This window comes from Eucalyptus grandis, chromosome 6 (assembly GCF_016545825.1).
Source record: "Eucalyptus grandis isolate ANBG69807.140 chromosome 6, ASM1654582v1, whole genome shotgun sequence".
NCBI classification, from domain to species: domain Eukaryota; kingdom Viridiplantae; phylum Streptophyta; class Magnoliopsida; order Myrtales; family Myrtaceae; genus Eucalyptus; species Eucalyptus grandis.
This window is the reverse complement of record NC_052617.1, coordinates 9,560,160-9,632,248: the sequence shown is the minus strand read 5'-3', so window position 1 is coordinate 9,632,248 and position 72,089 is coordinate 9,560,160. Positions and strand designations below refer to the sequence as shown.

At 39.2% G+C, this 72,089-nt stretch overlaps 4 protein-coding genes and 2 pseudogenes across 5 annotated transcripts; 3 read left to right on the top strand and 3 right to left on the bottom strand.

Annotated features, from left to right (window-relative positions):
- Positions 1 to 11,734: 11,734 nt before the first annotated feature.
- On the bottom strand, positions 11,735 to 15,852 carry LOC108960312 (annotated as a pseudogene).
- A 22,040-nt stretch (positions 15,853 to 37,892) lies between these two features.
- On the top strand, positions 37,893 to 39,630 carry LOC104448229 (ATP synthase gamma chain, chloroplastic). Its single transcript, XM_010062037.3, has one exon. It carries the CDS (start codon positions 38,202 to 38,204, stop codon positions 39,354 to 39,356), a length of 1,155 nt encoding a protein of 384 aa, XP_010060339.2. The 5' UTR covers positions 37,893 to 38,201; the 3' UTR covers positions 39,357 to 39,630.
- Positions 39,631 to 41,994: 2,364 nt separating this feature from the next.
- Positions 41,995 to 44,866, bottom strand: LOC104448228 (sm-like protein LSM8). Of its 2 annotated transcripts, XM_039315903.1 has the most exons (8): positions 44,751 to 44,866; positions 44,591 to 44,637; positions 43,531 to 43,626; positions 43,011 to 43,051; positions 42,864 to 42,938; positions 42,720 to 42,772; positions 42,437 to 42,515; positions 41,995 to 42,314 (listed from the first exon to the last, which is right to left on the bottom strand). In XM_039315903.1, exons 3-8 carry the CDS (start codon positions 43,565 to 43,567, stop codon positions 42,252 to 42,254), a joined length of 348 nt encoding a protein of 115 aa, XP_039171837.1. In that variant the 5' UTR covers positions 43,568 to 43,626; positions 44,591 to 44,637; positions 44,751 to 44,866; the 3' UTR covers positions 41,995 to 42,251. The 2 variants fall into 2 exon arrangements, with proteins under 2 accessions (XP_039171837.1, XP_010060337.1); XM_010062035.3 differs by having other exon boundaries at positions 42,049 to 42,515.
- Positions 44,867 to 47,114: 2,248 nt separating this feature from the next.
- LOC104448227 lies at positions 47,115 to 48,249 on the top strand. The gene has a single exon (XM_039316198.1). The coding sequence runs from the start codon at positions 47,160 to 47,162 to the stop codon at positions 47,535 to 47,537; it is 378 nt and encodes a 125-aa protein (XP_039172132.1). The 5' UTR covers positions 47,115 to 47,159; the 3' UTR covers positions 47,538 to 48,249.
- Positions 48,250 to 55,910: 7,661 nt separating this feature from the next.
- Positions 55,911 to 57,508, top strand: LOC120294691. The gene is made up of 3 exons (XM_039315091.1): positions 55,911 to 56,146; positions 56,286 to 56,365; positions 56,499 to 57,508. The coding sequence occupies exons 1-3, from the start codon at positions 56,083 to 56,085 to the stop codon at positions 57,111 to 57,113; spliced, it is 759 nt and encodes a 252-aa protein (XP_039171025.1). The 5' UTR covers positions 55,911 to 56,082; the 3' UTR covers positions 57,114 to 57,508.
- A 6,098-nt stretch (positions 57,509 to 63,606) lies between these two features.
- Positions 63,607 to 64,574, bottom strand: LOC120294294 (annotated as a pseudogene).
- Between the last annotated feature and the right edge of the window lie 7,515 nt (positions 64,575 to 72,089).

Here is a 72,089-nt window from a genome sequence, read left to right as displayed (position 1 = left end):
GCAGTTATCGACGTCATGCCCTCTTTCCCCCATGTGGTATTCACATGCCTTGGTCACATCAAACCCTGGGAATCTTGGGGGATTGTCTCTAGGCACCTCCTTGGCTACCAATCTCTTTTCGAGGAGGATAGGTAACAATTTTGATAGAGGTCGGGGTAGAGGCATGAATTCCCTTCGAGGGAACTTCTTGCTTCCGTCAGATCCCCGTGACATGTTTCCTTGCATGGCTTTAGGCTTTTGCGAGGGCGTCGACACTGATTTAGGTGCAAATGGCTCTTGGATAAACGCCACTTCGACTGCTGACTCTTTATCCTTCTTTGTTGAGAACTTTTTGCTATTCCCAATGGATATTCTTCCATCAACTATCGCCAATTCAACCCCTTCACCAACCTCCACCAGTTGTGAAAATGTTTGGCACCCAAAGTACACTAATCCCTGGAAATAATCAAATGGCAAAGTCTTCAGGAAAAGCTGCCTCATTTCTTTCTCACTCAGTGGAGGCTTCACTTGTGATGCCATCGTTCTCCACCTCTGGGCGAACGCTTTAAATGATTCATTCCTCATTTTTTCCATCCGAACTAGCTCCTCTCTTGTAGGGACAATCTCAGAGTTGAATTTATATTGTTGTAAAACCTCGTCAACGAGGTCGTCCCATCCAGTGAGCTCTTCAATATCCAGTGCAATAAACCATGACAAGGTAGGACTGTCTAAGCTATCTTGAAATGTATGTATGAGGAGCGGGACATTGTTGGAGTAGCGAGCCATCCTCCTTAAATAGTATTTGAGGTGGGTTATAGGACAGTCGGTGCCATCATATTTTCTTGTGAATTCCGGCTCCTTGAAATTCTCGGGTACTTTCACCTTAGCATATGGGGTTAGCTTGTCCATTCCCTTCATCTCATATCCTTGGAGGACACAAAGTCGCTCCTCCATCTTAGCCAAGCGTCTTGCATTTTCTTTGTCAAAGCGGATGGTGGATCCTTCCTTTGGAGGGGGATCCAGATTGACAATTACAGGCGTAATAGAAGGGGCTTCCTCATAAGCACCTTTTTCAGCAGGATCGGCGACATGTGGTTCTCCAGCTAAGGGTGGAGCGGGTCCCGACAAAATGGGAGTAGAGGTTCTGGCTATGGTCGAGGCCAGAGGTTCACGATTTTTCGGCTTATCTCAGCCATCAAAGCAAGTGAGTTGAGCCACTGGTTCTCCATGTTGGCCACTCGTATGCTGACATCCTCATTCTCCATCCTGGCTTTTGCGCGAGTACGAATTGGAGATCTCTTAGCCGTGTTGACAGTTGGACGAAAGTAGACAACCTGTTAGAACCCTGGACAAGGATAGATAAGCATATATAAGCATTAAGTAATGATTAGGCGGTCGGCCCATGACAAAGATCTAATCGCCCCAATTTGTTCATTTCATTGAAAGCAAGATTGTTACATAACGCAAGAAAAGACATGAGGGAGAACCCCCAAACAGCGAAGCTCATCATGAGTCCTATCTCTCAATATTGCAACATGAGACAAACTCTTTAACATTGTAACACATGTGGGCATGGGCCCATTACATATCGCACTTGACTCAATCTAACTAACGAAGACAGCTCTCGCTTGTGGCAGTCTCACTAACTCGGGTCAACTTCGAGGCGCGCTCCTCGGCTTCTTCGAGCTTCCTTTTGAGGCGCTTGATCTCGGCTCGGTGGATGGTCTTTAATGGCACGTCGGGAATCTTCGGGCGTAGGCTCTTTGGGATTTTGTGCCTAAGGATATATTCCATCGTGGCGTAATAGGTCTTCTCTTGCCCTTCTAACTCCTCTTTAGGCCATATAAGCTTTCGGGGGTGGCACATATCCCACATTGACTTGACTAACGCGACCGAGTCTTCGTGGTCTTGGCATCCGTCAATGAAGTCTATCCTAAGCGGGTCTTCTTGAATCGTAGGTGGAAGTTATTGAACCTCTTGGAACTGGTGGGCAACCCGAGTCGGGTAATACTCAGTGACTCCGGTAATTCCCAACAAAGGAACAAGTCCAGTAAGCCCACACACGAACCGCGCTTCTCGAACTCGGAGCCATTTGGCATGCCATTGGAAATCTTCAGGTCTAGGGTTGGTCATGAAAGCTAACCACTCAGAATAATGATAATCGGGGGCGAATGTCTTCCTATCTTTAAACTTCATAATAAGGTGGTGAGAGTCAGAAATGTCGTTCACGGTCATCAAGCTACCAAACCCTTTAATGTGAGAGAAGAACCAAATTTGCAAGAGTTCAGGAGGAGCATGGAAAGTTTTGTTTTTGTTTTCTTTAAAGCGAGTAAGGGAAAGAAAAGTTTCAGTTAGGACGGCGTTAACAAAGCCCTTTTCCATACATACCTCACGAACTACCCATGCCACGGAAGGGTTAATAGCGTTCATACAATGTGGGAATAACATGAACCCAAAGAAAGCTAATAGGAAAATCCTCTTCTTTTGAAAAGATAGGGCATTTTGAAAAAGCTCATTTAAGAATGAAAACGGGCAGGTCTTGCGATTAGCTTTCAAAACTTTCCTCATGTCACCCTCCTTAACTCTAAGGAAATCAGATAAGGTCGATGCATGCTCAGTCCCTACAGGTGGGCCAATTAACTCCGACACCAAAGGCTTTCCCATGGCAACACTGTATTCTTCCAAGGTTGGAGTAAGCTCGTGGTCACCGAACATGAATGTGCAAGTTTCGGGACACCAAACATGCGCCAACGCTTGTACAACACCATAATGAGTTTCCATTTCTAAGAAGGGAAGTAATCGTCCGACATAGGATCGCACCCAATCATGGCCAGTCGGGTCTAGTCTATCCCACCATGTGCGAAGCTCGGCTTTCGGGGTAGCAATGATGTGAAGCTCAGGTATCCCCATCGTATACTACTCACAATTACGATCAACCTAATTTTCCATGAACCGACCAAAAGAAAGCAAATAAGTAAATTATGAAGATTAGAATTCGAAAATCTTACCATACTCATTAAGTAGCAAAGCCAATGACATAGACATACGCATGGACGGTGGTTCAATTTCTACTCTAAACGGCTCAAAATGGAGCCATGGGATCACCAGACTGAACCAGCAAGGTCGTGGCTAGGTCGGGTTACCCATGACTCCGGCTTCGTCAAAGAACCGACCCGTGTCGCACGATTGCAGACCGAGGTGGGTACCTTCGACGTGAAGAAAGAAATTTCGGGGTTAAGGTGGGCGACTCGTACTACGCGGTTGTAGTCGGAGTGGTATCCACCTCAACACCATCCTAGGTGATCCTATCCGGCCCAGGTCCGGCGGCAAGTTGTGTGTGCTATGGTGTAGTGCAATGCAGGAGACTCATGCATGACAATTTAAACAATCAGCACTTCAAACATAAATAAACCATTCACTCTTACACCCCCTACAAAACAAATGTTAGAAATCACCGCCCCTTATAACTCCCATAAACAATCAACATTCGACATGTTATGGATGCACATACTATCTTTGCTGCCAAACAAAAATATTTTTGAACAAGATTAATTTTGGCTTAAGTCCTCTAAGGTTTAAAACCAAGTCTCCAGTGGAGTCGCCAAGCTATCACGACCTACCCCTCGGGGGGAGGGAGCAGGTTTATGGGTATTGCCTAAATGACAGGCCTAAGGCCCATGATTAGACGTGGACTCTCCCAAGCCCATACCTCGCGTGACGTTGAGATATTCTTAAGGAATTTTGCACAAAGGAGTCGCCACTAGCCTATTGAAGTCGGCTAGGAACCAAGTGAGGCATGGGAGCGTGCCTCACTTCCTACGCAACCAGAGAATCTAGGGTTGGGGACTTGATTACACTAATTGACTAATTAGTGCCCTTTCGGTACCTAATCTTGTTCATTTTATCAAAATAATTTTTGGCATGCAGCTTGAATCGATTTTTTTCTCATCCACAAACATATTAAAGTGATTAGACGGGCGCAATCTAAACACGTACTAATAAACATACCATATGACTACACATATACCATTAAACGCATCCACCAATAATCATAACTAAAGATGTCATAATCACCATATGACTACGCACATACCATTAAATATAATGAGATATACAATCTAAACATGCGATTTAATCAAAATAAATGCATAATTACACTTAAAACGATAACACCTAGCAATTCCTAACCAAACTCTATCAGTTTTGGCATTTTCGGAATTTTTTTATATATATTTTATTTTATTTTTAAAAAATTAATTTTTTTAATTTTTTTTTAAATTTTAATTTTTTAAAGAAAATATTTTAAAATTTTTAAATCTTTTTAATTTTTAAAATTAATTTTTGATTTAAAAAGGTGAACCGGGTCGGGTTCGGTTCGACCCGACCCGGTCAACGCGGATCGGGTCCGGTCGAAGGTCCAAAATATGATGGAAAGCATCTACACAATCTCATGAGAAAATTACTAGGGAAGAAGAGATTGCATGATACATTGACCAACATTGTGAATATGACGTATGACATTAAGTCGTCTAAAGGAGTCACATTCTCGAGTCATGAGGTATCTGCAAATCATGACAATCAGTTGTTTCTGCCTAACTTGGATCGTTGAAACCTTCCTTGTAGTTAAAAAAGTCAGTAAGGCAAGATGCCCTCCTTTCTCACATATGCATCTCAACTTCAGCAGCGCCGATTTATTTACCCTCCCACGATTTCCAAACGGCCCACACTTCAATCACAAAATTTAATCTCATAGATGGTGGTGTCATGGCGAATAATCTAGTGTAACTTTAACATCAAGTGATTTTCTTTCTTAGATTTAATAGGTTACTTTTGGCTATTAAGTTCTATTCTTTGATATGAATATTGTGTCATTGCTGAAGATAGAATGCTTGGGCTCTAGATTTATTTCTTGAGACTAAATATTATGTCATTGCTTAAAGATTTTGCTTACAATAATGGGAACACTGAAGGAAGTCATGGGAGGGACTACCAATGAGGCTAAAGCGGCAACACATTGCGAATTTCTCATATTATCCATCGGAACGGGGACCAAATTTCAAAAAGGCTACAGTGCGCGGGAAAGCACAAACTAGGGCTTAGTAAAGTGGCTGTACAAAAAAAGGGATTTTCCGCTTTTGAATATCTTGGACAGAGGAAACAATGCAATGATGGGCGAGATTCTTCCATGCACATCAAGAATCTTAATGCCCACCGTCGTTACCTTTAGATTCAGGATGACACTTTGGATGGCGATAAATCTTCATTGGACTTAGCCACCGAGAAGAATTTGGGGGATTTGGTGGAAATTGGTAAAGCTTTGTTGCGAAGACAGGTTTCTGTAGAATAGGACCTATCAACAACCTATTTTGGATTTGCCAATGCTTAGGCTCTCACAAGGTATATTCACTTATTTGTTTTTTCTTTATTTATATTTTGACTCTTTTGCTTATCCATTAATTGCAATTACGTTTATGTGGTTGTAAGGTATATTTACTTATTTGTTTTTTTTCCTTGTTTATATTTTGATTCTTTCGTTTATCCATTAATTACAATTACGCTCATGTGGCTATAGGTTTGCTAAATTCTTTCATGAGAGAAAATCCTATTCTAAAACCCAGTTCGATTTCTCTGTCTTTGCTAGAAATTAGGTTTGGCAGCAATTCTTCACAGACTTTTAGATTTTGCGATGGTTGACGTTTCTTTCTCTCATGAAGGAATTTAGCAAACCTATAGCCACATGAGTGTAATTGTAATTAATGGATAAGCAAAAGAGTCAAAATATAAATAAGGAAAAAACAAATAAGTGAATATACCTTGCAGCTACATGAGTATAATTGCAATTAATGGATAAGCGAAAGAGTCAAAATATAAACAAGGAAAAAACAAATAAGTGAATATACCTTGTGAGAGCCTGAGCATTGGTAAATCCAAAATAGGCACAGGTCCTTTTCTACAGAAACTTGTCTTCGCAACAAAGCTTTACCAGCTTCCACCAAATCCCCAAATTCTTCTTTGTGGCTAAGTCCAAGGAAGATTTATCGCCATCCAAAGTGTCGTCCTGAATCCGAAAGTAACGACGGTGGGCATTAAGATTCTTGATGTGCATGGGAAGAATCTTGCCCATCATTGTATTGTTTCCTTTGTCCAAGATATTCAAAAGCGGAAAATCCCTTTTTTTGTACAGCCACTTTACTAAGCCCTAGTTCATGCTTTCCCACGCACTGTAGCCTTTTTGAAATTTGGTCCCCGTTCCGATGGATAATATGAGAAACTCACAATGTGTTGCCGCTTTAGCCCCATTGGTAGTCCCTCCCGTGACTTCCTTCAGTGTTTCCATTATTGTAGGCAAAATCTTCAAGTAATGACACAATATTTAGTCGCAAGGAATAAATCTAGAGCCAAAACATTCCATCTTTAGTAATGATATAATATTCATATCAAAGAATAAAACTTAATAGCAAAATGTAACCTATTAAATCAAAGAAAGAAAATCACTTGATGTTAAAATCACACTGGATTATTTGTCATGACACCACCATATACAAGATTAAATTTCGTGATTGAAATGTGGGCCATTTGGAAATCGTGGGAGGGTAGATAAATTGGTGCTGCTGAAGTCGAGATGCATATGTCAGAAAGGAGGGCATCTTGCCTCGCTGATTTTTTTAACTACAAGGAAGGTTTCAATAATCCAAATTAGGCGAAAACAATTGATTGTCATGATTTGCAAATATTGAAAAAAAAATACCTCATGACTTGAGAATGTGACTCCTTTAGACGACTTAATGTCATACGTCATAATCACAATGTTGGTCAATGTATCATGCAATCTCTTCTTCCCTAGTAATTTTCTCATGAGATTGTGTAGATGCTTTCCATCATATTTTGGACTTCGAAGACACCTAATGGCCTCCATTAAATCATGCAGCCCCCAAATGCGTACTCTGTGTTGATTAAAAGGAAATATTAATTGTAAAAAACTTTCTAAATTTGTTAGTAATTTTATAATAAAGATCCTAAAATTGATATAATTATTCTATTATACTAATTTCATTTATAATAGACGAACTACATCACCTAAGCTATAAATATATGTATGCTTGAATTAACGCAATATCTCTACTGTGCATTTCACATGGGATACTCATGAGAAAAGAATCATATTCGATAATTTCTATTAATCACCTGCGTTGAGGGAAAATCTTAGGGCTTTGTTCCAAATAAAAATCCAAATCTCTTTCGCTGTAAATAGAGGGCCGCCTTCTTCGTTCGGGCAAGTTAGCATCACAGTAATTAGACCTCCAATGCTTGTTCCAGCAATTGTGTGGAAGTAGTTGGCGATTCTTACAATCTTTATCGTCTCCACCATCTTCAACATCCAAATACTACCTAATGTAATTTTGGTAAGCTTCATTTTGATATCGAATGTAATGTTGGGAAATTGATTGATGAGTGGTCGATCCAAGATTTTAAAATAAAAATTAGGAAAAACACTAGCAAAAAGGTAGGCATGCTATATTTTACTTGCCCATCTTTTTTGTCCTAATTCAGAATAGCCAATTTCATAAAGGGGAAAACAGAAATCCGATGCCCTTTTGATGAATAGTCTTCAAGGGAGAGGGATTAGGAAAATAAAGTAAAATTTCATTTCTACTAGATTGACCTTGCCATATGGATTTCTTTATAAAACAAAAATGTCTCCTATCTTTCTAATTAAAATGACTAAATTGACCTTGTCAGTTGGATTTTTTTATAAAATGAATTTTTCCCATAGCTTACTTATTTTAATATGTTGGGTCACACTTGCTTGTCTATATATTTTTATGTGTCTAAATTTAAATGAATAAAAAAAAGGATATTCAATCGTTTGTTCAATTTATAACCCCACCTAAACATACTATCATTGTTATCAAATCTTAACGTTCATAAATTTGAAACATGAATGTCCATGAAAAATTGAGAAGAATGTCATTTTTGAAATACCTTAAGTTCAGACTCCAAGTAATCGAGAATGACTGCGGCAATTATTCCCTAATTTCACCTTTGTCGATGCTTAAAATGGCAATGAAAGCCAAGGCCCTCCATCATTGTGTCTTCAACTGCTCATGGTTTTTGGAAGATGAGACCATCCATTGATAGATCAGAAAAAATTTCTCGACCAAAGGTGAGACAACAATACACGAGAGAAAAGGCACTCACTTTGCAAATGCAGCCAAGATGGAGCTCAAGCTAGGTTTCGGTCTTTGTGTCTCTACAATAGGTCTCTGTCTTCGCAAGCTAGGCTTTGGTCTCTGCAGGGCAAGGGTTCCCTCTTTGCATTCACTACACTGAAGCCCAAGATCACTTAAAAGTCAAATCTAGCCCATGTCTATAAAACTTAAGTCCAACAACTTATTAATCCTATTACTAGAGCCCCCTAATGCTCTTTTCTTTCACTTTCTCTCATGCCCCATTTCTTGTTCACAAACCCCCATTGTTCCCACATTGACCAATATTCGTCTAGACATTCCCAGAACGATGAAATTAAACTACTCAACTGAATGTAGGCAAAAATCAACACCACAACCTACACAAGCTTCAACGAATATCACTAACAATCACCACCATCGGCCATCATTGGAAGCTGTTGCTAGTCACCATTCACACGCGTCGCTAAGTCACAACCGAAGGAGATAGGCATGTAAAATAAAATGTGAAAGACAAACTGGTGTAGGCTTATCCGTATATTAATACTCGCGATATAGAATCTATCACACCCGAAACCTATGAGGATGACGGGGTGACATGGTTGTTCTTTCTCTAAATGATGCAGTCTCAAACTATACCTTAAATATCCAATTCCTAATGGTTCCCATGATAATGTTCTTACTCTATTGGCTACTATTGAGAACTTGAAAAGATCGGAAAAGAGAGGGGTAAAAAATCACAGCTAAGTGAGTAATACGTATATTTTCTCAATAGATCAAGCACCCAATATGCATATAAATAAGTATATGGCACTACCAAAAACTCATAATCCAACTATTTAATATACATATCAAATTATGTACAAGTTGTTTTATTTCAATAGGCTTTATACAATTCAGAAAATACTTATATAAATCATCATAAACATCAATGGTCAAGTCCATTGATCAACTCATATCAAAACACACATCGATAGTCCATCTATCGTCTATCGACCAATCTTTTGCTTAATATCAAACCATAATCACAATACAATATCTTGTGACAAAGTGATCAAGCCATGGCTTTGCCTAGAAAGATATTCTAAACCCGATATTCATACCCATAAATCCCTCAATGGGTTCACAGTGATATTGAACATAAACCTCATTCTCCAATAATCCCACGATCAAGACCATAATTCACCTCATAAACCGTTTTTACAAACTGAATTAAATCAACTTTCACAACTCAATTTATTAAATAGAATGCATTTTATAAAACATTTCAAAAATTCATATCCATGGCTTTTGGTCAATTCCTTCACAAAGCAATTAATTAAGACGTTCACAAGTGATCATTTCAAACTATTTCAAATAATACCATTTTCAATTCCTCATAAACGAAGATAAATAACCATTAGCAAAAGCATTCTTTTCATAAAGAATTTCCTCATTTTGTTTCACGATAATCAACTCGTAAGCCATTTCCAGAAATGCTTTACCATGACATTTCAAAAACAACAAGGTAGTAAATGTCGAATCCGAATTTATGCAGCAATTATGCTTTAACATCACTTTTTCAACATTGTGCCACGCCTTTAATACTTATAATATATACAATTATTACTTGTAAAAATGAGTTTTAAAATTCATAGAAGAGATAGCACCACTCACTTAGGAATACCCAAACCAAATGAATCATAGATAAACAAGCTAACGATCTCGTAATCCTAACAATTAAAGAAGAATTGATGTTACAACCAACTAAATTTCTACCTCAACTATGACTTGAACATGCTCACAAATCGTTTGTCCAAAGCGATTAAAATCAAATGAAACTCTTCCTCAACTATGACTCAAACATGTCCACAAATCGTTCATTCCAAAGCAATTATTTAAAGATGTTAGCAATGCGGAGCTTGAGCATGAAACTTGATCACACCATCTTTCTCTCCATTGAACCCCATTTCAAACGTACTTACAATCAATCAAAAGCCCTTTCAATGTGTTACAAGAATCCCAAATTGACCGACCTAAAATCTAGCTGAAAACCAACGAAACACGGCCCCCAAAATTGCTGGATGCACACTTCTCATCACGAATAGGAAATTATGAAACTCGTTTTGGATAAATCATAAACTCAAATCAAGTTTTGTAGAATCCTATAGATCCACAATATTTTAAAATATCATTTTCAAGAAATTACACAACTCAACAACTCAAAAATTAGACGTGACTCAAATCTTACATAATTTCGAATTTAAGCCTTAATCTTGGAAAACTAACCTGATTGAAAGAATGAGGGGGTGCGAATACTTACCAAACATTGCATTACATAGTTGAATTGACTTGGTGAGGTGTTCGCCGCCTCCCCTTCTTTCTTCTTCTTTCTTTCTCTCTCTCTTTCTCTCTTCCTGCGCGAGGGTTTCTCTCTCGCTCGCTCCCGTTGCTGCACATTTCATTTTAATAAGAGGCCCACTTTCCTTCTTTTTTTTTTTTTTCTTTCCTTTCCTTTGATTTGGTCAACCATAATAAATTTTACAGAATCAAGGCCGACACCACACCGAGGATGGCGGTTCATAACCACGCACACATGGAACAAAAGACAAAGAAAAATTGATTCTGAAAAAGCACATGGGTTAGTTGAAAGGACTTTGAAATTCATTTAAAATGACTTAATCTAGACCAATGTGCTTTCGGTTTAGACAAAACGAAACAAACTTGTACTGGGTTCTTATAGGCATTTCCAGAAAAGGTTATAGGCACCGGTCTTAAAGATATCCACAATGATCGTTTCAAATCGAGATTTCACAACTAGGCTAGCAAAGACTTGATATAGTATGTTTGCTCCAAGGAGAGAAAGGAAGAAGGAACGCACAGCACCTCAATCATTCTCTCGAAACAGGGTGTTATGGTGGGTTGAGCCTTACCTTGCTAAAGAAGAGTTCTTGGCTATAAGCTCCTCGGCAGTCGGTGGGAGGTGTAAAAGCCAGAGAAGGAAGGTCGAGCAAGTGTACAGCCCTCCGACTACTCTTGCTCGGAAAAACAAAGCGGGACGGGGGCAAGACCAGCGTGGCCTGAAGCGGTGAACAGCAACGAGCGGCCGCGTTGAGAGATAGTCAGACAAGAGCGACGAAAGACGAGAAGAAAGATGGTTGATGCAGAAAGAATGCTCGAAGGGAGTCGTTCTCGTGTTGACAACTAGATGTACGGTGTGGTCGGCTTCGGGAACGTAGGTGAGGGAAGCCGGGAGGTCCATGGAGAAAAGGACGGAGCGAGAACAGCGAAAGGAGCAAGCCGAGGGAGATGTCGGATTGAGAGGAGACGAAGGCGGATGGCTCAGTGAGGGGACGCCGGGACTGGCTGTGACTGGTGACAATGACGGTGGCGATGGACTGAGGAGGGTGGTCGACACTGAGGTTGAAGTGAGGGGAAATGGAGAAGAAGAGAGCGTGTCTTCAGAGGAGAAAAAAAAAAGTCTTTTCCCGGTCCCCCCAGGCGAACATCCCCTCTTCTCAATAAAAAAAAGGATCTTGCAATTATTTTCTTTTTCAATTTTTTCGATAATGCGCGCCCCTTTTCTTCTCTTACGCTGCGGAGGTCTCCCTGTATGGACTTTTTTCCTCGGACACAAATGCAGCGATATAAGAGTTAAAATCTTTTGGGTCCACTCCGCGTTCCAAGAGGTACGTAGCCACAGGGCTGTCCTCGTGGATGCTTCCAGCTAGAGAGATATGATCAATAGTAATGCTGTCTCCAAAGTTCAATAGGCAATAGGCATCCTTCACTCCATGAGGACCGGGAGGACCCATGGTCATGTTCTTAAATTAAGGAGGTTCATGAATGTAAATCGAGCTTGGATCCCATGAATAAAGGGTAGAGGAAGGTACAGCGAGCTGATTCCACATAGGATTTCCCCTTGTAATAGCGTCATAAGTGCTCTTAAACATGTCCGGCAACACACTAGCTTGGACAACCTACATCAGAGTAAAATGCATGTGCATTGGTCCAACTGTAAGAGATGGAGAGCACCAAAGAATCAACCCCGTGAACTCAATAGGATCTACCTCTGCAATTTCGTCATTACTTCGCCAAATATCCTTCAAATATATTTTTTTCCCATCCTGTGATGTTCCAATAGGTTCCTTACCAAAATCAATGTCAACCTAATTGAAAAAAGGAGTCAGCGAGTCCCCAGAAGCTATTTGAGTCATGATAACTGCTGATAACAAAGTACGCAATTCTGAATTTATCAGCTTCAAAGTAAATAATAATGTGACTAAATTTAAGTAAAAACCACATATTAGGGCTTTCATGTGGTCATATTGGTATGCAAATGTTTTAATGAAGGCTCAAATGGAAGTATCCAACAAGATATAATGACATCGGGTAAAATTCCACCAGAGACATCTGCATGCGTACTGTGCCTGCAAGTGCATATGCAACTACCAATGGAGGTGAAGTCAGATAGTTAGCTCTCATCAATGGGTGAACACGGCCTTCAAAATTTCGATTTCCAGAAAGCACAGCTCCAGCAATTATATCCGCAAAATAAACCAAAAGCTAACTTTGGCTGAACCCGAAATATCATGAAAATGATCCACTACAGATAAATAAGCAAACAGAATCATCAGCAGGTGGACCAAAATTATAAAGATTGACAAATAGATGGGGCAATGGAAAGAACATCAGAATAACCACACGCAATTTCAGTTTAGTCGCTAGGAACTCAGGAAAGAGAATGAAAGAATTGGTTGAGAAGCATAAGCGAGCAGAACTGTATGATTTATCTTGATGCAAAGCAAGGAAGTCATCAAAGCTCGACACATATATTAAAAACAAGATGAACCTTAGGGACATTTTCAAGTCTTGTTTGGTGCTTGTCGCCTATATATTACCTAGCAAGATGGGTACAGATTGCATTTCCATTAGCACCTCTTTCCATAAAAAGCAGGAATTATCAGATGAAACTCTTGCCCATCAAGCAACATTACTTGTTTATCTTATCTATTTCAGCCAAGAGAGAATTTCAACAGGCTATGAAGCTGAAGCTAGAGGTGCTAAAAGGGCTTGTGGCATGATGGCACAACTTCGTGGATACAATTCTTGCCTGCTGGAACTAAATCTTCAGGGTACTTGGAATGACTCAAGAAGCCTCGCTAGAGTTTTCTTTATCCTCCTCATTAGGCTAACTCTGACTCTCTGGATGATTTTGTTTTTAGTCACATGCTAATGCCTGTAGATTTAGATAACTTACATACTTCAGACAAAGATAGGCCAGTTTCAAGGCAAGAGGTTACTGTAACTTTTTAATGCGCATTTTTTTCACACATTGACCGCCTAAGTAGTATATAAAAAGAAACAAGCGGGATGTACCATTGTCTGCAATTGCAGGGGAACTGATTCATTGAGTTCTCCTGAATTTCCAATGCATGTAGTGCAACCATAACCAACTAAATGAAAGCCCTGCTGGTTCAGCTACTTTTGCAAGCCGCTGCAGAAGCATATGTTGGAACAATAAGTAATACGCTCAAATAGCTATTGATTTATAAGAAGATACAACTAGCACACTTCTTGAGCAGGTACTTTGTGACAACTCCAGATCCAGGTGCAAGACTTGTTTTAATCCATGGTTTAACCTAAGACATGCTCATTCTTGTTGTTAGTCTCTTCTGTAACTATGTTTTTGTGCCAAATCTCAATTTGAAATGCTTAGAGTTAGGCCACCAGAAATGTGCAAAGGGGTCAAAACATTTGAGAATTGAAAACCAACCTACAAACCAAGTTCACAAGCATTCTTTGCAACAAGCCCGGCAACAAGCATGACACTAGGGTTTGACGCGCTTGTGCAACTGGTAATTGCTACAATAACGACACCACCATGCTTAAGCTCTGCAGGTATTCCATGGAATGAGAATGGTACCATTCTATCTTGTGCCTCCTCGGGGACAGCAAATCCCTGAAATAATTTAAAGTGGGAAACAAATATGCAAAAGTCACATGAATCAACATTATGATGCCCCAATTGGTTTATGATGGTTAAAATCAAATTTCAGATAACAATGTTAGCTAATATATATATATAATAAGACCAAAATCAGCCATATAGAATTTGCAATTGAAGGCAATCAACTGGCTTCCAGAAGACAAAAAATCTAAAAAGCTGAACTAAACTTAAAGCAACACACAAGAAAAATACCTCCATATAAGGAGAATTGATTCAAATTAAGTTTTATCCGTGGGCTGCTGAAACATCATCACCTGGTGAGGACTATCCCAGAACCAGGTGGCACGACAAACATGTTATGGAAAGCAGTGGATCCCCACTTGAGGAAAGAAAATCTCTCTTTACTCCAATTCCATATTAGCCTACAAAGCATTCTCATTTCTGGCTACATCAACCTGAAGAGAATGATCGACAACCAGGTCCACCGGAACCTGCAGGCATGAGATATCGTAAGTTATCACTCCAGTTATCAAATCCTCAAAGAAACCCACCCCCCAAAAAAAAAAAAAAAAAAAAAACTACCCAAGTGTGACTACACATGTTGGGATGCCATTAGTTTTCTAGAGATCTTGATTCCATGTGAATTGCCATGTAGTCGTTCACCCTTAGGAGAAACAGTGCAACTGCAAACTCCTATAAGCTTTTGTTCAATGTGAAAACAAATCTTTGACTTCAGAGTAGCAACAAAAAAAAACTAGGGCCATGACTCAGCAAAAGTGAGCATTCTTGTGCAAATAGGTTTTTTTTTTTTTTTGGTAAAGGGTAAATATATATTAACTCTTGTTTTGAACTCTTTTTTCTCAGGTTTTGGTGGACGTGACAAAATGGTACATCTAGGGATCACCCAGTAGAGGAAATAGTAGTTGGAATTTGGCAATAACAAAAAATTCACAAATCAACTTGTTCAAAAGTCACCAACCAACGGATTGATCTTTTCAGGATCACCGCCAAGATCCTTCATGGCATTCCGCATGCAAGCAAGGTCAACCACCGCCGGTACTCCTGTAAAATCATGTTCAACAACTCAGAAGGCTTAAAATGTGTAAGGTGCAACCCAAAAAGCAAGCAATTGTCATCATATAATTAATTTTTAACCTGCAACAGGACACGGGCAGGCTTGAAGGGAATTTCAACTTGCTTAGTTGATGTGTTCTCCCAGTCAATGATCTTTTCAACATCATCCTTGGTGACTAGGAAGTTGTCCCAATTACGGGTAGCAGATTCCAAGAGTATTCTTATAGCATTGTTTAGAAATGATGGTAACGACTTTATTAGACCTCAGGCAAGAATCAGATGAATACAGAAATCAATAGGGCAATATAATCTTATTTTGTATTCAAGCAAATGTGTTTTGAGGAATCCATAATTTTCCTTTTTGCCAGAGAATTAAATTTGATTAGTAATGTAGTCTTTGGCGAACAAATAAGCTGACAAAAACTGGCAAAAGAAAATTTTCCTTCAAAAACGATTTCTGCACTTCTACTTTTAGTTTGCGGCATGTTTGCAAGAACTTTGTTTTTGTTGTTTTAAAATCATCTTTGATGAGAACAGAGTAAATGCACATCCATCAATGAAACTGATGCACATACCTACTCGGGGATCGTTCAAAGCTGGCAAGCTATAAAACTTTCCAAACTCGCCACCTCCAGGCTTGGGAAGGCTTGTCTATATTCTCTTGAAAGCATGTTCGGGAGCTAGAGTTCAAGGGGGGAAATTGCTCGGAATTTAGCACTTGCAGAATGATATCTCATCAACCAGATTATCCGTGATCTCCACCTCTGATTCCATTCTATCATGATTGCGGCACAAGATGAGCCCACGAGCAGAAATACTGTGATCATTGATAATCTATTCACCTGTCAAAACTAAGTTATGCATGTACCACACTTCCATGCAATAGATACTTGAATTTAATCGTATCTATAGCTAAGACCAATCATACAGAAAACAATAGGAAGGACCTTCGACAAAAAAAAAAAAAAAAAGAACAATAGGAAGGACCACACAGTTTTGACTGCATGATTTGCGCCGGGGGCGGGGGTGTGGTTGGGGGCGGGGTCTCGCATACGGGCACGGGCGCGATCCGCGCGAGGGTCATTGGATTGTTAGTCAAATCTCTCGTGAACAAATTGGGTGCTACGTAAATATAATTTTTGAATTTTAATATAACGTGTAAGGTAATTATTAAAATTTTAATTTATTTTATGTGATTTTAAAATTTTATTTAATATGTAATGTTGTCATCGAACTTGTAATTTGTTTAATATAGTCCATAAATATTTTATATATGTTTAATCTATTTATTAGATTATGTGAAAATATTCGATATTATTCTTGAACTTCGACTGATGGAGGACCATCAAGATGCATGAAATCAAAGGCCACCAATCTTGATGCCATTCCATTCTTGATTTGATGAACTTTGCTGAGAGTGTTGCTTGAATGGATTGCATGATTTGAATGTGGACCGACATAGTGAGTGGCGATCGATGGCGGCATCCATGGAGGAGGTGGTCAATTGGAGCCAAATGGTGGTAGTCGACCGATATCCACGCCGGTCTTAATAATCTTGTAATGGCTTTAGTCCAGTTAATTAGGAAACTTAGGTTCTAATTAGCTTATGCTATAGTTAATGAAAACAATTTATATTTAGCTTCACATTTAAATAAACGGTTAGGGTAGTTTAGTCTAGCATCACCTTTTATGAAAATGATTAGAATTTGAATCATTTGTTAGGTTCATGTCTCAAGGCTTCACAATAAGGTCATGTAATATTCTTTCCCTAACATTGCATCGAGTTTTCTTTTTTTGCATTTAGATAGCCGCTTTCAATAACTTGAGTGTTTACATTTCCACATTGTCTTTCAATATATTGATTGTTAATTTCTTTTTCTAAACTTTTTTAGGATTAATCTAGATATTAACGAAAAGAAACCCTAAAAAACATTTGCATGTCAAACTTGGAAATGGTTTTAATACCTTTAGGATTAATCGGTAATCAAGATTGCATGACTACTTAGGTAAATGACCAACTAGTTAGTGGTATTGAAAGGGCATTAATAGACATTAATATAAGCAAGTTCCCGAACTTAAAATAGTTGGCTATGCAGGAAGTGAAGGATCCACTTAACCTCACTTGATTTCTAACCTACTCTAATAGATTAATGTAGACTCCTATCTCACTTAGAAATGCTTAGAATGTTAAAAAATTTAAAAAGGAAAATCCAACGTACTACTAGGTATAGGCTTGAAAGAGGTCACGAGTTAATTGATTGATCGATTGGCTTGTTTTTTAAGCAATACTCATAAATCTATTATCGTGTTTTCCCCAATTGTTGTAGAAAAATGGTTTGCAACAATGACAAGGTATTATCGTTACATAAATACTTTCCTTAACACCACGGTGGCGTGCCTGGGACCAGTGAAGCAAAATCTGCGTCATTTGATTTGGGTCACAACCTATAAAAACTCCTCAATAAAATGAGATTAGAGAAGAATTTTTTGAAATAAGTGCAGTATCATAAAAGTATAATTCAGTTTAAAAACTTAAAAAAGTAAACTTATCAAATTAATATGATTAGATCCTTCCGTTAAATTCATCCAATTTAACTAACCAAAAAAAAAAAAAAAAAAAAAAAAAAAAAAAAAAAAACTGCTAATGTGGCTTTTTATATTTTATTCTTTCTCCTATGCGGCAAATTATGTGGCATTAAACTTAACTAAAGCATTAAGATCATGTCGTTTTGATCTGAATCTTAATTTTTGCAACAAATCTTAATTAAATTAGGTTAAAATATCCAATAGTTTTTCCCCAAAAAAAGACAAACTAAAAAAGGCTATTTATTTTTTTATTTTTTTAAATTCGTGACTCAATTGCAATTTAACAAGAAATTTTAGGACTTCTATTATACAACTATGTCCACCGTAAGATAAATATCCTGAACTTTATTTACATAAATAATCCAAACCATTGAACTTATATACCATTGTGACAAATATATTCCGGATAGAATTGAAATAGAGAGTAAAGTTTGGATTTTTTTTTTGTGACAAAAAAAGTTGAGAATATTTATGTTAGGGTTCTGGGTGGTACAAAAAAGTGCTTGGGGGTATTTGTGCGATATTTGCTTCTTCTTCTTCTTTTTAAAAAAGAGAATATACACAATCAACAAAGAGGAAAAAGAGCTCTCGATATCCTTAGGCTATGTCTAGTAATATGGATTTACGTCAAGATAGGATAACAAATTATCCTTTCCGATGTTTGGTTACATCATCTAGACCGGATAAACGTAGATAAATCTAGATAAAATACCAGATAAAAAATCCAGGGTAGAGAGTGGGATAAGCCAGATTAGATAAGAAAAATTGAAAATAACTTAACAAGCACGGCTCCGTCAACATCACATGCAACCCTCCACCGGCATTGTCTCTATCACTCACTCTTCTTCCCTTTTCTTGGACGCCCCCTCGAGTTCATCACCCCTTACAACCTCTCCATCTTCACTGTCAATTCTCTCCTAGGCTTTGACCCCATGACATTCAACGCTCTATTCTCGCTTATCACCAGGTCTATTTAGCCATTACCGTTTGTACCATATTTTTCAAACGAATGTAATTCAGTTTCCCGAGAGATTTAAAGAGGGAATAGCGAATCAAGCACAGGAGACAGAGAGAAGCGGTGATTAGAATATGAGAGCCGTAGTGCTTGCAATAGTAAAGAAAGAGATCAGGGTCGGTACAATCAAGAGCGGCGTCTTCGCTCAAGTGCATGTGTGTCATTCTCTTCGGCATCTATCTTTCACACCCACGCACACAAACACAGAACCTCCTCGATTCAGTTCTCAGATTTTCAAAAAGCTACAACTCGGACTCCAAGGAAAAAACCAATCGCAACCGATTTGGGTCAAGTCCAATTTGCTTGATTTGTCCGTCCTCATCATTGGAGGAAACGGTTTTCATGCTTTTCCCTAACAACATTTGCTGAAATGTTTGCAGTGGAAAAATGAAAAACCTTCTAAATTTTATAAATCTTTTGTACAATATTTTCAAAGATTTTCAATCCTATCATAAATTATACCAAGCATATATGATGGGATTTTCTTCTATCCAGAGGATATTTGGAGAATTTCAAATCCCACCTTATCATATTCTATCCCAATTTAAATTCGAACAACCAAACGTGGCTTAGGGCTTATATATTGCTGCTCAATTTTTCCTCCCTTGCCTCTCACCGCTCACCGCTCGGCCTCAAGCTCTCACGTCCCTCTCTCGCGCTCGACGCTCAGTCCCTGCGATTGTCTACCTCGCTCGTTGCTGTTGTAGGAAGTCCCCGTTCGTTGCACACGAACACCAGGTAAATTTCTTATTTTGGTTTATCTTTCCTTATGTTTCGGTGAGGCCGATTGTGGTGTTGTGGATCTGGAATACGAGTATGAGTTTGAGGCTGTGCGGGTTGATCGCAGGCAAAAAGAGGGAAGGTGTATTTCATCTATCGAGTGGACGCTGAATTGGTTCCTTGCTTTGCTCATTGGAATTGGTAAGCTCTGATCTGCGCACTTTGCAAGTCTATTGGTAGTTTGGAGATTAGGGCTGCTTTTTTTTTTTTTTTTATGTTGTGTTTGAATTTAACTTAGGTTGTGTTAGAATTTCAAGCTTAGTTCAGGTGGCAGGCGCAAACTGGACCAGTTTTAATTAGTCTGCAGACTGGGTAGTGCACGATGCATTACAAGAGATAAATAAATGAAAAATGAAAATACAGCCCAGATTTTCTCTGTTTTTGTAATGTATGCTTGAGGTGTTTAATGGCATTCGCCAAGGAATGGCAGAAACTCAATAGTGCTAGTATCGACATCTGCAAATTTATGTTCGTGGAGTTCTCCATTATATTTCGTTTTTCTCATGTTTATGTTCTGTGCTCCACTTTTACGCCCGGCAGCAAACGGCGGTAGTCCAGTGGTCGATGGAGATGGTCGCCGGTGCAGCAATATAAATCTATTTATTTTCGGGCGAAGTTACTCATATTCTGGTGTTCACGCCAAGATCTGTGTGCACTTAATTTGCATAATGAAGAAACATCAAGCCGCTAGGGGTTTGCCCTAGGGCCACCATTCTCCTATGGGAATAGGAAGGTGGGGATCCCCACCTCTAGGATTGGGGGTTTATGGGTATATTCTCAGTTTCTGTAGATAGAAACTCTTTAATTATACCCCAAAAAAAGGATGGAGAGAGTATAATAAGAAATAATAATAAAATGTTGGAAATTGAAGGCGTTAGGAAGATAGGAGATGAATTGGTTGAGTTTCGTTTAGTTGGTGTTCATATAGTTTAGGAAATTATGCTAGTGCAAGTTACATGGAACTTTTATAACGTGATTAATGAAACATTTTATGTACGGTTAGATCTATATTGGAACAGTTTGGTCTTTTGTGTTGCGGAATCTTTGTACATTTGAACATGATTATATGTATATTCATGAAAGTAAAAAGTATTATTTGATTCATTTTCTATATATCTCCTGTTTAAACGCCTCAAATTCATGTTCAATGCTTGTACTTTTACTATATATTCTGAGGTGATTAATTAGTTGAGTCGAGATTGATCATGTGAACGAGGTAACTAAGTCAGAGCTCGAACAACAGTGAGGTCAATGTAGGGATTGAGCGCAATAGCTGAAGCATGAAAGTTTACGTCCAACTTAATCAAATTTTAATTTCATCTTATTTATGTCCAATTGAACCTGCCACGTATAAAATATGGGAAAGTTGTTGTCAATTAGGAAGCTATATATTTCTTTTTTCTTTGGGGAAGCGGAAAATTTCATGGGTAAAAGACATCAAATTAGGAAACTTTATATTCACAATTGTGGCTACGGATTTGGTGTATGCATCTCAGTATCTTTATTCACTGCCGCCAAAAGCAACATTTACACTTTAGCCAGATACTGCCTAGTCAGCAGGTGCGCTGGTAACTATCCTAATTTCTTCTTGATGTTATTTCCTGCTTGGAAAGGTCTAATATTTTTCAGATTCAAATTGCTTTCCTGTTCAGTTGGAGCAACCGTTCGTGTTATATATACAGGATGCACTGTCTTATTGCTAAGTTCGAACAATTACTTTTGCTTTCTTCTGTGTTGTTTTCTCACCCTTGAATAGTTAAGAAGAATCGATCAATGGAAGGAGACCAGAATCTCATCTCCATTCTGAGCATTGATGGAGGAGGGATTAGAGGAATAATTCTGGCTGTTATTCTCAATTTCTTGGAGTCCGAACTTCAGGTAAGTCAAGAGTGACTTTCTACTTGAATAAAATCTCTTTCTTCACAGACTTTATGTTCAGATTCATGGTCGTTAAGATTTGAGTACATTTGATCACTACTCTTGTAGAAACTCGATGGCCCAGAGGCAAGAATCGCTCACTACTTCCACACTATCAGTGGAACAAGCAACGGCGGTTTGATAACGGCAATGCTCACTTGCCCAGACGAAGCAGGCTGCCCCTTATTCACCACGAAAGAAATCATTGAATTTTATCTGAATGAATTTCCTAGAATTTTCCATCCACCCAGGTAATTAATGAAATTGTTGGTCTTTTTCTTTTTTTCATGATTATTCCAATTGAAATGTACAATTGAGATATTATGTTGTATACAATTACTGATAGCCTGGTTGATGTACTACTTCTAGAGGTAACTATGTCGATTTTAGGTATTTTATTCTAATTAAATTAGAGTTCTAACTTTATCAACACAGAAGTCACTTTTGGAAGCTGCCGTTTTTGGAGAGGGTGAATACATTTTTATGGGGTCCAAAATATGATGGAGAATACCTGCATAATGTTGTCAGTAAATTGCTTGGGGAAAGGAGATTGCATGACACGTTGACCAATGTAGTGATTGTGGATTACGATACTATATTGAAACAGCTAGTCATATTCTCAAGCCATGAGGTATTATTCATTCTTCTGTTTTCAAATATGTTTTCGATATTCTCAAATCATGATAATCATTTGTTTCCATTTAACATGGATTGTTGGGATCTTGTTCGTTAGATGAAAAAATCACCAAGACTAGATGCCCCCCTTTCCGATATATGCATCGGGGCCATGGTGATACCGGGTTACCTGCCCTCCCACTATTTCAAGACAATTGACCATTTGGGAAATATCACAAAATTCAACCTCTGCGGACTTGTCGCAAATAATTCGGTACATTTATAACATCTAGTGATTGCACTACGTTTGGCTTTTAAGATTTATTCCTTTGAGACTTAATATTGTCTTTGCTTGAAGAGTGGGATTGCAATAGGGGAAACAATAAGCGAAGTGACAGGAGGGATTGACAGTTTGGTTGAAGCGAGAAAGCATGGCCAGTTTCTCCTTTTATCGATCGGGACAGGGATAAGAGACTCGCTCGATGAGAGCATTCTCTATCTCATCAAGGCTCTTGACGCCAAAGATTATTACCTTCAGATTCAGGTTTTTGGCTCAAGCATTTACTAAGTTATGTTCTTAGATTGCAATAGCCAAATAGTTGACTCTTTCTATTTGAATTTCATGTGTTCAGGATGATATTTGGGGTGGGGACCTATCTTCCATAGGCAAAGCCACCAAGGAGAATTTGTTGGATCTAGTGAAAGTTGGTGAAGATTTGTTGCAAAAACCGGTTTTTAAGAGAAACCCAAAAAGTGACAGGCCGTATTCTAAAGAGACCTATGCCGAGGTTCTTGTAAGGTAAATTCACGTTTTTGTTTTTTCTTACCCTCTGGGCTTATCCGCCAATTGCAATTTCAGGCTGTGTGGTTGCAGGTTCGCGAAACTGCTTTCTTGGAAAAAAAGGGAAGGTCGATTGTCACTGAATTTCATGGAAGGGCTGAGCCAATGCAAGAAGGGGAAGAGGCATGTCAAATCTTTCAGGAATACCGACCAAAAAAAAAAATCTTTCAGGAATACCGGCCAAAAACAAAAAATCTTTCAGGAACATCCATGGGAGAGCTGAGCCGATCGAAGAAAGGGAAGGGGCCTGTCGACATCTCTGAAATGCCCAGGCGCCCGTCATGCGAAATGTAGTACTGAACATCATACGATACGTTGAAAACCATGTCTCTTGCATAGTTTGCATAGCAGAGTTGGCTGTTACTGTTCATAGATTAACAAATTCTTGTGTTATTAGTATGCGCTGCCGACGTATATAGGTTTTATGCATCAAGTTCAGTGACTGCACAGGAATCTATGGACACAGCGGCACAGCGTCTCCCAAGTCCCTTGGTCATCACTTCATTCTCCTTCCAGCCTCTCTGAATAGGTCGGGAAGGAGCAAACTGAAAGAGCCGCCACTACAATCAATCTCATGTTATGAGGCTCACACTACATGTCGGAATCTGAGTAGACAGGCCAAAGAGGGCTGCCGCATCATGGGTCAAGATTGTCGCAACAATTACAAAAATTCATCCAGTTACACTTCCCTAAATCTCACAAACGAGATTCATCAATAAAGTTTGTTTTCAATCCTTGCATTCCACGGCAGGGCAGCGACATGATATTTTGAACGAATGCCAGAAAATCTGCAACATAAAGACAGCTGGTCACCTCAAAGGTATATGACATTGAATTTTGAAGAGTAGACGAATCCTATAATTTCTAGTATAAACTGTTCAAACACGAATCTATTTTGCATCGAGCTATGGCAGTTAATGAGTTCAAGCGCAATTCCCGTCGCGTGCCATGGTGAAAGTGAGACTACCCGCGAGTGTGTGTTTAGATAATCACTCTTGGTCCTTTGTGACAAGTCTCTTATTATACTTTTCAGCTTTTGGAGATACATGTACTTCTCATTGCATCCGCGACTTACAAAACATAGATTCAGCAGTCCAGCTAAAACTATGATATCGTGCACAATTGTAGTCTTGACCACGGAGGAATAGCTGAAGGCTGGGAGACCGGCAACCAGCAAAGCAAGAAGAGAGGGGAAAAAAAAGGAAAAGAAAAATTTCAAAAAATATTTAAAAATAATCAATTTTGTTCATGTTAGGGCCAACCATGTCACATAGGATGGTTGGTGTTCACATTAGCGAGTTCCACCCAAAATTGGTTGGATAGACTCAATTGGCAAAAGATGAAAATGTTTAGGATTCAATTGGTAAAATTAAAATATTTAAGATTGAATTGGTAAAAGTACAATGAGTTTAAGATTTTTTGGACAATTTTCCCTTTAAAATTATGAATGTGAACATATTTTCCAAGCACTAGTGTCCAAAAATAGCATCTTCTAGATGGTGGATGGATTGCTGGATAAATCTCAACATGTTTCCTCATGGATAGAATAATTAGCGATGTCCCAACGCAGGTGGTCCAAGCTCCTTACTCCTCATCTCTCCTTATCATGCATCGACTAGAATGACCCTTGTATATTAATATTATGGAGGAAGCTTGTGTGTGTACCTTGTTCTACATTTAATGAGCATACTGTATTTAGGGCAGGGGTGAAGAACATTGAATGCATTTGTTGTTTGAAGTCTTGAATGTTAGGTGCACTTGTCGCTCTTCTCCGAAGATGGATCTGTAGTTAGAGATTGGGATTAATTGCTCCTTGCATGTCAAGTGGCATAAACAAGATGGCAGAATTGATTTTGTTGCTAAACATATGCATACTTTTGAGGAGACAGAGGAAGAGAATTTGTAATACAATTAGTTGAGAGTTACTACCAAAGAACTTTCTTGAGCGACGTTATCAGTGTTTCCCTTCGTTTGTCACCTCAATTTTTATGATTAGTCCTCAACAATATTGTCATTAGTATACTGCTTTTACTGCTCTAAAACGGTGTTTACTTAGCTTTAACTTCTGCCCTAATGCTTGATAGATAGTGTGACTTTTAGAGCCCAGCTTCTTGGGTTTGACCCGGCATATAAGCCTCCCAACAGGAAATGAACCGAAGTTGATTTGCAGAGGGTGCCCAAGGAGTGTGACTACACGGCATGTTGTTGTTTGGGCCTATTGAAACCGAAGCTGCACCATGTAGATGGTGATTCATTGGAGGAACTTGATGCCACAGAGATCATAGATGGTGCACATATGTCACGTTGGCTTGTGTGGGTATGGATTTAGACCCGGGAACATTTCTGCACCTCCATGTAGCCCAACATCTGAATTATCGATGCCTGAAAAGTTTAGGCTAGCATTTCTCAAAAGAAACAATTGGTTAACCCTGAAACATGCGTAGAACGTGAGGCAATATCAATGGCGTATGGACAAAAGAGTTGATGGCAATGGATATGAGGGCAAAGGCGCTTGCTCTGGCCTCCAAATTGAGCAAATTGCTGCATAATAGGCACTAGTGTCCTTAGATAATTAGGGCCAACACCTTGGAGAGTGCTTTCGTTGGGTGACCATGCTATTTTCTGGTGTTTGTGTTTTATAATGTCTGTAACCTATGGCCTTGTTTTAACGAGGTTCAGCTAGGGTGCGTGTTGAGCATTCTTGTGAGCTTAGCATTTGGGCTGTCATAAATATGTAATTATTATATTTGATCATGTAAAGTCTGTATCCCAAGGTGACAAGAGGAACCGATAGACATTTCATAGCATGCGGAATAGCGTTAAAAGTGTCCAATTGGTTGGTAGAGAGCCGGGCTTGAGCAGGGGCAAGCCTTTTTTGGTTTGTAAGTTGTTCTTTATGCATCTAAATCTTGTAGTAGTGCAACATTGGGCCTTGATAATAGGACAAGTTTGGGCCAATTGGGCTTGGATAATGGGTTGAACTTTGGGCCTATTTAGAGTAAAAAATGGGCCAATTCCAATTTGGTCCGAACTTTAGGGACCATTGGGCTAAAAATTGATGAAGTTTAGGCCGCACTTTGGGAATGTTGGCCTAGAAAATGGGTTGGACTTTGGGCCTCTAGGGCCTGTTGACGCATGATTTTATTGATTTGGTGAGTTATCCATTCTAATAAAATATTAAAAAATAGATAAATAAAGTAATAATTGTATATATTATGATTTATGGGCACATTTGAGTCATAATTAAGATAGAATTTTATTCGGTTGTAATGTTGACTCTTATTTAATTTTTAGAATTACGAGATCATTGGCTCATTTAGCCATATGTTATTTAATTTGGGTATTCTTGCTATCTCTTTTATGAATTTTTAAACTGATATTTTCAAGTAATAATTGTATATATTATGAGTATTGAAGTCATGGCATAATGTGGAAAAATTGATGTTTAAAGCATAGTTGCTGCTTGCTACAAAAATTCGGATTAGACATCTATTACCTTGTTAATTTTGAAATGGTATGGTAAAGCATTTCTAGAAATGGCTTGCGAGTCAATTATCCTAAAATGAATCGAGCAAATTCTTTTGTTAATGGTTATATGTCTTGGTTTATGAGGACTCGAAATCGGCATTATTTGAAATAGTTTGAAATGATTATTTATGAATGTCTTAATTAATTGCTTTGTGAAGGAATTGCCAAAAGTTATGAGTATAACTTTGTGAAATGTTTTATAAAATGCATTCTATTTGATAAATTGAATTGTGAAAGTTGGTTTGGTTTGATTCGATTTGTAAAATCAATTTATGAGGTGAATTATGGTTTTGATTGTGAGATTATTGAAGAATGAGGTTTATATTTAATATCGTTAGGAACCTATTGAGGGATTTATGGATATATATACCAAGTTTATGATATCTTTTAGGTTAAGTCACGATTTTCTTGGTGATATTCAATGAAGCTTGTGTAGGTTGTGGTGTTGATTTTTGCATGCGTTCAGTTGAGTAGTTTGATTTCGTTTGTTTTGGGAATGTTCGGATAAATATCGGTCGATGTGGGAACAATGGGGGTTTGGCAACAAGAAAAGGGGCGTGAGAGAAAGTGGAAAAGAAATAGCATTAAGGAGCTCTAGTAATAGGATTACTAAAGTGTTGGACTTTAGTTTTATAGACATGAGCTGGATTTAACTTTTAAGTAATCTTAGGCTTAAGTGTAATGGTTGCAGAGAGGGAACCATTGCCATGTAGAGATCGAAGCATAGCTTGTGGAGACACAAGAACTGTTTGTAGAGACATAGAGGCTGGAACTTAGCTTGAATTCCATTTTGACTACATTTACAAAGTGAATGATTTTCTTCTTTTATATTGTTTTCTCACCCTTTGTTGAGAATTTTTTTTGTGATCAATCAATGTATGGTCTCATCTTCCAAAAACCATGGTCTATGTAGTGATAGAACTTAGAAGGCCCTTGACTTTTATTGACATTTTAGGCATCGACGGGGTGGAATTAAGGGAGTAATTGCCATAGTCATTCTCAATTACTTGAAGTCTAACTCAAGGTATTTTGAAGATGACATTCTTCTCTATTTATTTCAGCTTTATGATCATTAAGATTTGATAACAGTGATAATATGTTTAGATGGATTCAAAATTGAACAAACAACTCAATATCCTATTTTTTATTCTGTTAAAATAGGACACATGAAAACATAAAGACAAGTGAGTATGATCTAACATATAAACAAGAAATCTATGGGACAATCGTTTTATTAAAAAAAAAAATCCATCTAGCAAGGTCAATTTAGTCACTTTAATTAATAAGCTAGAGGACAAGTTTGTTTTATGAAGAAATCCATATGACAAAGTCGATCTAATAGATATGAGAGTCTATTTTGTTTTCATATCCCTTTTTCTTAAAGACCCTCTCAGCCAAAAGAGTGCTAGACTTTTGCTTTTGCCTTTATAAATTTAACCATTTTAAATTAGGACAAAAATATTGGCAAGTAAAGTACAACATGCTTGCAACGGGCTTTTCGTTGATGTTTTTCCTAATTTCTATTTTGAAATCTTAAATCGACCAATCATCAATGAATTTCTCAATCTTTATTATGTTTGATATCATAATGAAACTTATTAGGATTATATTCAATAAAATCTATATAGGAATTGGATATTGAAGACGGTGGAGATGGTGGAGATGCAAAAATCGCCGACTACTTCCATACAATTGTCGGAACAAGCATCGGGGTCTAATTACTATGATGTTAATTTACTTGAATGAAGAAGGCTGCCATTTATTTACTGCGAAATAGATTTTGAATTTTTATTTGAAATAAAGCCCTAGATTTTCCCTCAACCAAGGTAATTAATGGATATTATCGGATATGATTCTTTTTTCATAACTATTCCATATGAAATGCACAGAGATATTGTATTGATGGCTCAGGTGATGTAGTTCATCAACAATATTTAAAATTAGTATAATCGATAAATTATGTTGACTTAAGAAACATTATTATGGGACTGTCAATAAATTTAGAATTTTTTTTATAATTAATATTTCTATTTAATCAACACAGAGCATGCATTTGGAAGTGGCATGATCTAATGAAGGCCATTAGCTCAAGTGATTTGAGGAGAGTTTAATTTGTTTTCCCATTCCCTCTTTCTTGAATACTATCTGCCAAAAGGATATTGTAATTCTGTTTTCGTCTTTATGAACTTAGCCATTATGAATTAGGACGAAAGAGATTAGCAAATAAAGCATAGCATGCTTGCTACCGGCATTTACACCTGTGTTTTCCCAAATTTTATTTTGAAATCTTAGATCGACCAATCATCGATTGATTTCCCAATCTTCATTATGTTCAATATTAAAATAAAACTTACCAGGATTACATTTGATACTACTTATATAAAGATTGGACGTCGAAGACAGTGGAGACAATGGAGATGCATGGAATCACAGTCTATTTCCATACAATTACCGGAATAATCAGTGAAAATCTCTAACTTGCCTAGACGAAGAAGGTCACCCTTTATTTGCCATAAAAGAAATTTTGGAATTTTATTTAGAACAAAGCCCTAAGATTTTTTTCTCAATTCAAGTAATTAATAAAATTATCAGATATGATACCTTTCTCATGACTATTCCATGTGAAATGCACAATAGAGATATCGCATTGATTCAGGTACGTGTATATATATCTATGTATGTATTAATAGCCTACGTGATGTAGTTCATCAACTATATTTGAAATTAACATAATCGAGTAATTATGTTGATTTTAGGAACTTTACTATTGGATCACCAATAAATCTATAAAAAAAATTACAATTAATATTTCTATTTAATTAAACATAGTATGCATTTTGGGGTTGCATGATTTAATGGCGGCTATTAGCCTAGGCAATTTTAGGAGAGTTTATTTTGTTTACCTACTCCATCTTTCTTGTAGACTATTTGCCAAAAGAGCATTGAATTTTTGTTTCTACTTTTATGAAGTTAGTCATTCTAAATTAGGACAAAAGAGATTGGCAAGTAAAGCATAAAATGCCTACGTGCTTTTTCGCCGATGTTTTCCTTAATTTCTATTTTGAAATCTTATAGCAACCAATCAACGATCAATTTCTCAATCTTCATTACGTTCGATATCAAAATAAAACTTTACTGACTACTTCCACACAATTACCGAAACAAGTATTGTGGTCTAATTTTTGTGATGCTAACTTGCCCAAACGAAAGAGTCCGCCCTTTATTTACCGTGGAAGAAACTTTGGATTTTTATTTGAAACAAAGCCCTAACATTTTCCTACAGCCTAGGTAATTAATGGAAATTATCGGATATGATTATTTTCTCATGTTTTTATTTGTGAAATGTACAGTAGAGATGTTGTGTTGATTTAAGTATACATATATTGATAGCTCAAGTGATGTACTATATTTGAAATTAGTATAATAGAGTAATTATGTTGATTTTAGGAAGTCTATTATGTGATTGCTAGTAAATTTAGAAAATTTTTATAGTTGATATATCTTTTTAATCAATACAAAGTACACATTTAGAGGTTGCATGACTTAAGGAAGGCCATTATGCATCTTCGAGGTCCAAACCATCTACACAGTCTTATGAGAGAATTACTATAAAAGAAGAGATTGCGTGATACATTGACCAATGTTATAAGTATGATGTATGACATTAAGTCATTTCAAAGAGTCACATTCTCAAGTCATGAGGTATTCTTTTTTTTTATTATCTCCAACTCATGACAATAAGTTGTTTCCATTTAACTTGGATTGTTGAAACCTTGCTTTTAGTTGAAAAAATCCATGAGACAAGATGCCCTCCTTTCTAATATATGCATCTCAACTTTGATAGTGTCTTCGATAGTGCCAATTTATCTATTTCTCACAATTTCTAGACCGCCCACACTTCAATTACAAAATTTAATCTCGTAGATGGTGGTGTCACTGCAAATAATCTGGTATGAGTTTAACATCAAGTGATTTTCTTTTTGGATTTAATAGGTTACTTTTGGCTATTAAGTTTTATTCCTTGATATGATGCTTTAGGATCTAGATTTATTCAATGAGACTAAATACTGTGTCATTGCTTGAAGATTTTGCCGGCAATAATGGAAATAGTGAAAGAAGTGACAGGGATTACTAGTGTGGCTAAAGTAGTAACACATAGCAAGTTTCTCATCTTATTCATTGGAATGGGACCAAATCTCAAGAATGTTATAGCGCATGGGAAAGAATGAAATGGGGCTTATTAAAGTGACTCTACAAAGAAAGGGATTTTCCGCTTTTGAATATCTTGCACGGATAAAACAATGTAATGATTGATGAGTTTCTTCCCATGTACATCAAGAATGTTGGTGTCCACCATCGTTACCTTCTGATTTAGGATGACTGGCGATATATCTTCTTTGGACTTAGTCACCAAAAATAATTTAGGGGATTTGGTGAGAGTTGGTGAAGAATTACTGCAAAAACCAATTTCTCCATAAATGAGCATTTTAGTGACATTTTTTGGATTTATTAATACTTAAGCTCTCACAAGATATACTCACTTCTTTATTTTTTCTTTGTTTATATTTTAACTCTTTGGCTTATCAATTAATTGCAATTACACTCATCTGGTTGCACATGAGGGTGTTAGGTTGGTTCAATTCGATTTTCTTGAAAATCGAAACCAAACCGAATTGATAAGGTGTGAATTTGACCTAAATAGAATACAAACCAAACTGGGTTCAGTTTAATTTAGTTTTTATATATTGTTTTACTTATTGGAACCAAACTAAATAAAAGTTGAGGAAAAAGAGGGGTTTTAAGTTAGGCATTTAAGATTTGTTGAAAATTTTGGTTCAATTTGGTTAATCGAATGGAATTGAAAACCGAAGCAAATCGAAAACTGAACCAAATTGAAAATACATTAAATTTCGATTCGATTCACTTTCGATTTCGGGTCAATTTTTCAATTCGATTCTAACATCTCAATTACAAGTTTGTTGAATTCCTTCATGAGGAAAAGAGACATCGAACGGAATCTAAAAGTCGGTAAATAATTGTTGCCAAACCTGATTTCTAGTAGAGACATAGAAACCGAACCAGATGTTGAAGAGACCGCTAAGTCTTTAATATGGCATATTCAATCATTTGTTTTTTCTTTATTTATAGTTTAATCTTTTGATTTATCCATTAATTATAGTTACAATGTACGGTTGTAGGACTACTAAATTACTTTACAGGGGAAAGAAACATGGATCGGCACAAAATTCAGATCGGAGAAAAGTACATTTTATTTGTCCATGTACACGGACATTATTTTCCCATTCCTTTCACAATTTTTGCTTGTAACATAATTTTTTTTTTTGCGAGTCTTTTTGAATTCTTCAATATTCATTAATTTGAGTGCATATTATCAACCATTCTAATCAAAGAAAAATATCCTAAATCTATGGTAATTGTGCTAATTCAATCATAATTTTTTTTTGGCCAATTCAATCATAAAATTTTAGCATTTGTATTAATTCAATAGATCTAATCAATTTTGGCTAGCCGGTGGTGAGTTGGGCACTAGTTGGTGTCAACGCTGGCAATTTTTTTTCAAATTTTATTTAATATTTCTATTTAATTAACACAGAGGACCCATTTCAAGTTATTGGAGAATAATTTATTTGTTTTCCCATTCCTTCTTTCTTGGATACTATCCACCAAAAGAATATTGTAATTTTGTTTCCGCCTTTATGAACTTAGTTATTCTGAATTAGGACAAAAGAGATTAGCAAGTAAAGCATAGCATACATGATACAAGCATTTACAACAGTTTTTTTCCCAATTTTATATTTTGAAATTTTAGATCGACCAATCATCGATTGATTTCCTAATTTTCATTACGTTCAATATTAAAATGAAACTTATCGGGATTACATTCAATATTACCTATGTAAAGATTGGACATTGAAGACAGTGGAGACGATGGAGATCCAAGAATCGTCGACTATTTCCATACAATTGACAAAATAATCAGTGGGAGCCTAATTGCTATAATGCTAACTTGCCTAAATGAAGAAGGTCACCCTTTCTTTACCACGAAAGAAATTCTAGATTTTTATTTGGAACGAAACCTAAGATTTTCCCTCAATCTAGGTAATTAATAAAAATTATTCTTTTCTCATGACTATTCCATGTGAAATGCATAGTAGAGATATCATATTGATTATATATATTAATAGCCTAGTTGATGTAGTTCATCAACAATATTTGAAATTAGCATAATCGAGTAATTATGTTGATTTTAAGAACTTTACTATGTGATTGCCAATAAATCTAGAATTTTTTTTACAATTAATATTTATATTTAATTAACACATAGTATGCATTTAGAGGCTGCATGATTTAATGGAGGCCATTAGTCTAGGTTATTTTGGGAGAGTTTATTTTGTTTTCCTACTTTATCTTTTTTGAAGACTATCTGCCAAAAGAGCAATTTTTGTTTCTACCTTTATGAATTTAGTCATTCTGAATTAGGACAAAAGAGAGTGGCAAGTAAAGCATAGCATGCCTACTTCGAGCTTTTTCGTCGATATTTTTCTTAATTTCTATTTTAAAATATTAGAGTAACCGAACATCGATCGATTTATCAATCTTCATTACATTCGATATCAAATGAAACTTATTAAAATTACATTCAATGCTACCTATGTAGAGATTAGACGTTGGAGATGGTGGAGACAGTGGAGATAAAAGAATTGCCGATTACTTCCACACAATTACTGAAACAAGCATTTGAGTCTAATTTTTGTTATACTAACTTGCCTGAATGAAAGAGGCTGCCCTTTATTTATCATGGAAGAAATTCTAGATTTTTATTTATAACAAAGCCCTAATATTTTCCCACAACCTAGGTAATTAATGGAAATTATTGGATGTGATTATCATGTCTTTATTTGTGTTGATTTAGGTATACATATAGCTCAGGTGATGTAGTTCATTGATTGTATTTGAAATTAGTATAATAGAATAATTATGTTGATTTTAGGAAGTTTATTATTGGATTGCCAGTAAATTTAGAAATCTTTTACAATTGATATATCTTTTTAATCAACACAGACTACACATTTGGAGGTTGCATGATTTAAGGGAAACCAATAAGGCATCTTCGGGTTCGAATCATGATGAAAAGTAGGAATACATCAACACGGTCTTATGGGGAGAATTACTATGGAAGAAGAGATTGTATGATATATTGACCAATGTTATAATTGTGACGTATGACATTGAGTCATTTAAAAGAGTCACATTCTCAAATAATGAGGTATTCTTTTTTTCATTCTCTCCAAATTATGACAATCAATTGTTTCCATTTAACTTAGAGTCTTGAAACTTTGCTTTTGTAGTTGAAGAAATCAATATGCCCCCTTTCTAATATATGCATCTCAACTTCAGTAGTTCTGATTTATCTACTCCACAATTTCTAAATGGCTCACACTTTAATCATGGAATTTAATCTCGTAGATGGTGGTGTCACTGCAAATAATCTGGTGTGACTTTAATATCAAGTGATTTTTTTTTTTGGATTTAATAGGTTACTTTTGCCAGTTAAGTTTTATTCCTCAATATAAATGTTGTGTCATAGCTTGAAAATAAAACGCTTTTGGCTCTAGATTTATTCCTTGAGACTAAATATTGTCTCATTGCTTGAAGATTTTGCCTGCAATAAAGGAAAACTCGCTAGATCTTGCCCAATCACCACCATGGCCAACGACCTTATTAGATAGGTTCTTGTTTATATAGATGCATCAGATTCTATTATCAACCCTGTAGAATATGCATACAATACGAACAAATTCAGCTCACGACCTAAGTGATAGGAGGTACTACTAGTGTGGCTAAAGTGGTAACGCATTGCAAGTTTTCTATAGAAAAGAGAATTATTCACTTTTGAATATCTCGCACGAATGAAAGAATGTAATGGTTGATGAGCTTCTTTCCATATACATCAAGAATCTTGGTGTCTTACCATCGTTACCTTCTAAATACTTTGGATGAACGATATATGAAAGTTGGTGAAGAATTGCTACAAAAACCAGTTTTTCCATAAATGGGCCCTTTAGCTACCCTTTTTGGATTGATCAATGCTTAGCTCTCATAAGATATAATCACTTCTTTATTTTTTCTTTGTTTATATTTTGACTCTTTGGCTTATCCATTAATTGCAATTACACTCAGCTGATTGCATGTAAGGGTATCAACATTTCGGCTCGATTCGATTTTCTTGAAAACCTAAACAAACCGAATCGATAAGGTGTGAATCTGACCCAAACAAAATACGTACCATTCCGGTTTAGTTCCATTCAATTTTTCTGCTTTTTTTTTTTTTTTTTTTTTTTTTTGCTTTAATTATTGGAAGCAAACTAAATAAAAGGTGAGAAAAAAAAAGAGGGGTTTTAAGTTGGACATTTAAGTTTTGTTGAAAATTTCGGTTTGATTCTGTTAATCGAATCAAACCAAAAACTGAAACAAACCAAAAAAAGAAAAAGAAAAAGAAATGGTTACTTTTAGTTATCCAAACTGAAAACTAAACAAAACTGAAAATACATAAAAATTCGGTTCGGTTCGGTTTCAATTTCGAGTTGATTTTTAGTTCGATTCTAACATCCTAGTTACAAGTTTGCTAAATTCCTTCATGAGGGAAAGAGACATCAACCGGCATGAAATCTAAAAGTCGTAAGAGTTGTTGCCAAACCTGATTTCTAACAGAGACATAGAAACCAAACCAAGTTTTAGAATTCAGAGATCGTTGAGTCTCTAATAGGGCATATTTGATTCTTTGTTTTTTCTTTATTTATAGTTTGATTTTTTGACTTATCCATTAATTACAGTTACACCATATAGTTGCAGGACTACTAAATTGTTTATAGGGAAAGAAAGGTGGATCGGCACAAAATCCAAATCACAAAAAAGTACATTTTATTTGTCCACGTACACAAACATTATTTTCCCATTCCTCTCACGATTTTTGCTTGTAACATAATTCTTTTTGCGAGTCTTTTTGAATTCATTTGTATTCACTAATTTGAGTGCATATTATCGACCATTCTAATCAAGGAAAAATTACCAAAATATCTTAAACCTATCATAATTATGCTAATTCAATCATAAATATTTAGCATTTGTATTAATTCAATAGATCTAATCAATTTTGGCCAGCCGATGTTGATGTGGGCACTAGTTGGTGCCCAAGCGACATGCCAATTTTTTACATAATTTTTAATACATTTTTTTTTTTCAAATTTTTAATTAACTTTTCCTTTTTGTTTTTTCCTTTCTTCCTTCTCCCTCTGGTTGATTGTCAGGTCGAGGACTAGCTAAAGGTGAGGGTTGGCAAGGTCTAGAAGCTCTGATCGGTGCGACGAACGAAGGGCATAGGGGATAAAATCGAGTGGGTATGGGAAGAGGGCGTCTTGGGGGAGGGCAGGGGGAGTTCAGGAGAGGGAAGTGGAGGTAAAGCAAGCTGTGGAGATGGTGAGGAGGGAAGGAGGAAAGGAGAGGCGAGGGCGTGCATGGCGTTTGGAAATGGGAAGGGCAAGGGTTTCAGAGGGGGAGGGAGGGGCAAGGAGGAAGTAGGAAAGCGAAGGAGAGTGGAAGAAGGCGCGAGGAGAGAGAAAAGGTGGCAAATAGGAGAGGCAACGACTTGGTAAAATAATGCAATAATTAGATAAATAGTCTATGAATTTTTATTTAATGTGCAATGTCGTCTTTAAACTTTTAATGTATTCAATATAGTCCTTAAATTTTAGTCAAATATGCAATATTATCCTTAAACTTTTAATTTGTTTGGTTTGATCCTTGAACTATTAGTTCATGTTCAAATTTAGCCCTTTATGGACTAGATAGAACATACACAAAAAAATTCAGAGATTACATTGAGTAAATTAAAAGTTTAGCCATAACATTACATATTAGGTCAGAATTCATATATTATTTTGAATGAATTAAAATTTTATGAATGACATTGCACATTAGGCTAAAGTTCAAAAACCATTTATGTCATTTTCCCAAAACTAATTGATGGATCCTTGAGTCATATATATTGGATGTTACTATGATTGCACGTCATATACTCAAAACATTTATATGCTGATTATGTATATTCTAATTTCCTCTCAACTATATATATATTTTGGTAAGTCTCTCAACTATATTTTTGTCCATTCTATTATAAAAAAAAATCCCCCAATTACAAATTTGAGTGATAAATTATAAGTATTACCTATATTCGAACTTAACCAAAATTTAAAATGAATAGCATCTAAACTTATGTCACATCAAATAGAGTCGCAATAGGTCATTTCCTTTCATCAACATTTATGACGTGCATCTTTTGTATGGAAAATATTTTTCAAAAGAGACATTACTTACCGTTAATTCGATGGTCATTTGTGAAAACTAATTCTTGCATTGATGATGTATGCTCATTTTTTCTTTATTTCCATAATCAATTTTAGCAGTGTCCCAGCAAGATCAGTGAAGACTAAATTTTTTTTTTTTCCTTTAAAAGGAATTTACATTGATAGTCAAAACTGTATTTGTTTTTCAATAATGATTTTACAAACAAGACCACTAGATTCGCGCGGCTCTGATGACATTGGCAAGAATGAATTTTTTATTGTGCTTACGTTTGGCCACTCTCTTCAGCAACAGTTCATTATACAACTTCGAGAAGAAGCTAGAATTCATTACTCAGGATATGAGGCGGCTCTACCCTCTTGTAATAAATATCACACATGAAAAGTTGATGTAGTCATTGTCAATCATTAAATCTAAATTTCTCAACATTGACCGTTGGATCAAAGGTCTTTTATTAGTTCGATCTAAAATTTATTGATGCCAACTGTCGAATTTGAGCAAAGTAAAACTTGGCTTTATTTTGCTGCGGCTCTGTAGATTAAGCCCTCCTTACACTCTCCAAATTCTACTCTTGTGCATATTTCAATTGGAGGTGTAAGTGGCTCTTTTATTTTTCTTAGGTGATAATTTCTCATCGTATAACTTAAAGTTATTTATGTTTGGAATTCTCAACAAAAAAATGTCTCCCGCAATTAATATTTATTTCTGTGTTTATGTGTTGTTATACTAGGTACAATATGAGAGTTGTCACTTGGTTACTGCACCCGGATTCACGTATTAGATATCCTTGATGTATTACTTTTCTACAAATCGATTTCGAGAAAAAATTATCAGAGAGTTTGTTACTCCTTCTTCTTTTTTTAATATCGTACGTTATTTAATGATTAGTTGATTTCTACTCTTTCATTTGCCCAGGCAAAAAAAAGGGAAAAAATAAGAAGAAATTAATAAAATTTCACGGAACAGTTTACTGAAATTTGACGAATTATTTTTCCCTCTGACTAGTCAGAATGGAGGACTCGACAGCACAAATTACGGAAACCAATGAAACCCAAACGGGGACATAAAAAACAAAACACAAGACAATCTGATGTCGGTCTCCCCTTCCGTCGCGCCGCCTCAGTCCTCGGTCGGGGCGATATAGAAGCCTGTACGGGAGCGCCTCTCCGCCGGCCGGCGCGGCGGAGGCACCGTTGGAGGCATCGCCGGAGGATACGGAAGCGTCGACGGCATTCCCATTTCCTCTCTCCGGTATGTTCGGGAACAAATTCATTTGATCTGTTAAACTGCTCTCTGACCATAAACCCTTTCCGTCCCCCCCGAGTCCTTGGAGATTAGTTGCTGAGGAGCGAAAGATTGAGAGCCCATATGACCATGAATTGCTCCAATGTTAACTCATGGGTCACCTCAAGACCGCCGTTTCCGGACACATCTTCACTCGTCTCTCAATTTCGCCAAAACCCTCTTCGCGTTTCTCTCCCATTCTCGCCATGGAATGGTCGATCTCAAATTCATCAGTCTTCGCTCGATGCACCAATTCGTTGCGGTCTTCGAGAACTCAGAGAAAGAATTGAGTCCGTGAAGAACACGCAGAAGATCACCGAAGCAATGAAGTTGGTGGCCGCGGCAAAAGTTCGGCGTGCTCAAGAAGCTGTGATCAACGCTAGACCTTTTGCTGAAACCCTAGTGGAATTCCTGTGCTACATGAATGAACAGCTTCGAGTGGAGGATGTAGATGTTCCTTTGACAAATGTCAGGCGCGTAAAGAGAGTCGCCCTCGTTGTTGTGACTGGTGATCGGGCCCTTTGTGGCGGGTTCAACAATGCGGTTCTGAGGAAGGCGGAGACCCGGATCGCAGAACTGGAAAATCTTGGGCTGGACTACACTGTGATTAGCGTTGGAAAAAAGGGTAATTCGTATTTTATGCGCAGGCCTAATGTTCCAGTTGATAGGTTGATTGAGGGAGACAGTTTTCCTACAGCAAAGGAAGCCCAGGTAATTGCGGACGATGTCTTCTCATTGTTCGTTAGCGAAGAGGTCGATAAAGTGGAGTTAGTGTACACTAAGTTTGTGTCATTGATCAAGTCTGATCCGGTTATCTGTACTTTGCTTCCTTTGTCGCCTAAGGGAGAGGTACTTGATGTGAATGGAAATAGTGTTGATGCTGATGGGGATGAGCTATTCAGATTGACTTCTAAAGAAGGGAAATTGTCAGTAGAGTGGGAGCAAACTGAGAAGAGGAACAGCGAGATTTCGCCTCTGTTGCAGTTTGAGCAAGACCCTGTTCAGATTCTTGATGCTATGATGCCTCTGTATATGAACAGCCAGATTTTGAGGGCATTGCAGGAATCAATTGCGAGTGAGCTAGCTGCTAGGATGAATGCCATGAGTAATGCAACTGACAATGCTGTTGAATTGAAGAAGAATCTCTCGATTGCTTATAACAGGGAACGGCAGGCGAAGATTACAGGGGAATTATTGGAAATTGTGGCTGGAGCTGAGGCACTAAAAGATTTTGACTAGATTGGAGACTCAAGGCACTTACAATTTTCATTTATTATAAAAATTTCACCCTTTCATGGCTAGTTTCCCTCTCCATCTGCACACACTTTTGTTAAGACTTGGAGGGTTAATTGGCTGATTGTTGAGTTGGTAATATATGAATGGAGAAGTTAGCCTCTTTTTGTTTGTACTTTGTGCTCTGGCTGGGAAGAAAAACTCTTCGCCATATTTTGGTTCATCACAACTTCACAAAAGAATTAGCTGCATGCCTTTGTCAATCATCATTATCATGTTATCTCATTTTTTCTTCTCTGCTACATGCTAACCTAAAGTCACTGCATTGAAGACCTGAATATGATGCTTTCTAATTGCTGCAGTTAGTTAGAGTAATATGTCACACAGAAAGCACTTTTAGGGAATGTTTAGTGTTGTAATCTTTATGGTTAATCTCTCATTTAATAGTAAGATCATTCAACATTTATCTGCTCACTGGAGAAACACTAGTTACTACGATTGCTGGAGTGGGATCAGTGATTGTGTGATTCAGTGGCTGTTTGGTCAAACGGACGTCGACAAATGGAAAGTTTATAATGTGTGGCTGGCGGAAGTGGCGCTGTACGTGCCATATTTCTGATGGCAAGTTTTTATGGAACAGAAATTTGGCCATGGTGTTAACCACTCCACCTTGTTTGCTCTTTTACTGGTATATAGTTAGTGATGAGGATCACACATCTCATGAATTGTCATGTTCTCTCCATTCTAAGTATCGGGAGGGAAATGATTGAGGGTGCTGATTTCATATTTAACTTTCTCTCTATTGCCTTCTGCCTGGCAAATCTATTGATAATTTTGATTCTAAGAGTTCATATTTCCTTCTTCAGTGGCCTGACTTGCACTGGCCTGCGTTCTGGATGAACTTAAGGAGGGAGCTTCCTCCGTCGATTCCTTACCCTGCCTTCTCTAGTTGCTCTCCTGCATTCAGTTTGTCTGCATTTATATGACCAATAAAAGAATTGAGAGTAACTGAAGAGATGGGAAGTAGAAAAACAATGGAAAGTCCTCGACATATTTTGTTGTGGAAGAGAGAATTATCAGTAGAAATACAGACCTCAATTTGCTATGGCCTTACCTCTTCATGGCTTGTGCCAGCGAATGTTTTTGGTCTCTATTACCTAACTGATGTTGTGCATGAGCATTACCCTTTCATGGCAACTGGATATGCACCCAACTGAAAGTTCAAATTGATAGAAACTGGAAGCAATTCTCGTTGGTGGATTATGTTGTAAAGAGCTCAACTTGCGTTCAGAGACCTCTTGGAGGAGCTTATGTACATATGATGATGGATTAACGACTTAAGACGAATGCAGCGCAGCTTTTCCAGACCCTTTAAAGCTTTAAGCCTGGCAGGCTGGTCCGAGCAGGCTGCCGGACCCATGTACATGTTGATCATGAAGCCAACGTGTCATGGTTTTGCGGTGATTCTTACGCAAGCAAGGATGCCTGGTAATGGAACTTGGATGAAGTGAATGTTAGATGCCACAGATGCTCACGTGTCATGCTATCTGGTTATCTTCTTCGGTCCACGACCCTAGTGTGTACCTTAAGAAGGCTGGCAGCCGCCACCTTCACCTGTCGTGAATCCAAGGAAGGGTTCTGCCATTATCTTCAAATAATGGTGTTTGCTGATGGAGTCTGTTCACCATGTTCTGTAACTGATGATTACTCAATGAATCTGGTGTTTCTCCTGAAGACATTCAACTGATGTTATATTTAGTACAGGGAAATTAGCTCGGGATGGAATGCGCGTTTCAAGATTAATTTCAGTTTTTCGGTATGGTGTCAAAGAGCAGGATTGCTCAATCTCTCCTCCCAAAGAATTGCTGTTGATAGTAGATTGGTGGTCCAAGCGAAAATCATAGAGTGGCCACTTTATTCCATATAATCACAATAACATATTCACAAGTTTTGACTTCAAATCCATCTTTGCTCTGTTTTGAGTGAAAGAATTTTTCAAGAATAAGTTTGCTGGACTTTCACCCATTTGGTTTGCAGAAAATATTAAGTTAACAGAAAATCATTTATGATTGGAGAAAATATTAATGTTTAAAATAAGGAAAATGTATGTCCTAATCTAAGAAGGGAAAACATTTTTCCTATACAATGATTTCTATAAAAAGCATTTTTCTTGTCATAGACTATCCTCCATGCTCTTTACCATGCTATTTATCGTTAAATGTGGTTGACAAATATAATAAGAACACTCTTACCAAATATATATATATATATATATATATATATATATATATATATATTTAAAATAAGAACACGACATTGTCGGTAGCAACGCAAGGGCAGACCACATTATGATAAAGTATTTCAGTGATTGCAAAATACCACGTCACAGACTCATAAGTTACGTGGCATGCATTTTCTTTGGCGAAACCCAATCACAAATCGGCACGTGGCAATGACGCGGACAAATGTAAAAGAAAATTAAAAATCTCTGCAGGCTTTTTTTCTCTCTCTTCCTCTGCTCCTCCATTCCCGGCGAGTTCAAGTAATGAACCTTCCACGTCACGTCGGGCTTGACAAGTCGTACGTACAATTCATCGTTTACTTTGCAGCCTCATTTGACATGTCACGAGCTTCTCAATCGCTCTTGGCCTTAGAAAGCTAAAAGCTTCTATATTGATGATAGGATCAGAGCAACAAGTGAAGGCCATCGTCATGGATATTTCAATTTCTACAATCCAACGTCTCAAAAATGAGTAAAATCTAAAGTTGTGGGTACTGCCTCATAATAGAATGTCAAAAGAACTAGAACCGAGCACATATTGGACATCGTGACTCGAAACATCACGTGCTCTAAATTTGATAAACGATAGCATAATCCTTCACTAACAGAAAGGTCACCTCTCATTTCCCCAATGGCGATACTGCATCGAGACCACGCCTTAGATAAGCCATCAGCAACATTTTCTGAACAAACAGTAATAAGTTCTCCACAAACATCATTAACCGACCTATATGTATGATTACAGCTAATGAAGTGCATGAAAACTACCGTATCATGTGTATATGGTACATGATTAATGAATTACAGGCTTAAGGGGATGAGCTCTCAGCTTGGACAAATCCAGATTGGAATCAAGCTCCTCATCTAGTTCTCCAACAACGCTTCTGCAAGCACAGGACATGGAAAAGAACTATGAAAATATGTACATCAACAGAGTTTACTCTGCAGTAATCATAGCACTCAAGTAAAGTAGAAGGCAGAAATGACATAAAAGAAGGCAAAAATCTGTCTTCTTCTTTCTGCTTGTCACTTTAAGAAACAAAACGTAAAGAAGAAAGAGGTTGAACTGAGATGGAGTTTGTCATTACATGTTATCACCCCTTATTATGTAAAGACCGAGCACAAGTTGCTGCACGCCTTCCTGCAGTAAACCGGAATGTTATTCAAAAGAAGAGCTAAGTTTTCCAAAATATCAAAACCTGAAAGAGGGGAAATAGGGAATGTAGAAAGACCTTTGTGGAGTAAACACGTTCATGAGATTCATCAAGAATGATATTTGTTGCTTGGTCATAGCCCTTTAAGACCCCCTAAATTCAAAATATTGTAATTATTCTCTACTCTATAATGACAAAAAAAAATGTTGTAACTGTGAAACATACCACAATGTTACGCCCATCATTTGTAATGACCGATATTGTTTCTGCATACAACAAATAACTCATAAGAGCGAAGCAAGGACCAAACCTTGAGCAATTGAGTGGGTATTCGTAAGTAGTGAAGGTATTCTGAGTCACTTTTAGGATTTAGTTTTCTTGTTTCAACAGGGCACAAGTCAAAATCCTCTGAAGTCAGAAAAGTGCCTCACAGACCTGTACGATTATTTACTAGACAGTTGATATTCAACACAATTATTACTTTTCTTACATAGCCTTTATGCACATAATAGATACATCACTATATGCCACGAAACTGTATATATGACCATAAGAGAATGAAAGTGGAAGCCTCCTATTTTTTGTTGATCGAAAAGTGAGCCCAAGCTCCAGGCTCCTTATCCTAAGCCCAGCCTCGATGTCCCTTTTAGATTCCTACTCACATGTTTTAGGTTTCTTCTCCTACTAATTGACAAGGTTAAAGAAAATCAAGCGAGAAACTGAGAAAGTAAGTCAAGAGACATACGGTCTACGAGAGAATCAAGTCCAGGGCCAGTAGACATTTCACAACTCCCAAAACTAGCAAAGATCCTCTTGCAGGTCTAGTTCTGCACACTGGCTTCTGTAGAAAAATGAATGAATAGAAATAAGTCTCTCGGAACTGAAATATGTCCACTCACAGCTTCAAGATAGCATATCTTCTTAGTATAAAAAGTATGCAACACATCCTCCACAACACTTTGAGAAATTAGAGAAGAGAGTAAATAGGAAGTCCATTTGGTTGAACGAACTCAAAAGGCTGTGAAAACATAAATTATTCATCGTTTGCCATTATGGTACTCATTTTCTGTTCGTTTTGCAGATTCACAAGTCTCGTGAGTGATGAGCACCCAGATGTTTTGTGATTACCAAAATGATTTTCATTTTAGTGAGTAAAATGTTGCCTTATAAACCATTACTTTCCAAAAAGACTTAAAGATATATGTGGATGCGTGTACGCATGTGTCTGTGTGAGATTGAGGGGGAGAGATTCTCTATACGAATAATGTTTGATTATGAGAAAGAACTTCCTATAGCCAGTTCTTTACAAGATAATATCACAATTCAATACAGAGATCTAATATCATTCTTATCCCTGAAAAACAATATGATGCCTGAAGAGGATTGGGACATTGGAAATACTTCTTACATATCTGCATTATCTAAACAACTTTTACTTGTAAGGGTTGTCAAGAATAGAATGATAACCGACATTTCCGCAGACCTTGGATTCTCAAGCTAAAAAAAAGAAAGAAATAGCAAAAAGGAATATCTTCTCCCTTCGAGGCATAAATTCAACCATAGACTGCAGAGTTCGACTATGGATAAAGAAAATTCAGACCACCTGCGTCTTCCAAGTTCATTGGGATAAAGAACAAGGAATGAGAGTTCTCGCTAGAGACAAATGCATGATGAAAATGGGGAGCTTGGCATGAACGAGGGAAGCAACTTGTACTTGGGGTAAATGATAGATTCGTAGAACAAACAAACAATCTATACTACTCTTCAAGCAGCCTATGCAAAAGGCTTCAATTAGAAATTAGAACCTCTTTTCTTTTTTGCCGAGACAGTCGCAGTTTCACTTCTCGCGTTGCTGCGCTTAGAATCAGAAGCAATAAACCAGTTAACTTCTGATGGCAGAGTTAGGTCAAGCTTTCTCCCCAAAACAAAGATGCGAACATAAAACCTCGGGAAATAAAATCGAACCTGACTCGCAGATTTAGGGCTTCTCGAGCGACTGCTTCGAGCAGGGCGGAACGATTGCTTCTCAGTTGCGAGTTGGGGGACGGCAACAGGCGGCTCGGCGACGTGTCGGGACAGAGCGCGGGTCGTCGGGGCTCGCGGACGGTGGCAGATCTGGAGCGACGCCGTCGGGGCAACTCCGGTGCGGCGGATCGTGCAGCAAGATCGGTGTCCTCCGTGGGGCGGCGCGACTTGGAGTGCTGCAGATCGGCAGCAGGGCGGCGTGGCAGCGCAGGGGATTGGGTCACAGATGCTGCGAGGACCTCGGATTTGCAGGCGGAGGGACTCCGACGGCTGGATTTTGGCTCGGCTGCGGTTGCGATGCAACGGCGTCGGACGCGGCGCGGCTGTGGTGGAATGGAGCGGACTCGCGGGTCACCGGCGGAGCGGCGATGGGCGGCGAGCGAAATCGGCCGTCGGGAGAGAACTCGATTTACGAAGACGTGCGCCGGAGGAGGAAGCGAGAGCAAAGAGGAGAGAGACTGTCCTTTTCACTTTTTTCAATCCGCGCGTTGGTTTAACCTGGAACGACGTCGGAGAGAAGAGGGAGCCGAGGGAGCCGACGTGGACTGACAAATGGACAGGTGTCACGCAATGAATGGTTCAGAGCACGGATTGCGTGGCACTGTTAGGGTACCCAATATTTTCTCGAGAAACGTGAGGTGGAGTTGGCTCGCGGGGTGGTCTGGTATGTAACGGGAGACAGGGCGTTTTGGATGGGATCTTTTCCGGGTCATGTTCAATTGTTCGGGTCGACATAATATGATATTATGCTTTCGTTTTATTTTATTAGCTTTAACCAAATATCGGTCGACCTAACGATAAAACCATCGAGCGGAGGATATCTACTTTGCTTTATTGATTTGATGTGGGTGATCTCTTTTCAATCGGGCTAGCAGGAAATTTCTTTCTTCGGGAATTAAATTCGTATCTTTTATCTAAGGTCTCGATAATCGATTGATATTTATAAATTATTTCGTTACATGTGAGTTCATGTCTTTTTCAACTTGTTACGGAATGAATAGGGTAGTAGGAATTTCGAACATAATCATAAGAATAGCACGTTGCCCGAGTACGATTTAATTCTTGTTGAAAAAAGAATAGTCACCCGAATAAAATCGGATTTGTACTGATATGTATTGCTTCCGAAAATGGAATTACGCGGAACATGTTTTTTTCTTCCCAACGGATAAAAAATGGAAAGGAAGAGAGCGCTCTTGTTCGCTACTTTGCTGACACGTGTCGCGAAAACGTCTTCACATGACAGGATCGCCCTCAACTTGGACGGCGTTGTCAGGGAAAGCTGCGAACGTAATTTCCGATAATTATCTTCATTTTTATTTATTTCTTTGGCTTTTCTTTTCTCTTTTTTTTTTTTTTTGAGTAAACTTGCTGGCTCGTCTTCTTGACTCCGAAGTCGCGGTGGTGTGGCAGTGAAGTTCATGGTACGAAATCGTTCATCACCGGGTGGACCGGGGAACACGGCATTGTTGGCGGTTGCAGTAAAGCTTCACGCCAGCGTCCACGGAGCAGCCTTCGTTCGCCAGAGTAAATCAGATCTCCAGATCCGTAGAGAGTAAAAGCAGCCTTCGCTCGCGGCCAAGGCTCCGTCGCCGGCGTCGATGGGGAAGGCGAATTCTAGATGCGTGGAGTAGAGCAGCCTCCGTTCACGGCCGAGGGCTTCAGATCTAGACGACGCCGACGACGGAGCCTTGGCCGCGAGCGCCCAGATCTCCAGATCTAGCCGAACGACACACATGGACGAGCGTCGGCGTCGCTCGCGAGGCCAGCTCGTCCATGGCCGGCGTCCAGATTTTCATTTTTTTTTATATTTGTCCGCGTCGTCGCCACGTGTCGAATTCTGATTGGGCATCGCCATACGTGACGTCGGCCTCCATGATTTGTTGCTTTGCAGCCACCGAATAATATCTACGGCATTACATAATCAAAGCACAAAATAACCAGGATTTCCTCCGAGATTATGGTTCTGTTTTTGCCCGAACGCGTCAGATTCACGTTTTATGGTCACGTGAGGGGGCCTGCCCGTCCACGTGCCGGAATCTAGGAGCACGTCAGCAGCGGGTAGGACGTGTGACGTGGTCATATTCCATGCAGTTCCCGCTCGTTTCGTCTCCCCGCAAAACCCTAGCCCCCTCCCTCCCTCGCTCGCTCCCAACGTCCCGCTCTCCGCCCCACCCTCCATTTTCCTTTTCCCTCCCCCGCTTTCCCGCCTCCCGAAAACCAACCTTCCCTCCTTCTCTCTCTCTCTCTCTCTCTATTAATCATTCCATCCCCAACCCTTCTCCTTCCCTCCCTCCCTCCCTCTCTCTCTCTCTCTCTCTCTCTAAAGCGCGCGCACAGACGGCGGCGAGCATGAAAGCCTCGGCCTCAAGAACGCCGCCGCCGCCGCCGTCGTCTCACAGGTACTTGAAGCCGGGGGCGCTGGCGCGGCTTCGGGACTCCAGGATCAGCTCCCGCTCTCACAAGCCGGACCCTCTCTCTCGGCCCCACACGACCCGGCCCGACCCTTCCCGGCGCGCGCGCGACCAAGCCGCCCAGCTCCAGATCTCCGTGGCCGATCCGGCGCCTCCGCTCCTCGGCGGCGCCGGGTGGGGCCCGCGTTGCCTCGCGAGGAAAAGGCTCGTTGCTCACAGATCTGGGCTTTTGCAGAGCCTGGACTCCGGCGTCAGCCGCGGCGGTGGCGATCCCTTCGTGAATGTGACGGGCAACGACGCTCTCGTCGCTCATTGATTAGCTCAGTGAATAATCTGATAGCAAGCCTTTTTCCCCTTTTTCCCCTTTTTTTGTGGATTTGCTTTGGTCGATTTGGTTAGGTTCGATACCCTTGATGACTTGTATCAAATCATAATAAAACTCTGCAGTCAAATAATGCCTGGATCGACATCGTTAACAATCAATTGCGGAGACGAGCCGTAGATATTGCGAAATACTTGCCTAGATCTTGCGAGACCAATGCGGCATTAATTAATGCATCATGGATGAGTCCTATGCAGGCTGTTTCTCTACATGTACAGTTCTCATGTTCTGTATAAGTAGTGTGCTCAGTAGGTTCGAGTTGCGACGCTAGAGTTAAGTGTTACATTGTGGTAGAGAGTTAAGAGAACAGATACGTGCACAATCAAGAATCAAGACAACGCCTCTCCGGTGTTCCTCCATTGTTTTAGCTGATGAAAACTTCAGTTTGGCCCTTCCTTTTCTTCGGCCAGAGTGCTGATGAGTTCTAGCGTTTGTCGTTTTACGGAAAGAGGGGATGAAGTAAAAAGATCAGCGGTTGAAGATTCAGTTTACAAGATGGAATGCGAAGGTTTAGGTGCGATTGCGACTGTTCTACTAAATTTCCAGGAAAAAGAAAACTACTCGAATTCGAATTGGAATGGTGATCTTACTTTCGAGGCACCGCAAAAGTAGCTTCTCCAGACGTCTTATGTGAAAGCGAACTGCTGGTCGCAGAAAATTCGTTCGCCTTTCCATGCATTTCTTAGTTAAATTGTAGGGAACATTATCAATATAGCTCTAAACTTATTACACAATATCGATTCGATTCTAAATTATATAATTTTGCTGATACGGAAAATTTCAATGTAGTCTTTTTGGATAATTGTAGTTGGAAATTGTTGATTGGGCATGAGTGAACTTGTCCATGTTAGCATGTCATGTAAGCCAGCTAGCGAAAATTGGGCGTCACTTTAATAATTTACATCAACAATTGGCGGGAAGAATTATGTTAATTTTCAGTAAATGTTTAGGATTATAATGGAAAAAAAAAAAAATTGGAACTGAATTGGGGATTACTAGTACCGTAAGTTAGACGATGAGTCAAGGTTACTAGCTCGATCCTCCAGAAATGACATCAAGGACTACTCTGGGCAGGCCTAAAGAAGTCTTTGGGCTCAAATTACTCAGCCCACTTCACGAATATTTCCTTCACATGAAGTTGTTGGCACCTGTTCAAGAATTTAGCCCATGATGACTTGTTCTTTTTGCTAAGCTTTCTCATCTATGAATTTTACCGTGGCATGACTTAACATGATAAGACTCGAAGATAGATGACTAACTTCTGTCTTAGTTGGGTTACTTAATTTAGGGAAAATGTCACAAAAAATTTCAAATTATGCCCACATATTTACCCTGATTTTTTTTTTTTTTGTGACACATGTATCTAGATTATAGATGTTCAGATGCGCCTCCGCCATTCCAACTTTGCCAACGAGGGACCCTCGTTGACAAGCAGAGCTCAGCCCAAATGGTGTCAAAGCTCGAATGGCATGGCCTAGCTTGCCTAGATGTGGTCCAAAGTAGCAGCATCAGCAACACCTGGAACGTTTCTTCTTCACCATTTGCTCAAGCAATGGCCCAAGCATGGGCTTGACTCAAGAGATTATCTCCAACGCCAATATTTTTCAACCCCACCACCCCCAATCGCTCAAGACTCTCCTCAACTCCCAAGCCACCCTCCATGTTGCAGTCAAGCCAAGCTTTGAGATATAGCGGCCATGGCGGCCGTGAGCTTCAAAGTGAAATCTGACCTTGAAGCTAGTGCCATGGCCATATGTGGCTTCGAAGCTTGCTGAAGCTAGATTATCGACTTCAAGACACTCATCCCTCCTAAGACACTTGCATAGAATTGAAATCTCACATCTGAGAGCAAGAAATGGCCACCTCGTGAGCGGTTGAGCAAGGGTTGACAAAACACCGCCAGAGATCCAAGCAGTAATGGACAACAATGGACGAGCGCCAAAGGAGCTTTGGCTGAGTGATCACGAGCTCGTATACGATGTACAGTGCCTTTGAAGATGGTAAACAGTAACTACACGATATGAGGAGCAAACTCCGTATTTGAGATCATGTGGGTCATCTGTAATCTCAAATGAAGGCAGATTCATCAAATTAAGATCTTGCCCTTGCTGATGGCGCATCGAGGTCAATAATCCTCACCAACCAAGCCAAAACAATAGTAGCACCATCATTTGCAATCTCTCTTTCCTATGGTTCGATCTTTTCTCTTTTTTAGTTTCTTTTAATCTTTCTCTGCACCACATCAGTGTCACTTGTCTTTACTAACCACCTCTAATCGATTAATTAATTAATCTCGCGTTTTTATTAACCATCTCTAATCTCACATCTCATCTCCCAAACTCTAATCAAGTTTTTGAATTCCGATAAAACATATACATCTTATAAGCAGACAAACAAGCAATGCGAGATTGAAAATCATTATCTTTGGTCGTGCAATCGCTGGAGCGTCGGCTGAAGAGGGGCCAAAGGTACGCACGTGCGTAATTCGAGATTGAATATCACTGTCTTCGAATTTATGTGGGACATGTTGCGTTCGAATATGATGCCTTGACCATGATTGGTTTCTTGAATTATTGTGGCTGGAAACTTCGGAGTTTGGCATCCCCCCCAAAAAAAAAAAAAAATTCACATGAAAAAGCTGTTTTCAATTAAACCCGACATGAAAAATAAAACGGAATGATGATTCGTGCACCTTCCATCTTAGGTTGAAACAGCTGCCATAATGCACTTTCCACCACGAATTCGGATGAACATGTGATTTTACCCCTGCTTTATCTACTTTTGATAAATTGCCATCATTGGAAGAAAAATGTCGACTTAAATGATAAGCCCTTTATCAAATTCCACTGAAAAAGAGAAAAAATCACACGCTCCATATTGATAATTTGTGGTAAATTGTATTCTTTACAAGATTTATATGATATTTATATACATTGATTCCCTCTGTCTTATAGATTAAACTTTCAAACGTGTTATCTAACCAAATTGCATATGGACAAGGGCACCCCATTGTTCCAACGTTGCCAACGAGGGTCATCGACCCTCGCTGGCAAGCGGAGCTTGGCCCCGATGGCGTCAAGCTCAAGAGGCACGGCCTAGCTTGCCTTGATGTGGTCCAAGTAGCAGCATTGACAACACCAGGAATGTTTCTTCTTTATCATATGCTTAAGCAATAGTCAAGCATGGGCTTGACTCCGAGGTTATCTTCAACACCAATATTTTCAACCCCACCACCTCCATTCGCTCAAGACTCTCCTCAACTCCCAAGCCTCCCTCCATGCTGCAGACCCTCAGGCCAAGCTATGAGATTTAGCGGCTACGGCAGTCGTGAGCTTCAAAGCCAAACCTGACCTTGAAGCTAGCGCCATGGCCAGATTATCATCTCCAAGACACTCACCCCTCCTAAGACACCTGCATAGAATTGAAATCTCAGATTTGAGAGCAAGAAATGGCCACCTCGCGAGTGGTCGAGCAGGGGTTGACAAAACGCCGTCAGAGATCCAGGCGACAGTGGATGACAACGGACGAGTGCCAGAGGAGCTTTGGCTGAGTGATCACGAGCTTGTATACGATGGACAGTGATTTTGAAGATGATGAACAGTAACTACATAATATGAGGCGCAAACTCCGCATTTGAGATCGTGTGGCCTATCTGTAATCTCAAATAAAGGCAAATTCGTCAAATTAACGTCTTGTCCTCGCTGATGACTTGCTAAGATCAATGACCCTCACCAACCAAGCCAAAATAGCAGTGGCGCCACCATTTGCAATCTGTCTTTCCTTTAATTCGATTTTTTTCTTTCTTGGTTTTTTAATCTTTCTCAGTACCACATCAACACCACTTGTCTTTATTATGTTTGAATAATTAAATATTAAACCACGCTTTTATCTAACATCTTAAGCTTTTAAAAGAGCTGATAGAGATTTCACAAAATCTCATGATATTAGAGTAGGAGGTCCCGAGTTCAAATTGTCTCCCTAATTAAATACGTCCATGCTTAGTACTAGGTAAAAATGCTAGACCAAGCATGAGAGGGAGTGTTATAATAATTAAATATTAAAACACGCATTATCTAATAGTTTGAGTTTTTAAAACAGTTAGCAATGGTCTTCTAAAATCTCACGTATTAACCATCTTTAATCGATTAATTAATTAATTTTGCGTTTTTATTAACCATCTCTGGTCCCACATCTCATCTCCCAAACTCTTTACCCTCGAAAATTGAAAAACGCACATTCAAGGGTGCACTTGTTTCATAAAAATCTAAATGATAGCATTTTCTAGGAATTCAATTTGTTCTTGTTTGGTGATGTATAATTGAAATTTTTTTCCACTATTTGGATCCCATTATAAAATGATTTAACACTTCATCACAGCAAAAAAAAAAATCAATTTTTTTTTTTTTTAATTTAAAAGACTTTGAATATTTAATTTTTTATTTACTTTTGTTTTCTTTTTTTTTTTCCTTTTCCTTTTTTTCTTCTTCTTCTCCTTCACTCTTCTGCTTCCTCATGCCATCCCTTTTGCTTACTCTAGCAATTCACCCTCGGCTAGCTTATGAGAGGTGAGCTTGAGCCTTGTCGCCCGAGGCCATGAGCTCACTCGATTTGATGAGACTCTAGGCTTGTTGACCTCTAGTAACAAGGCTATGAGCTCGCCCGATTTGGTGAGGCTCGAGGCTCACCGACCTTTGGCAAGCTCGAGCCTCACTATAAGAGGTCATGAGCTCGGCCAATCTGGTGAGGCTAAAACTTGCTGGTCTTCCTTGTGGTTAGACGGGTGGAGAAGAAGCAAAAAAAAGGAAGAAAAGAAAAAAAAAAATAAAAAAAAAACTCAAATTTTCAAAAAAATTAAAATTAAAATTTGAATTTTTAAAATATATTTTTTATAAGAATAATTATTTATAAACCAAGCACCAAAACTAAGCTTTGGTAGATTCAAAACACGTTCTTCGATTTTTATAAGGAAAATCCACTGAATTCAAGTCATACTAGGAAAACTTTCTTTGGTGATTGGGAAAATGTTTTTCATTAACTCATTTTCCTGAGCGAACCAAATGCATGAAAATGAGGAAAATATTCTTTTATAAAATGTATTTCACGAAACAAACATACCCCAAGTTTTTGAATTCCAATAAAACAAATACATCTCCTAAGAAGACAAGCAATCAAAGCGAGATTGAACATCATTTTCTATGGTCGTGCAATCGCTGGAGCGTCGGCTAAAGAGGGCAGAAGGCACGCACGTGCCTATGTCGCGGCCGCCATAGGACGCATCGCAAGTTGAAAGAATCCGTCCAAGGGAGATGAATCGACCCCGTCTCGTCAGTCAAGTGGAGAATCTCGAGATGCTCTGGAAGGCAGATTGTCTCATGTTTCCCTGGATTGATTTTGCTTTTCTTCGGAGATATAAAAGGAATCTTGTTGGATCCGCCACGAAACCTTGTTGGCCTCGTAAAACATATGTTAGCGTCCCTTTTTACCCAATAGAAATCCCAGTAATCTAAGTGCGTTGAATCTTGAATGTCGGCTCTTCCAAATTTTACACGTGCGTCCCGCTCCGCCATTGCCTTACAACAGCATCCTTTTGTTAACGAATGCTAGGGAAACACTTATTAACCTCTACTCAATCGTACTCAATATAAAAAGATACGGTTTCCTAAATATGTATCGAACAAAAGATAAGAGAATGATAAAATAAATGCAGAACTTCTCCTTTTTTTTTTTTTTTTTGAGAGACTTGCTAATAATTTTCTTTTCCCATTTCATTCTGATACTCTCCGGAGGAATTACTCTTATTATGACCTTGAAAGTATGTAGAGCTAATTAGAGCACTAGCATTAGTGCTTATCTTAATCTGCTACAAGAAAGCCTGCCACTTGTTTTTTGATAAATGGCAGCGTTTGAAAGTGCCTGCATTGACTATTCTATGCCAATGAATGTTCACCTCTTGCTTACCAGAAAAAAAGAAAATGTTAATATTTTTGCTATGATACTTATGTCTAAATGATAGTTTTAAATTTTGCCTATTTTATACGGTACGATATATAATCCTGTAAGTTATATAGTCAAAAGTAGAAATCAACTATTTAATTAACCAAAAGCAGCATAGTTACTGCTTGATAACATTTCAAGATAAAAATTCTCAAATTTTTTTTATCACCCAAAGCAATACCATGACTCTTTATTTGGGTATTACGTGACAAACAAAAATTTTAAACACACTATTAGCTCTTTTCACGTGATATAAAAAGAGATCACTATTCATAGTAATATTACGACAAGAAAAGAAGAAAACAAAGAAGAAAACACGTGCTATGAATTAGATAGTAAAAACCCACACGTCTTTTGGCGCTAAAAATTTCCCTCCTAAAATTTAAATTAGAGATGGATAAAATCTCACTTCCGGTTCTGAAAAGCAAATATATATACTCTATGAAGAAAACCGGCTGTGTGTGTGTGTGTGTGTGTTTTTTTTTTTTGAAATAATTGATTATGTTGTAATCATCCAAAGGGTGTATTTTATTTTATTTTTATCACCCAAAGCAATACCAAGACTCCTTATTTGGGTATTACGTGACAAACAAAAATTCTAAACACACTATTAGCTCTTTTCACGTGGTATAAAAATAGATCACTATTCATAGTAATATTGCGACAAGAAAAGAAGAAAACATGTGCTATGAATTAGATATTAAAAATTCACACGTCTTTTGGCGCTAAAAATTTCCCTCCTAAAATTTAAATTAGAGATGGATAAAATTTCACTTCTCGTTACAAAAAGCAAATATATATATTTATGAAGAAAAACGGCTATGTGCGTGTGTTTTTATTTTTTGAAATAATTGATTATGTTGTAATCATCAAAGGGTGTTTAAAGGTAAAAAAAAGCAGTGTTTTTCGCTTTCAGAACAGAAAATCTGATTACGCGAACGGCCTCTCTCATGGGTTTCGTCGGACTGCTTCCAACTGATTAGGCTACATGAACTCTAATCAAATCCAGAGCGAAAAATTCTGTGGGCTGACGGCGCTGTATTTAGTTTCCTCGCACCTTCCAGTGCCTAAGCAGAAGAGACAATTTTCCAAATCCTAGTAGTAAAAACGACTGCTGCGAGTGCTTTATACAATAATTTAAGAAACCTAAGCACTGTGGCACCTAACTTTATGAGGTAATCACGCTCATAATGACCGGCGCTCTCCATTATTAAAAAAAAAAAAAAAAAAAAAAAAAAAAAACATGAACTGGCCACCTAATGCTCAAGCTCATCTCGTTTTCCAAATTTTTCCTGCTCCGTTTGGTTTTGCCAATGATTATACAGGATATCCGGACCGTTCTTGACCAATTCCCATGAAAATTCGCCAAATTGAACGTTCCCGTCTGCAAGGGTTTGAATAGAGTTTCAGTCTCTCCGTAAATCGAAGATGTTTTTCAAATGTCTCTGGGATATGTTACGTTAGAATAAGATGCCTTGACCATGAAAATTTGGTTTCTTGGATTATGATGGCTGGAAACTCTGGAGGTTGGCCGCCACCTCCCTTCACAAGAAAAAGCTGCTTTCAATTAAACCCGACATGAAAAGAAACACGATATGATGATGCGCACACCCTTCTCCTCTTAGGTTGAAACAGCTGCCACAATGCACCTTCCATCACGAATTCGGATGAACATGTGATTTTACCTCTGCTTTATCTGCTTTTGACAAATCCCCCTGTCATGGGGAGAAAAACATTGACTTAAATGATGAGCCCTCTGTCAGATTCTACCCAAACAGAGAGAGAGAGAAATCTCATGGTACCTATTTTTCAAAATATACACGATTTGTGATAAGTTATATTCTTTACGAATTTTATATGTTATTCATACACGTAATCTTTCTCTACTTTTTAAATTAAAATTTCAAACATGTTATCGAAATCAAATTCTACATGGTATATATTCGCTTGTGTTGTTCCTCATTTATCAAATTTTATGTGTCATTCAGTATCTCTTTCCTCCATAAGTTTAAACTTTGGGGTTTGATAAAAAAAAAAAAATCAATAAGATCGAAGTATTATAATGAATTCCAACAGAAAAAGGAAAGGATAATCGGATGATCCTACGCGATACTTTGTTTTAAAATCTGTTAAGATCTTACGAGAAGTTTTCGTCTAATCCCAAACAAAGCATTAGTCCTAGAAAGCAGACAAACACGTCCTCATGAGAAGCTTCTTCATATTTTCGTGTCCCGTCCAATTCTATTTTCTTGTCTAGCCAAAACCCATTGAAAAAAAGAAGATAAGCACATCATTATCCAAAGACGGCGCCCCTCATTTCCTCCCAGCTTCTCAGGGCTCAAAAGGTCCAGTGCTAATGGGGGCCAATAGCTATATATAATAACGTATTTTCCTTATGAAGATCCTCCTCATTCAATATATATATGAAGACAGGACTCGTAAGAGTCTTCTCTCTCTCTAATCCTTCCCGTTCTCTCCCATCTAAATGTCTATAGGTCTTCCGCAAAGCGCCTACCGTCCCCTGCTACTCCAATTCAAGGATTGCTCAGGTGATTTCAGTTAAAGAAAAGAGCTCAGATTCTGCTTCCCATTAGGTTCTTGAGAAAATAATAATAATATGACAGTACAGAGATAGTTTCGAGATTTGGCTCTCTTATATCTTATTCAATCTTCTCTCTTGGGTTGCAGTCCTGCAGATCCCTCCTAGCTCAGAGAACTCGAGAGAGGGGTTGCGATTTCCTGGGGTATCTCAGTCCATAGAAAAGAAGGTGGATTTTTGCCCTTCATTTGTATTCCAAATCGATTCCAATTTTACACGAGCAATACAAAAATTTGCATCTTCGATCCCTCGAAACCATGTGTTTAGCGAGTGTCGCTCAAAGACTCTGCTTCGATCTATAGATGGAGAACAGGTATGGCTGCTACTACCAAGGCAGTGCGCTGTGGCGGTCGCTGAGGGACGGCGACTTCGAGGAAGCAGACGTTTGGGAGGTCCTCAACGGCAAGCAAGACTCTAACAATTCCCATCTTTGGGCCTCAGGTGAGCGACCCAGAAGCTCATCCTCAAGGAAACACCCGCCCTCCGCCCCAAAAACGATTTCGCGGAGCGGCAGCGGCGGCGGCGGCGGCGGCGGCAGCAGCAGTTCGACCCCCGAGCCGGCAGCCAGGGTCGTGCAGCAGTCGGCCCCAGTCAACATTCCATACTGGTCAAACTTGCAGAGGCAAAAGTCAAAGAAAGCCTCTTCCAATTCGAAGAGCGCGAGGGACTGGGACGAGGAAGATGGGGTCGACTCGAGCGACGGCGGCGCGGCCGAGGGCGAGAGGGGCGAGAGCGACGAGGAGGAGGAGGCCGATAGCAAGGTGCCGCCGCACGAGCTCATCGCAATGAGGCTGGCCAGGAGCCACATTTCGTCCTTCTCGGTGATGGAAGGGGAGGGGAGGACCCTCAAAGGGAGGGACCTCAGCAAAGTGAGGAACGCCGTTCTGACGAGGACCGGGTTCCTCGAGTCGCCATGATGGGAATCCGGTTCGAGACAATGAATCGTGGGGATCGCGTTTTCTCGGACTGTATATAGGTACAACGTCGTAGTCTCTGTACAGGGTTTGTGAAGTGATTGGGTGTGTAGCCTCATCTTGGTCGCGAGGACAGATATCAACTCGGCTTTGATGGGAAAGAGGTGAAAAGTACCTCCTCCTCTGCTTTATGGTCTTCTTGGCTTTTGTAAAACCCTGTCAACCTCAAGTCGCCTCAGTGCAAATCAGTACTTCTTTCTATTCGACTCTCGCTGCATTCGAGATCCCAATAGTTACCAATGTCACTTTACTGTCTCTTTACATAGTCCGGTAAAAAGTTGACCATACATATTACCACAATCAATCGTTGAATGGAAATCGAATGCACCCTTCTTTTTTCTCTGTCCCAGGAGTTCCGAACTTAGGAAAAACAATCGAAAGCATGCCGGTCGCCAAAATTTTGAGTGCATAAAAAATTCAGTTAATCTAAACAGACCATGAATTTATTTGAGCGGGATATACTCTACTTATATACAATATCGTATCTCATTCCTAAAAAGTATTGATTTGTAAATACGTAAAGCCAGTGCTCAAACTAGACACGACACTGATATGCTCTATTTTGCATGTGAGAAATACTAAGATTCCCTAATTACGCACATGCACTATCGTCTCTTGTCCTAAGAAAACATTGATTTGTGGTCGTGCAAAGCCGGTGCTCAAATCAGGCACGGCACGGCGCTGAGTGTTTGTTTGTCCGAGACCCCCGATTCATGCACGATCGGTTCGGCCGTGCTGGGTACCACAACATGGATACAAACGACATTATGGGGCGCGAATCGGGAAAAGACAGCATTCCGTCACGTTGCCGCCGCCCCAGGACGATGCCGTGCCTCGTTTCGCTATCCGGAGCGGAGTGGGTGGCTCTGGCGGATCGTCCCTCTCCATCCCTCCACGTCTTCCGCGGTAGAACGAACGACCGCTGGTGGCTCTCTGCTAACCTTAATCAATTACATCATTTACACGCAAGCCCACATGCGTCAGTCGTGGTCAAAAGGAGCTGATTGCGCTACTCACGAGGAGGCGCTCATCTTTTGTGTCGGGCATGTGCATTCTGCGTAGACAAATTGGAGACTGGATTCTCTTTCTTTGTTCTTCACATAGGAACCCACTTTTTTTCATCGGGCACCGGAGAACCGTGTGATCCTACTAGCATAAGCGAAAATGGGTTCAAGCGAATCCTCGACTATAAAAACAAAAAAAAAAACCCACTTTTTTTCCAAACCACATTGACATTTCCTTCAATTTGTTCAACTAGATGTCTGTTATATTACATATTCACGGGAATTATTAATAGTGATTGAGTTGATTTATAATCACATCGCCCATAGAATGAGTCTCTGTAATGCACGTGTTTATATTAATTCGGGTTTTTTTTTTTTTTACGGTTTGTGGAGCCTTCATATGATTAATTAAGTTGCTAAAGCACGCAAGTGACGCCAACTCCACTTGCCCAGACCTATCGTTGGCAATTCTACTTTATTAATTAGCTAATTTAATCAATGTAATCACACACACAAAAGTAAAAAAACATTGCATTTGTGCGAACTCAGTCCCTAAACCTATCAATTTATCAATTGAGTTCAAGACATTTTGACAATTTACCAATTGAATTTAAGACTTTTTGACAATTTCTTAATTGTGTCATTTCAGCCAAATTTTAATCAAAATTATTAACGTGAATAGTAGTCATCTTACATGACATGACTATTGTTGTCATGGACAATTTTTATAATTATATATATATATTTGAATTATTTGTTTTTCTTTTCTTTTCTTTGTTATTTTTTTTTCATCATGTCGATAAGGATCACCAACCACCCTTGTATGCCATAAAGGCTAGGACAAGGGCTGCCAATGCCCTCACCAACAGCCATGGTGGCCCCAGGCCCTGGCCTTCTTGGCCTGTTCGCCATAACCCATAAAGAAAAAAACGAAAAGAACATAAAAAATTCACAAAAATTATCCATGTCGATGTCGACTAACCCGTTGAGACATAATTGGCGTTCATGTAAACAATTTTTAGTCAAAATTGGCATGAAAGTTTAGGATTCGTTAGTCAGATTGAAAAATTTAGAAATGAATTGACATAAGTGTAATAAATTAGAAATTTTCTTTTGCTAATTTTCTCAAGATAATCCACACTTGCAAGCAGGTTTCCTCGAGCTTTCCCCATCTCAAGAAGGTTTCACTGGTTCCTTCCAATTTCCTGTCTAGACCTCAACCTTCCGCCACCTATCTCCTATTGGTCTTTTCCTTCCCCGCAATTTGCATTTCTTCTCGTCCTTTCCTTCTGCTTTTGAGGCGAGACAGGCAGCTTTACGTTGTCAACTCGTCAGTAATCACTCCCCCACTCCAGCATCCCCCACACCATCAAAAAAAATAAATAAATAAAAATACAAAGATATATACCTAACTAGCTTTGCTTTTTCGTATGTAGAAGGCTCCATGAAGTTTCCGGGGCCTCGCTTCTGTTGAAATCCCCAGCTTTTTGGGGAGGGGTTTCAACTCCATGCAGAACTTTTCAACGATGCAATATCGCATCGAAGAGCACCGCAGTGAAAAGCTGTTTTGGACTTTCTGCCGTATTCCTTGTCAAGTGGAGTTATTCTATGGCAAGAGGGTCGCCTTCGCGACAGTATTTTTGTCCTACGTACTTATCATCGTCCAGGCTGGCTCCATGTCGTCGGCTGGACGGCCGGACCACGTGAGGCTTTCCTAGAATCTGCCTGGCGACTATAGTATGATATGCACATATTTTAAATTCCTCTTTCATCGAGAGAGTGGATCCTGAGTTTTCTTATTAGTTAGCCAGAAAGGAAAATTCTACGTCCAATTGATTAGGTATTTTTGCTCTTTGCCCTCTCTTAAAGATAATTTTGATAGATTTCACGTGAGATCCCGCATGATCTATAAGTTTTGGGTGCTAGGCTGGAACAGACCCGACTCTCTTTTATAATTTCATGATTTAGTTTATGTCGGAAACTTGTCTATCGAATCTAGCTCGTGCTATAAGCTATGGTGCATTAGGTGTGAACAGACCTTACTCTCTTTTATAATTCCATAGTGTAGTTTATGTCGGCAACTTGTCTATTGAATCTAGCTGGTGAGTGTGGTATGCTTAAATGTTTAAATGCTCAATTTTGTTTTTTCTCCACACGGGTACCCAAGTATCACGTGAGACTGTCATACAAACTGCCAAGCAAGTCAAATTCACGGCGAAGCCTGATATTTTAATCCCACCAACGCTTTTCTCCACATATGCTTTGAGATTAGCATATGAACAAAAGACTAGATCAAACAATAGCAAAACTCTGGCGTTTTCTAGACCGCAATCAATGAAAACATAGAGGCCATGAAAGCGTGCTCAAAAGTCTAAACAAAATGACAGTCACATATTTCAAGCGATACATCGACATTAGTCACATCGATTTACACTGCATCTGGTCACAAATGACATTGCACCGGGTCACAAAATGACATTGTGATGTCATCGTTTAACTTCTCCTATACTCTTTCTGCCTGAAACAATGAATTGTATACACTTTGCTCCTTTTATTTGATCATGGTCTGGACGGCTATGGTTTAAAGCGTGGTTGGACGAAAGATTTGAAAAGAGAGAGGAAAAGGAATCGAAAAGCCTCTTTACTTCCAAAGAGCAAAGTCGCATCGAAGCTTGTACTTTTTATTTTGTTACACTATCGAGATTGCACTGTTTCTCTTCTTTGACCCAGAAAGTGTCGAGATTACACTCCAAAACGTGGGATTTAAATAGTGCAAAAGTTACCGCATGATGCTCCTCGCATCAATCAACATCGAAAGGAGCACCATACGTTGAAGAACAGATACGACAAAGCGAGACTGCTTTAAACCTACCGACGGGTTTTGATGGCAGGTCCTAATAAGAAGACGGTTTTCTAAATATATTATTAGTGGTAACATAGTTAAAGTAATTATACAGAAGATATGACAAATGTATGGCCAAAAATCAATATGAAAAGTGCCATCTTTTCTTTTTCCCTTTTTGTAAGCTGGAGAAAGATTGTTTTGTATCCGAATTGATTTTATCTATATATGTTGAAATCTCTTACATTTCTTTGACTTGCTCTTTCACTGGATACTCCAAAGAAAATTCTTGAATTGGGTCCACGACATGAATTATGATTTTTTAATCCAAATCGGCACGTGTTATATATCTAGCAATAGCAATGATAAATCCATCATATAACCATATCGTCTAGGGGCTGATCCAATGTGGGCGGCGATAAAACTTAAATTACATTAGAGACGAGCAGGCCAAGGTTGACCGAGCCGCCGGCTAAGTCGCAATGTTTTTCCGGCATGGTTTTTTTTAACTTTTTATATGGAACAAGGCGACAAGAAGAGACAAATCCGATGGCCCCAACGATCAATGCTGAAGTCAGCATGTCAATCTTTGGCAGCTGGGACGATGAGTTTGGTCGTGCATTTCAAAGATAAAAGGCGAAAGTTTCCACTGATGATGAACAAAGTGGCCAGCGATCATCACTGTATATCTCCTTTTGTTTTTATTTAAACAGAGGTAGCATTTCAACTGATTATATCTTACCAAAAATGCCACAAATATTCCATGAATTTTAATCCGTTATGTAATGGTGCTCCGCTTATTTTGTTTAATGTGATCTCCGACTTTAACTTAATATGTAATGTTTATTATGGTTATCGAACTTTTTATACATGTTTAATTTAGTTCTTAAACTGTATGAAAATATTCAACGTTATTCGTTAACTTAATGGGAGTATAATATTGGACATTTTCATATAATTCAATGGTTAGATTGATTATGTGCAAAAGTTTAGAGACCGCATTAAATAAATTAAAAATTCAGAGATGACCTTGTACATTGCGCTAAAATTGAAGAATCACGTAGAACAAATTGAAAGTTCAACAGTAACATTATATATTGAGTCATGTTCGTGGACTATTTGTGTAATCATCCTATATCTTATTTTGATTCATCTGGGCCAAACATTTCTTATTTTAATTTTCTGAATCCACGTTATAATGTGGTCCATCATGCTTGGACGAAGGCGGTTCTATCTCATCATGGGTATGGGCCCGAAAATCTAGTGGCGATTCGCGGGCCTAATAATTTAGTCTCGATGTATGGGCTTCTTGTCCGATACCTACTTTAATCAAATTATTAGGCGGGCCCACAAAAAAAAGGAAGAAGAAGCAGGTGCTCACATGATCCATGCCTTGTCATGAGTCTGCATATGTCGATATCAATTGGTGGGGTCGATTATTGTGAAAGTGACATCACAAAATATTGAAATCGGTACACTCATTATTAGCCTCCACTATATCCCGTCAAAATATACCATGAAATTGTCAAATAAGATAACATATGACAATAATTCATTGATCATGACAAGTCAACATGAAAATCTATATCAATTTAAAGGAAATTTGTTACGTGTGTATCGATTTGAGATTTTTATGATTCAAAATTAATTTGGGTAAATTTTTCGCCAACGGACCGATTTAAGGTTTTCATGATAAAAAAAACCTATTTTTTAAAGGGTATATTAAATTCGTGTTAAGATGAATAAACATAGTATATCATTTGTCTCCATTTTCAATCTCTCTCCTCTCTTCGCCAATTATAAAGAGTCTATAGCCATAGAAAAGTTATAGATGATACCTCATTGAGGATCCTTCTTTCCATCATCATCTAATTCGATCTCATTTCACATAAGAAGGTACCTACCATTGGCTATTGCAATAGAATCGGAATCATAAGACAATAGATATTTATTGGTACGGCATGGTCCTTGATTCTCGAGGGAAACTCACAAAAACAAGATAGCAAGTACCATTTTGACCAGACAGTAATATTTACAATACCCGTCGTAAGTATTTTGTTAACGATCTTCGTTATGAAAATATGAAGTAATAATAGCAACGCTTCAGAACATTCTCTCTCCTTACAAGCCTTGCTATTATAAAGAGGCAGGCACGTGAAGGTTAGAGCTTGTTTAATTCCATAAAATGTCAAATGACCATACAGCATGTCGCATCACTTCGTTTCGAGAATAAAACGGCGGGGCGAGGACGGTGCGAAGCTTTCCGAATAGGCGTTGTCTGGCACTAAACAAGATCTCATGTGTAAAAACCAAAATATTAACCCCAAAAACCCTAGTTGATCACAACCGTCGAATCATGCAATGGGTAACTTATGATCGAACGGCTAAGATCAATTGGATCCAAGAATGATTGGACAGTGCCATCACTCCTCCTGTGCTGTGGGGTCCTTAAATTATACAGGTAGAGGTCAGGGCTCATCTGGACTTTTTGCCATTACACTAGCCGACACCATTTACCTTGGATTCCAAGATTCCTGCAAAGCTAATTAACGTTGACTCTTCGATTCTGTCGGAACCCCTTCGGAAAGATCTAGGACTCGATGCCGCAATCCAGGATGCTGGCGACCGCCTCGACCTTCCCGGCATCGAAACCTGCCAACGCCTTGCGAGCCAACTTCTTCATGTCTTCCACCACCGCATTCGACCAGCGGTCCTCTCTTCCTCCGCCCCCGTGCGCCGTCATGCCCCTTACCATCCCCACGTAGAACCCGTACCTCCTCAGCCCCTCGATCTCCTCCTCCGTCCGCCGCCGAGTATCGCCCCGCACGCCGCCGCGCACGCGTGCAGGTCCCCTTCCTTCTTCGCCCACACGTGGTCGGCCGCCCACTCCTGGTCGTCCCGGCTGCCCTGGACCCGCGACAGGAGGTACTCCACCTCCCGTACTGCCCGTGCACCATCCCTTGCGACCCCACCGCCCGCGTGATCTCCACGATCGCGCGGAGGACCCGCCCCGAGTTTCCCCCGGCCGGGTCGCCGGACCCCGCGAGCAGCTCGAACCCGAACGGGACCATGCCGTCCCCGGTCATGAGCTCGACGTTCGGGCCGAAGGGGTGGGCGACGGGGGGCCGGATCGCTGGGCGGTCCGTCAGGGGGAGGTTCTCGTGGGCCACGGCGGCGGCGCGGATGATGTGCAGCGCGGCGGCGGCGGGCATCGCCTGGTCAGGAGCCGCCGACGAGCTCGCAGGCCGCGACGCAGAGGGCCGGGGCGGTGCTCCGCGGGGCCGCGAAGGTGAGGTGGTGCATCGGCTCGAGCACCACGGGCGGGGATTCGCGGGGATGGCCTTCTTGAGGTGGGCCTCGATGTCGGCGTGGATGGCCTGCCACTGGCTCGAGGATCGGGTACCCGGTTTGGCCACGGTCATCACGACGGGCATTCGGACCGCGGACGGACGGCCGGGGTTCCATCTGAGGCCGACATTGAAGAGCGTCGCCGCCCGAACATTGGAGCTGAGTAGAGCTTTCTCCATGGCGAACGAGCAGAGAAAGAGACTCGGATAGAGAGAGAGAGATAAAGGATGATAGCAAGCACGCTCTTATATAGCGCTGCGCATGCATGCTGCGCGTTCTGCGCGTGCTGCTTACAGTACGAGAAACTTCGTTAAGGTTGAACGAGGTGGAGCGACGAAAGGTCACCCGATCGTTTTCCGTCCGTTTCTCTTACGACGACGTCGCCGAGTCCAGTAAATTCGGCTCGGACACGGTCCCGTAGCTCTCGGCAGGGTGCCGAGACGTGGGGGCCCAGCGCTGTCGTGCATGTTAAGTACTGCTGCCCCCGCTGCTCTTCCTTATTATTCACATTAATGTGCAGGGTTGGAAAAGTTGCTGTGTCACCTGTCGCTGCGGTGGACCGCCTGGATGATCGATGAATTCGATCGTGACAATCCAAAGGATTCTTAGGCCGGGAAGTTGAAAGTGACTCGTTGGAATCTCATTGGACTGCCTGCGTTAGCGAGAAAGATTTATAAAGCGTTTCGGGAATTTTCAAAGAACCGAATTTTCAGAGTCACTGTTTCCATGTTTTTTCACATTAATCGGTTGTCCATAAAGTTGCTGTCAACTTGTCACTAGCATACGGATGATCAATGGGATTGATCGTGACGAAGGATTTCTAGCTCGGAAATTGAAAGCAACTCGTTCGAATCTCATCATATTGCTTGCATAACCTAAAATCAATTTATGAGAATTGTAAGGTGTCTTGTAAATATCCCGTTGCTTTCACATTTTTCACATTAATTGGTTGTTGTGGTAGAACGTATGGATGATCGATGAGGTTGATCCCCACAAAGAATTTCTAGCTTGAAAATTAAAAGCGACTTATTAGAATTTCATCGTATTGTATGCATGACCTGAAAATCGATTTGTGATATTTATAAAGAGTTTGATCAATTTTCAAATAGTCGACTATCTATGTCCATGTCCAGGAATTTAGGAGGAAAAGAAGAGATTGTACTGGCTGTTAGGTTATCTCTTAATCACATCAATCAAACCGACATATGTCCTATCAACGTTTGGCATGTTCGCTTAAGGACGGACGGGCGGGGTTTAGCTTTTTGGCGTCGTTGCTTGGCAGCACTTCTCACGTGGCCCAGGACTTGTCCTGGAGTCACGTGCTTCTCGGTATTATCGTTTTCGCGTGGTTCACGTTGGATTAGGCGCTAATGCATGCCTGGAATAATAACGTGTTGGGTAATATTTTAAGACCTAGACCCGGTTCGGCAGTCCTGTTCCCCACCGGTTCAGCCGGTTGAACTGCCTGATCAATTTCCCCAATTAATAGTTGAAGCTATCCAACAAATGAAAACGAAAACATTTTAACTCAATTGGCATGGGACTCATTTGCCGCATGCATGAGCACAAGATCAATAAAGGGTTTAAGCTATCTCGAGAGGCGATTGTTTTTATAAAATAAATGATTTTAAAATGTTTTCTAAAACTAATTACTTACATCTCTTAAAAATGAATGAACAATTTTTTTTTGTCATCCATGATAATGTTTGAACATAAATATTATTGATAGTGAAAGTATTTTTTACGGAGTAATTATTTTAAATGATATCAACAATCATTCTTTAGAATTTTTTTTTTCCTTTAAATCATTTTTAAATGAGGTCTAAATCTAGAAAACTATATAATCAATCATAAAAAAGGCCTATTCGAGATCGATGGGATTTGAGATCTTTTCCTTTGAAACTTGTTTTTGTAATTCAGAAATCTAGTCTAAATTGTTGTGGATGCTGAAATTTTTTATTGACTAATTATTTTAATTGATAAGAATAATCATTTTTGGAAAATTTTTGAATCATTCATTTTCTGCAAAATAGATGAAGTATCAAATCTCGAGATTAATGAGATTGGAGCTGTTATCTTTGGAACCTGTCTTGCCAAAGTCAGATATCAAGGTGAAGCTTAAAATAGCTTATCGCCACCCACTATCCAAGAAGGAAGCTAGGTCATGTTGATTAATCCAGCTTTGGGCATTAATTGGAGGGAGAGGGTGTTAGGTGCACCTGCCCGAGCTCGATCTATATGTAGGGCCATCGAATTCAAATATCATAGTGGGATCTAATGTGCCGATACTTTGTATAGTTACATGCATTAGACTTATCTGAATAGGGTGCATCCTAGTTTTGTTCAGTAGGATCGGTCCGCCGAAAACCATAAATTTGCTCACTGCCACCTAGTCCCTTTCTTGGGTTTCTTTTCTTCTTTTCCCTTTTCGACTAGGGCTAGTTTACTTTTATCTCCCATTTTATGATCTCTTTGTCTAACTTTCTGAAAACCCAAAAAGGTACAAAATTTTGGAAATTCATTTAAAATAAAATATCATTGTGATTATTTGTATTTGAATAAATTTTCTCGGAGGGTTTGGAGTATTTATGATTGAAGAGTCAAAATGAGAGTGCCATGAAATTTACAAGAAGTTAGAAAAATATAAAAGTAGAAGTCATCTCAAATGGGCATCGGCTGATTTATGACTTGGCCGGTGACATACATTTTTCCAGAATACCTCTTCATATTGTGGCCTTTTTATTTTTTATTTTTATTTTTTGGTGCTAAGTACCTCAAAATTCTTTCAAAACACAACTGCCAGAAGGATTTTCTTTAAGATTGATCTACTCTTTCCTTACTAAAGATTAAAGCAGTTTGTCAATAAAAACCGGTAAGTCGCAAATCAGAAGTTCGACCATATCTTCAGTTTCTAGCCTTTTTTTTTTTGATATTGAAGGGTGAAACCCAAAGTTACAACAAAACTCTAATGAAACTTGATCCAACCTGATCACCTATTAGTAAAGGGATCAAATTATCCAAGATTAAGGTGATATTCTATCTATGCTTTTAATTTGCGACTAAATTCTGGCTAACCGAGAAGTCTCTCGTGTCCAAAGCAAGCTCCACGAACTCATTGAAGGTAGCCACAATTTTGCTCGCATCGGTCCAACTTTGACTTTACCTGCATCGTGCCCCCATTTCGTGACGAGATTACCACCGCCAGTGCCATGCTATTATTGGTCCGACAAAGTTAAGGAGGCAAACGGACTGGGGCAAAACCCCCAACTCCCACATCGTCATTCGTCTTGAAAGTTCCGATGATTTGACAATATAAAATTGATTATACTTAGAGATGTTAGATACATAAATGGAAATCAAACCCTCGTCAGCGTTCTAGTTTTGAAAATTGTCAAGGACGAAGGCAGCGACAGAAACGGCTACGTCAGCTCACTCCTGAGATCGGTATCATCTTGGTACATACTACCTCTTACTTGAAGAGTAAATTAAGTTGGTTTTGGCCATGAGATTCCTCTTATAGGAGGATGCATCTCACGCTAGATTGAGAGTCGAGAATGGTGGTGCTTCATAATCAAAAGTGTCTTGTGGATCCTTAGTGGTGGTTAGATTTTACCCCTACAACCCAGGAGGCTGAAAGCTTTGTTGAATGCCCATCGCTCCTGTCAAATAATTCTGGTGAGTTGACAGACTGTATTTTATTTCAACGTACTACTGATGCATGTATACCCCACTTTTCAATTGGAGAGGAAGTTTTTCTTCTCCTCTAGAAATGCTCTCGAATGTTTACGTTACGAAGTTCGGACGGAGCAGTTCGTGTCAAGGATGTAACAGCATTCAAAGGATGTGACGGCGGTGCCTTGTGAGCAGCAGCCCTAAGCCTTTTTCTTCCACAAGGATCGTCTTCGAGGAAAAACACGTGAGGTCCTCCGGTCAGCACGTGTTGCACATCGTGCAGGGACAAGTTGGCTCGAGTCATAGTTTATTGATAATATTCAAACTTACTTTTGACGTTTTGGAGGCTTGGGAGTCACTTGCTCGTCACACTGGTGAGCTTGTGGACCACAACAACTCCGCTTATTGCGGTTTCCTTCTACGGTCCATTTTTCAAGCCTTTCTTGAATTTGCTGCGATTTCGAAGATTGTTGTAAAGTTAATTTTACTTGGAGATGGTAATTCTGCTTTATGGATCAAACCTTACCTATGTTCGCAACTTATTTGCACTTGTAGTGAGCAATTTACCTTTTTCAATAATCATAATAAGAGAAATGTTGACATTTAATAATTAACTACTTGTTATGAAGCCTCGAATCGTTGTAAGTGATAATAATTATGTGTCGTAAATGTCCTCCAACAGTTATAATTTTCCTATAAAGTCAGTAATTATCCCTCACGTTTAATAATTTACCTTAAAATTTCATAAAGATTGATTTTCAAGCATCCATAATGTTTCATAAAAAATCGTAATCAACTGAATTTATTTTGAATTATTTTTCCTATTCTTAGTAACTTACCTCAATGATCATAACATTCATTCACATGTAAACTTAAAGGCTCCGTTAGAAAGTAAATTTCCCTAGTCAATAGTAACATTGCCGATTTTATAGTCATTGATTTTCCTTAATTGCTCTAAGTTATCATCTTCTTAGTATTTCCTTCTTTTGGTCCAGTGGTTGGAATTACGTGTGGGACACTGGATTGGACCATATAATTTTCCTGCTTATTGATGATGCACTTACACGTCGCAGTCCCACGAAACCTCTTGACAAGTTCACCTCAGATTGAGATGTGGAGTCCTCTTTCTCGTGAGTTCCATTGAGTACTTGAACGCACTTCAAAAGAGGCCACACCTAATCCGATGATGTAGATTGCTCGAGTACTCAAAACGTCTGGAGACCGAAATCGAAAGCCAATTGGGACCAGCTCCACCATGTGGAACGCACTATCATTCAATCCTCCTAACGCGTCAAAAAAAGAGCAACTTGTCTCTCTTCTATACCAAAAAGTGAAGTCCACTAGTTCTCTCCTCTCCACCGTGAAGCACGCTTCTTATAACACTCCAGTCTCCTTTCGACGTTCCTTTTCACACGAAGAAATCGAGTATATAGTTTCCACCCACCATACATCTCGGGTGTGAAGTTTCCCTTATCTTTCCCTTGTTCAAGCCTTCTGTTTTCGTGGCTCACTTTTCAGAAATGAGTCTTGAGGATGATGGGCGATTCTCCATTGATAAGAAAGCCCCGTTTCTAAAGTACCTTGATTGTTTCCTGAGGATTTCTGCAGTCCCATTAAGTGTTGCCACCATTTGGTTGACCGCCACCAACCAGCAAGACAACACTTACTATGGGAAGATCGAGTTCAGAATTTCCTGGGGCTCAAGTAAGATAAATTGTTTGTGTAATATTTTTCATGATTTAAATGTATTAGTATACTCTCGAGTATATTAAGCTGTTTTATGACACAGGTACATGGTTTGGATCAGTGGGATATGTGCTACTATGCTTTTGCGTCTGCTGCGTGTACATTACTCAAATCCTTGGTGGCTAAAGCATGGCTGTTCTTCATCTGACCAGGTTTAACCGCAGCCCCTTCTTTTATCCCCTTCTTCATCTCCCAGTTCTTTACATGATTAGCAATATCCTCTCGAAATGAAATCCTCTTCCCAAATGCGATGCATAAAGGGAAGGTTTATCCAGTGAAGATAAGGGAAAGCTAAACTGGAAGAGCTTCCAGATAAACGCTAATAATCCAAACATTATCTTGGTTGGAGGACTCGTGATTTTGTTGAACTTTCATTATTATTCCAGTTAAGCATGTATGAACATCTGGCCCAGTTCCTTTTCTTTTTCCTCATGAATCACGTATTTCACGCAGATCATAGCCTATTTGATGGTCACATCTGGGGCAGCAGTGCTAGAGATACTGTATCTGGCTTACAAAGGGGATCTAGGGGTCACCTGGAGTGAAGCCTGCACTTCGTATGGGAGGTTTTGCAGTAAAGTGAAGCTGGCACTGATCCTGCATTTTTTAGCACTTTGCTGTTTCCTTACTCTAGCAGTAATATCAGGGTATAGGGCCTTTAGCATCTATGAGCCTCCGTCCGTATCGTCCAAAGAAGCGGAAGAAGACAGAGCTTAATGCCTGCTTTTACCTTGGGCCCTTGCTTTATGTACCGCGTGAGAAGCTATTTATAATAACACAGCCTTTTATATCCTATGGCTATGCGTCACAGATTACGTAGTTACTTGCAAATTGAAGAAACTGTGTTGTCCAGATTAAAACAAAACCAATAACACTGAATCAAGGACCTCAGGGAGTATCGAGAAACCTGAATCACAAGCAAAAGGCTGAAGAATCCCAAGAGACTCTAAATTTACCAATTCTCTCACGAGGTCCAAAGGTGTATCGATTTTTAGATTTTACTCCGATAGGTGTTGATCAAATTGTAAGACAGTGAGGTAGGGCCGATAGAATATCCTGATATACTTACTCCTAGTAATTGCAGCCACCGCCTGCTACACTCTCGGTAAAGAATTTCAGAAAACGCACATAGCAATGAAATGAAACAACCGCAGTTTCTTTAGAAACACTGCACTTAGGAAGGAAAAATGCAGTTAAATCTGCGACTTTTAATCAGTACATGGTACAGGACATCAAAGAGTCCCTATCCAAGCAGGTGATTATGATCTGCCTCTCATTTAGGGATCCACTTCTTTTTCTATGCGGTCTCTAAATTCCTATTTGAAATAGTAATGCAGAATAAGTAATGTATTGACTGAACTCTATCTCCCGGTTGAGATGTCGTCACAACTCAGTAATCTTTGTCAGGTAAGAGAGCTTGAACCTCTCAGACAGACCAATTATCTTCAAAAAGTCTACATTTGCCTTGCAATCTTACTGACCTAAGGAAACCATATGTCCAATTATCATCAACCAGCACCAGAACATTTGGAATCAAGAAGGGGTACGGCAAAATCAAACTAACTTCACCTTCCTTCTGAATAATCAATCGAAAACTCAGGATGACACTTTACAGTCATCAAGGACTGATCACCTGAATGGTTTAGATGAGGTCAGGACATGAACATACTGCCGCAATGGCCCACAAGAGAAGCTATCTTTTGGATCTGAAAATTTGTTAGGAAGTAAAGACTACTCGTGAAGTTCTCTTGTTGTCAATTTCCTCAGCAATGAATACATACTTCAGAGTTGCAAGGCTAGATCTGGCTGTTGTGATTCAATCACAGCACTAGAAGATTGCTTCACCGGGGATGTTGGTGACTGGAAACCGATATTCAAATCTGGGGGAAGAGTTCCCTGTTTCTGCCTCGGCTGTGTATGTGGTGTGATACCAATGCAACTGCCCCTGAAATCTAGACAAGTCGGCAGTCGTTATTTGGGGGAATCTGCCCCTGAAATCTAGACAAGTCAGCAGTCATTATTTGGGGGAATCTGCCCCTGAAATCTAGACAAGTCGGCAGTTGTTATTTGGGGGGAATCTGCCCTGAAATCTAGACAAGTCGGCAGTCGTTATTTGGGGGAATCATTGGTCGCATATGAGATTGTCTCTCGCTGGATAAGGTGAAAGGGGTGACACAAATGACTGAAGAGGATTGTTATTTTTATCCGCTTGAAACCGTATACCAAAAGAATTAGGCAGTCCATTATGAGCATGTGCCATCTGTGGATTAAGTTCTTGGGTGGACTGATTTGATAGTTCTGCTGTTA

Bases quoted from the DNA above. Each gene is read 5' to 3' on its own strand.
- LOC104448229 (XM_010062037.3), top strand. From the start codon at position 38,202: ATGACCATGAATTGCTCCAATGTTAACTCATGGGTCACCTCAAGACCG.
- LOC104448228 (XM_039315903.1), bottom strand. From the start codon at position 43,567: ATGTCTACTGGCCCTGGACTTGATTCTCTCGTAGACC. The intron at 42,939-43,010 runs GTATGTTTCACA...TTTTGAATTTAG, and splicing joins ATGATGGGCGTAACATTGTG to GGGGTCTTAAAGGGCTATGA. The intron at 42,773-42,863 runs GTCTTTCTACAT...GGTTTACTGCAG, and splicing joins AACGTGTTTACTCCACAAAG to GAAGGCGTGCAGCAACTTGT.
- LOC104448227 (XM_039316198.1), top strand. From the start codon at position 47,160: ATGAAAGCCTCGGCCTCAAGAACGCCGCCGCCGCCGCCGTCGTCTCAC.
- LOC120294691 (XM_039315091.1), top strand. From the start codon at position 56,083: ATGTCTATAGGTCTTCCGCAAAGCGCCTACCGTCCCCTGCTACTCCAA. The intron at 56,147-56,285 runs GTGATTTCAGTT...CTTGGGTTGCAG, and splicing joins CCAATTCAAGGATTGCTCAG to TCCTGCAGATCCCTCCTAGC. The intron at 56,366-56,498 runs GTGGATTTTTGC...TTCGATCTATAG, and splicing joins CTCAGTCCATAGAAAAGAAG to ATGGAGAACAGGTATGGCTG.